General features: G+C 43.6%; 1 protein-coding gene and 1 long non-coding RNA gene across 2 annotated transcripts; one reads left to right on the forward strand and one right to left on the reverse strand.

Annotated features, from left to right (window-relative positions):
- Positions 1–18,865: 18,865 nt before the first annotated feature.
- On the reverse strand, positions 18,866–41,901 carry LOC132382773 (dickkopf-like protein 1). The gene is made up of 4 exons (XM_059953228.1): positions 41,737–41,901; positions 38,864–38,998; positions 34,599–34,682; positions 18,866–19,000 (listed from the first exon to the last, which is right to left on the reverse strand). The coding sequence occupies exons 1-4, from the start codon at positions 41,800–41,802 to the stop codon at positions 18,971–18,973; spliced, it is 315 nt and encodes a 104-aa protein (XP_059809211.1). The 5' UTR covers positions 41,803–41,901; the 3' UTR covers positions 18,866–18,970.
- Positions 41,902–44,896: 2,995 nt separating this feature from the next.
- On the forward strand, positions 44,897–50,794 carry LOC132382927 (uncharacterized). Its single transcript, XR_009508503.1, has 3 exons — positions 44,897–45,015; positions 46,179–46,332; positions 50,715–50,794. It is a non-coding gene; the product is annotated as an uncharacterized LOC132382927 (long non-coding RNA).
- The last annotated feature ends 21,295 nt before the right edge of the window (positions 50,795–72,089 follow it).

Here is a 72,089-nt window from a genome sequence, read left to right on the forward strand (position 1 = left end):
CTTGAATCTGGTTACGCGGGTGGCCAGACGGGAAACCAGCAAAGATGGACGTGGGTGAATTTATGAAAAACCCGACGGTGGGGGCACTAGAGGCGGCCACCAAATCAGACTTGTTAAATTTAGCGAACGGGTTGAACCTCGCAGAAGTGAGGTCGTCCATGAAAAAGCGGGAGGTACGAAGGGCCATAACCCAGTATTACATTGGGAAGAATGTGTTTGAAGATGAGGTATTGGAAGATATACCTGAAAAGGTACCATCAAGTGGGACGGTTCAGTTAGAGGTGGAGAAATTAAGGTTAGAATGTGAAATTAAGTTAAAAGAGCTGGAAGCGGCAGAGAGAGAGAAAGAAAGGGTTGAGAGAGAGAGAGAAAGGCAAAGACAGCATGAAATTAACCTAAAGAAGCTAGAAGCAGATGAGAAAGAGAGGGAACAGGCCAAGAAAGAGAAACAGAGGCAACCTGACCAGGAAATTGAGAAGATGAGGAATGAGCGAAGAGATCAAGGTTTAAACCAAGCGGAGCGGTTTAATGTCAGTAGGGAGTTGAGATTGGTGCCCCCGTTCGAGGAGACAGATGTCGATAGTTATTTCTTGCTTTTTGAAAAGGTGGCAGTAAATCAGAAGTGGCCAAAAGAGCAGTGGGTGGCGTTGTTACAAAGTGTGTTAAAGGGGAAGGCCCAACGAGCATATGCAGCATTGTCTCTGGAGGAGGGAGGAGCGGAGAATTATGATGAGGTAAAGAAGGCCATTCTCCGGACTTACAAATTGGTAACTGAGGCCTATAGACAAAGGTTTAGAAATTTAAGGAAAAGGTGGAATCAAACATATACCGAGCTAGCCCATGAGAAGGGGGAGCTCTTGGACCGTTGGTGCACCGCGGAAAGGGTGGACGAGGATTATGGGCATCTCAGGGAGTTACTTTTGATTGAGGAATTTAAAAGTTGTGTTCCGGAGGAGATCTGGATGTATTTGAATGAGAAGCCGGATAAGTCCATTTCAGAATTTGCTAGGTTTGCGGACGAATATGTCCTAACCCACAAGACAAAGACTTGTTCGAATAAAGGTCCCCAGAGAGACCGTGGGAACAATCGAGAAAGTCGGACGAGGGAGGCAGAGGTCCCACCGGGAGCTAGCGGTAAGGTTGAGGGGGAAAGGCAAGACGGCCAGAGGTTTCCGGGTTTGACCTGTTTTAATTGTGGAAAGGAGGGGCACACTGTATCTCGATGCTTTGCTCCGAGAAAGGAGATAGGAAGAGGGAAAGCCGCAGTCCCTATCGGGTGTGCCGTGGTAATCAGTAAATCGACCAGAGAGCCGAGGGTAGACAGAGTACGAGAAGGCTCTGAGAGTTGTCTGTCCCATGGAACCGTGTCTGTGACGGAGGGAGACACACCAGTTTCCGTACGAATCTGGAGGGACACGGGAGCTGAACTATCTCTGGTTAGCCGTAAGGTACTAGAATTTGGTCGGAAAACGGGCATGGTAAAGGTGGAAGGAATAAATAAAAGGATAGAAATGGTGTCCTTATATAAGGTCATTCTGGATTGTGAGCTGGTGTATGGATTAGTTGAAATAGGGGTGCCATCAGAATTCCCGAGAGCTGACGTGGACATCCTGCTGGGGAACGACTTAGCAAGGGGTAAGGTTTGGTCAGCAATGCTGGCGACCAGCGAGTGTGTTGGCCCCGCCCCTAGCACCCAAGGACTATCTCGCCGGCGCGGTCACTCGCAGCATGTCGAGAGAGACAGCTGAGAACGAGAGCAGTTTAAATCTGGCCAGTTTTGATTTGGCCGAGACGTCTTTGCTGACCCTGTGCCACAAGGGTTTAGAGGGTGGTAAGACAAAGAGTAGTAAAGTAAAAGGGGGTAAGGGAGAGGAGATAGATCTGCCCTTAGCGAAGAGAAAGGTCCTAAAGGTAGGAAATAAAGATGAGAAACAGATAAAGCTGTTAAAGGGTCCAGAGTTGGACGTGGATGATCTGTCTGGTTTGGCAGAATTGTTTGAAGAACTTGAGAGTTCTAAAGGTGTTCCCGATGGAAAGGGTACCCTTGCCTCGAAGGAGTCTGATGAAAAGGCCGAGGAGGTTGTTTCAGCTCACAGGGTTGCACCTTCCCCGGGGTGGGAGCTGCCCAGAGAGTAACTGGGAGGATCGGGGGGGAGTTAGAACTTGAAAAAGGTACGGGTGTTGAAAGCCTGGAAGAGGCTAATGTCCCGTTTGAGTGTGTCCGAGATGGGGATGCACGAGGTGCTGAACCTGGTAACGGAGCTCAGAAGAAGTCTGAGGTATCTGATTCAGTGGAACGGGGCGGCCGTCCTTGTGGGTCAGATAGACTTGGTTCAGTGGGAAAAGGGTTAACCTTGGTAACCGGGGGAAGTGTGAGTTCCCCGGTGTTTGTACTCGAAGGTGGGTTCAAAGTTAACGCAGAATTTAAGAATGGGGGGATGAGGATTGTTATTGAAGGAAACGGAAAGTCTGTAGTTACCAAATCGAAGGAAAAAGTCTTAAACCTGGCAGATCGCTCACAGAGTGAGCCGGGGGATAGCGGGGCCCGCCACTCTATTGTTATGCCAGGATGGGGTGTGAAGAGGCCGCCTTCGACATGCTACTTGAGCGAAGAGTTCGAATCAAACACCAATAGCCTGAAGGGGACTGATAAAAGGGCCAGCCACCTGGGTAAAATCAAAGAATTGGGTGGAAATGGTCTAAGTTTGGGGCATGGTGTTGCTAAAATAACCCCGATGAACGAGGCGGGCGGGAGTTCCCCACGCAAAACTACTCAAGTTCCCCATGGGGGGGCTCGCCGGAAAAGAGGCGACGGTTAATGGGGATGCCATTGTTAGACAGCTAAGCAGGTTGAACGGGTTTGCGCCAAAGCCTGTGAATAATAAAGACAGCCCTTTGGAGACCTGCTGGTTAAGTTAAACGACTGAAACGATTGGTATTCGCATAAACTTTTGCAAATGCACCTAAGCTAAGGTCACACCTCCTTCATTTTGTTGCTTAAGAAAAAATAAATAGGTGGTTATTGAATTGAAGACTGATGTACGGTTCGCAATGTTAAGATATTAAAGAAAGGGACACTGTAATTGTTAACTATTTAGATACTGACTTGAATGTATAACGGTAGTACTCTGTGAAAAGAAAAACTTGTGTATTGTGTTAGATTCAAAACTCCTGTAAGACTCTGTACCACTCCGTTTTAACCGCTGGTAAAAACGTTTTTAGGAGGGGAGGAGTTATGATCCCAGCCCCCTCCTTTGTGAGAATCACAAGAGCACCCATGGGGGGGGGGGGGGGGGGTCAGTAGACTCAGTAGGAGAGAGAGAGAGAGAGAGAGAGAGAAATGTGCCGAATTGCACGTCCCACCGGGGATGCAGAATAAGACGACAGTGAGTATTGTCTCATGGAGACCACGTGAAAAGCCCTCGGGCAAGGTGGGCTGGTTGAGAGAGAGAGATTGCATCATCCCAACCTGATTGACACCTGTGACCCCGTGAGGAAGTATAAAGGAGGGTCTCAGGGGGACAACCCCTTCAGACGCACCAAGAAGACACAAGAGAGTGATCCCGCAGCAGCGGGAAGCCATTCTGAAGGAAGCCACGTGCGTTAGATTCCGGGATTGGAATTTGTGGCTGAAATCACAGAAAACCGCTTTTAACTAACATCGGGGAGAGGGAACCAACGCTCCCCTGATTTCACGGAAGTTTCATCAAGACTCGGCAAGTTCTTCCTCTTCTCCCCAATCTCTCTCTCTTGGTCGCCCCACGTGAAACACAGCGATTCTCAAAAGGCTGAGGCCTGCAGACTTCTGAGTGACTTTTATATTTCCAACGGACAATATATATACCCCTAGACAACAGTAGAGCTTACTTCTTAATGATTATTATTATACCCACGATTTAGATTGAGTTTTGACGATGTGCATTATCTGAATGTTTGTATTAACCTTAATTTTGTGTCCCTTTATAAATAAAAACGTTTGAAAATTGTGACATCAGACTTCAACGGACCTCTCTATCTTTGCTGGTAAGTTATCCAGTTACGGGATACGTAACAAAAGAAATAACTAAAGGGATAGATGCAGTTACAACAGTGGATGTTGTCTGTATGGACTTTAGTAAGGCATTGGACACGGTCCAATATGGCAGGCTGATCTGGAAGATTAGGTTATGTTGGATTCGGCGAGAGCTAGTGAGGTGGATTACAAACAATCTCGAGAGGTTGTTTGAAATCGACAGGGCAATGATTGAAGATTAATGCTCTGACTAGAGGCCTGCGACTTTTGGGTGCCCCAGGGATTAGTGTTGGGGCAGTCACATCAGATTGTGATAGGTAATTTTAACTTTACACATATTGACTGGGATTTCCATTCTTTAAAAAGGCTGGATAGTTTTGAGTTTGTCAAATATATTCAGCATTTGGAGGAAAGCCAATTTTAATGGTATTAGAAAGTATCTGGCAAGTATGGATTGGGACAGGTTTTCTTCTGGAAAAGGTGTGTTTGGTAAATAGAAAACCTTCAAACGTGGAAATTTTGGAAGCACAGAGTATATAAATCCCTGTCAGAATAAAAGGCAAGGGTAACAGGTTTAGAGAACCTTGGTTTTTCAGAGATATTGAGGTATAGTTAAAAAAAAGAGATATATAGCAGATACAGGCAGGAAGAAGCAATGAGGTACTTGAGGAGTACAAGAAATACAAAAGGACACTTCAGAATGAAATCAGGAGGGCTAAAAGAAGGCATGAGGTTACTCTACCAGACAAAGTGAAGGAGACTACCAAGCGACCCACTTTCAGGAGCGGGCAGCAGCGGAGCGGGAGTAAGGAGTGCTCGTGATCGACATACAACTGGAGATCGGAGGATCAGCCGTTGTAAGAAGGCCGAGACCCTCGGACCTACCTGGAGAATACCTGAGGAGGAAGGTACAGCTGCGCAAGCGCGGGTGATGTCAGCGACGAGCGCGGGCTTTAAAAAGCGACCCACTTTCAGGAGCGGGCAGCGTTGGTGCGGGCGCAGAGTGCGTAGGAGCCGAATGCTGGGCTTTGGCTCAGTGGGCTTCAGCGCAAGAGGACTTCGACAAGAAGCCTATTTTTCATTTATTCTGACTAATCTGGGATCAGGTGATGGGGGAGACGGTTAGAGCAGTGGTGTGCTCCGTATGCAGTATGTGGGAGATCAGAGTCAACACAGTTGTTCCTGATGACCACACCTGTAATAGGTGCATCCAGCTGCAGCTCCTATCAGACCGAATTAGGGAATTGGAACAGGAACTGGATGAACTACGGATCATTTGGGAGGCAGAGGCAGAGATAGATAAGGGTTATCGGGAGGCAATCACACCGAAAAGACAGGAGGTAGGCAAATGGGGGACAGTCAAGAGAGGCAGGGGGAGCAGAAAGAGAGAGAAGAGCACCCCTGTGGCCGTTCCCTTCAAAAATAAGTATACCGTTTTGGATACTGTTGGTGGGGATGACCTACCAGGAACAAGCTGCAGTGGTCCTGTCTCTGGCATTGAGGTTGGACCCTCGACTAGGAAGGGGAGGAGGGAAGAGAAGAGAGCGGTATTGATAGGGGATTCTATAGTCAGGGAGGCGGATAGGAGATTTTGTGGGGAAGATCGGGAGTCTCGGATGGTATGTTGCTTCCCTGGTGCCAGGGTCCGAGACATCTCAGATCGGGTGCAGGTTATTCTCGAGAGGGAGGACAAGAATCCAGATGTTGTAGTCCATGTAGGGACCAATGACGTGGGTAGGATGAGTGAGGGAGTCCTGCGTAGGGAGTTCAGGGAGTTAGGTGCGAAGCTGAAGAGCAGGACCTCCAGGGTAACAATCTCAGGATTGCTACCTGTGCCACGTGCGAGTGAGGCAAGGAACAGAAAGATTATAAAGATTAATACGTGGCTGAGAGGATGGTGTAGGAGGGAGGGCTTCAGGTTTGTAGATAATTGGGCTTTGTTCCAGGGAAGGTGGGATCTGTTCCGAAGGGACAGTTTACACCTGTACTGGAGCAGTACTAACATTGCAGGGAAGTTTGCTAGTGCTTCTTGGGGGGGGTTTAAACTAAATTTGGAGGGGGCGGGGATCCAGAATGTGAGGGAGGATAGCGAGAGGAAGAATAAAGGACAGGTGGGGACTACACGGTTCCGGAATATTAAGTGTGTAGTAGAGGAAGGTGGGGCAGAACAAGTGATAAGGAGGACTCATACAGAGGGATGGTCTGACGGAACATGGAGTTAAATGTGTTGAAAGAATAAGTAAATTTAGGAAGGACAGCAAAATTCTAGTGGTGTATAGCCCGATGGGAGTTCAGGGAGCTGGATTAAGCACAATAGGCAGCGATTCAAACAGAGAGGAGAAATGGGCAAAAAATTCTATTTCTGAATGCACGAAGTGTCAGAAATAAGGCGGATGAGCTTGAAGCCCAGGTGCGAATGGGTAACTATGATGTTGTTGGGATAACAGACATGGCTGCAGGGAGATCAGACCTGGGAAATGAATGTACAAGGGTATACATGTTATTGTAGGGACAGAAATGTGGGCAGAGGGGGTGGGGTGGCCCTGTTGGTGAGGAATGAGATTCAGTCTTTTGCAAGGGGGGACATAGGGTCAGGAGAAGTAGGAATCTGTGTGGATAGAACTGAGGAACAGTAAGGGCAAAAGGACCCAAATGGGTGTTGTCTACAGGCCACCAAACAGTAGCATGGATATTGGGTGCAAGTTGAATAGGGAGTTAACATTGGCATGTGGCGAAGGTAATGTTGCAGTAGTTATGGGGGATTTCAACATGCAGGTGAACTGGGAGAATCAGGTTGGTGCTGGACCACAGGATAGGGAGTTTGTAGAGTGCCTACGGGATGCATTCTTGGAACAGCTTGTACGAGAGCCGACCAGGGACAAGACTATTCTGGATTAAGTGTTATGTAATGAACAGGATTTGATAAGCGATCTCGCAGTAAAGGAGCCATTAGGAGGTAGTGATCACAATATGATAAGTTTTTATCTGCACTCTGAGAAGGATAAGGGCAGCTCGGAGGTGTCAGTGTTGCAGATGAACAGGGGAAACTATGGAGCCATTAGGGAGGAGCTGGCCAAAGTTGACTGGACAGATAGCCTAGTGGAACAGCAATGGCAGGTATTCTTGGGAATAATGCACGAGGTGCAAAATCAGTTCATCCCCCAGAGAAGGAAGGATTCAAAGGGGAGAAAGGGGCCACAGTGGTTGACAAAGGAAGTCAGAGATTGCATAGCATTAAAAAAAAGGAAATATGATAGAGCTAAGGTGAGTGGGAGGACAGATGATTGGGACGTTTTTAAGGAACAACAGAACTTAACTAAAAAGACAATGCGGGGAGAAAAATTGAAGTACGAACGCAAGCTAGCCAGGAATATAAAGGAAGATAGCAAAAGCTTTTTTAGATATGTGAAGAGAAAGAAGATAGTTAAGAACAATGTTGGGCCCTTGAAGAATGAATTGGGTGAAATTATTATGGGAAACAGAGAAATGGCAGAAGAATTTAATGAGTACTTTAGATCTGTTTTCACTAAGGAAGACACAAGCAATCTCCCAGATGTATGGATGGGCCAAGGACATAGGGTAACAGAGGAAATGAAACAGATTGACAATCAGAAGGAAACGGTGATGAGAAGACTGATGGGACTGAAGGCTGACAAATCCCCAGGTCCAGATGGTCTGCACCCTAGGGTACTAAAGGAGGTGGCCCTGGAAATTGCAGATGCATTGGTAATCATTTTCCAATGTTCCTTAGATTCAGGATCAGTTCCTGAGGATTGGAGAATGGCTAATGTTATCCCACTTTTTAAAAAAGGAGGGAGGGAGAAAACAGAGAACTATCGACCTGTCAGCCTGACATCAGCGGTGGGAAAGATGCTAGAGTCCATTATTAAGGATGAAATAGTGGCATATCTAGATAGCAGTGATAGGATTGAGCCGAGCCAGCATGGATTTACCAAGGGTAAATCATGCTTGACTAATCTGTTGGAGTTTTTTGAGGTTGTAACCAGGAAGTTAGACAGGGGGAGATCCAGTGGATGTAGTGTACCTCGATTTTCAGAAGGCATTTGATAAAGTCCCACATAGAAGATTGGTGGGTAAAATCAAAGCTCAGGGCATCGGGGGGGGGGAAGGCATTGACATGGATAGAAAACTGGTTGGCAGATAGAAAGCAAAGGGTAGCGGTGAATGGGTGTTTCTCGAAATGGCAGGTGGTGACTGGTGGGGTGCCACAGGGCTCGGTATTTGGACCACAGCTGTTTACCATTTATGTTAACGATTTGGATAAAGGCATAAAAAATAGCATCAGCAAATTTGCTGATGATACTAAGCTGGGTGGCAGTGTGACATGTGATGAGGATGTTAGGAGAATTCAGGGTGACTTGGATAGGGTTGGTGAGTGGACAGATACTTGGCAGATGGCGTTTAATGTGAATAAGTGTGAGGTTATCCACTTTGGGAGTAAGAACAGGAAGGCAGATTATTATCTGAACGGTGTAGAGTTGGGTAAGGGAGAAATACAAAGAGATCTCGGAGTCCTTGTTCATCAATCACTGAAGGTGAATGAGCAAGTGCAGCAGGCAGTGAAGAAGGCTAATGCAATGTTGGCCTTTATTACAAAGGGAATTGAGTACAAGAGCAAGGAAATCCTCTTGCATTTGTACAGAGCCCTGTTGAGACCACGCCTGGAGTATTGTGTACAGTTTTGGTCTCGAGGGTTAAGGAAGGACATCCTGATTGTAGAGGATGTGCAGCATAGATTCACGAGGTTAATTCCTGGGATGTCTGGACTGTCAGAAAGGTTAGAGAGACTGGGCTTGTACACGCTGGAATTAAGGAGATTGAGAGGGGATCTGATTGAAACATATAAGATTATTAAGGGATTGGACAAGATAGAGGCAGGAAATATGTTCCAGATGCTGGGAGAGTCCAGTAACAGAGGGCATGGTTTGAGAATAAGGGGTAGGTCATTTAGGACAGAGTTAAGGAAAAACTTCTTCTCCCAGAGTTGTGGGGGTCTGGAATGCACTGCCTCGGAAGGTAGTGGAGGGCAATTCTCTGGATTCTTTCAAGAAGGAGCTAGATAGGTATCTTATGGATAGGGGAATTAAGGGATATGGGGACAAGGCAGGAACAGGGTATTGATAGTAATTGATCAGCCATGATCTCAAAATGGCGGTGCAGGCTCGAAGGGCTGAATGGTCTACTTCTGCACCTATTGTCTATTGTCTATTGACTTGTACAGATATATTAAGAACAAAAGGATAGCAAGGGACAAATCAGTCCTCTGGGAGATCAGAGTGATCATCTATGCGTGGAGCCAAAAGAGATTAAGGAGATCTCAAACAAGAGAAAATCTGCAGATGCTGGAAATCAGAGCAACACGCACAAAGTGCTGGACGAACTCAGTAGGCCAAGCAGCATCTATGGAAAAAAGCTCAGTCGACGTTTCAGGCCGAAACCCTTCGGCAGGACTGGAGAAAAAAGCTGAGGAGTAGATTTGAAAGATGGGGGGAGGAGACAGAGAAATAGCAGGCAATAGGTGAAGCTTGGAGGGGGAAGAGCTAGGAAGTTAATTAGTGAAAGAGATAGAAGGCCATGGAAGAAAAAAAAAGGAGAGGAGCATAGAGGGAGCCGATGGGCAGGCAATGAGATAACATGAGTGAGGGTGAAGGGGGTGTGGGGGGAGGCATTACTGGAAGTTTGAGAAAAAAATGTTCATGCCATGAGGTTGGAGACTACCCAAATGGAATGTAAACTGTTGTTCCTCCAACCTAAGTGTAGCCTTGTCACGATAGTGGAGGAGGCCATGGATAGACATATCAGAATAGGAATGGGGCGTGGAATTAAAATGGGTGGCCACTGGGAGATCCCGCTTTTCTGGTGGATGGAGCATAGATGCTCGGTAAAGCGGTCTCCCAATCTACACAAGGTCTCACCAATATACAGGAGGCTACACAGGGAGCACCAAATACAGTAAATGACCCCAACAGACTCACAGGTGAACTCTCACCTCACCTGGAAGGAATGTTTGGGGCCCTGAATGATGGAGGAGGTGTAGGCACAGGTGTAGCACTTGCAAGGATAAGTGTCAGGCGGGAGATCAGTGGAGGAAGACGAATGGACAAGGGAGTCACATAGGAAGTAATCCCTGTGGGGGGGTGTGGAGGGAAAGGCGTGTTTGGTGGTGGGATCCTGTTGGAGGTGGCGGAGGTTTTGGAGAATTATGTGCTGGACACGGAGGCTGGTGGAGTGATAGGTAAAGACAACAGGAACCCTATCCCTGGTAGGGTGGTAGGAGAATGGGAAAAGAGCAGACATGCATGAAATGGAAGAGACGTGTTTGAGGTTAGTGTTGTTGGCGGTGGAAGGGAAGCCCCTTTCTTTGAAAAAGGAGGACATCTTCATTCTAAAATGAAAAGCCTCATTCCGAGAGCAGATGAGGCAGACAGATTAACCTCTCCTGTGTTCTCCTTCTCTTATTTTTTCCACATTTTTTAAGCTCTTTAACCCACTCCCTGCTGTTTAGTTTAAAGCCCTATACATGGCTCAATTTATGAAATTCACCAGGACTCTGGTCCCAGCATAGTTTCTGTGAAGCCTATCCAATCAGAACAACTCCTACCTTACCCAAAACTGGTGCCAATATCCCACAAATTCAAGCCCACTTTTCCCTCACCAATCTTTGAGCCATACATTTAGCTCTTTAATCTTATTAACCCTGTGCCAGTTAGTACATGGCTCAGTTAACAATCCAGAATGATTGCTTTTTTGGTTCAGTGGTTTAATTTAGTCTCTAGCTGCTCAAATTCCCTCAGCAGAGCTTCTTTCCTTGTTCTTCCTACATTGTAGGTACCCACATGGACCACGACAATTGAATCTTCCCCTCCCACTACAAATTCCTTTGCACCAGGTGAACAAGCAACACCCACAAAGTGCTGGAGGAACTCAGCAGGCCAGGCATCATCTATAGAAAAAACAGTTCAGGACTGAAGGAAAAAAGATGTTGAGCAGATTTGACAGCCACGTAGACAACATAGCCTTCAGGGCTCTCAATCCTTGTGACAGTGAATTGTGGCTATTCCTCTGACTATACTATCCCCAATTACAACTACTTTTCTCTTCTCCGTTCCACCCCCCTCACTCTTGAAGGGCTTCCTGAACCACAATGCCATTGTTCATCTACAGCTCCTAATCTCCTTCTCAAAGGGAGAAATAATCTCAGACCTGGTGGGAAATCTCAATAGCTGAGGTCCTCCAGTGCTGTCTCTTGAATCCCCCTACATGCCTCACTCATAGTCTCTCCATCTTGTTCCTGATCGCAGACTGAATTTGAAGTAGTTAATCTACTGGGTGTGACTGCCTCTTGAAACTCAGTGTATGTATAATTCTCCCCCTTTCTGATGCATCACAGTGTTTGAAGCTCAGATTCCAGATCATCTACTTTGAGCCTGAGTTCCTCAAGCAGCCAGTTCTTACTGCAGATGTGGCCAGGAACCATCCTCGGCCCACTAGCTCTTACAATGCATCACCTGATCATGCATCCCTGCTTGATTGTATTAGTTGTAATTTGGTATCTGTTGAATATTAACTGAAAATGCATTACCTATTTTTACCTGCTACTCACCTGTGCCTCCTTGCTGTAACCTTTCAAGCCAAAGCCTCAGACCTAAGACTTTTACACTGGCCCACTAGTGCAGCGGCCAATCCAGAATGGCCTTCAGGACCTCAACTTTTGACTCTCCTTGCCAAAGCCTGTTTTCTGCTCTAATTCTGTCCTATTGACACAATGGATAGTCTCACAATGACCACTCCACTGAACCTTTATTTTTTTATTGATCCAGGATGGGGCAGAATTTGTTTGATGTGTCCAGGAAGGAGTCATTGGACGGTATGTGGACAGGCTGATTAGAGGAGAGGCTTTACTGAATCTAATACTAACCAATGAAGCACCTGGTCAAGTGATGGACCTTTCAGCGAGCAAGCATTTCAGAGATAGTGACCACAACTCCCTGACTTTTAGTTTAGTCATGGACAAGGATAGAAGCAGACAATATAGGAAAGTATTTAAATTGGCAAAGGCTAATTATAATGGTATTAAGCAGAGACTTGGGAGTGTAACATAGAGAGCAGATGTTTTCAGGGAAATATACACAAGAAATAGAGAGGTTATTTAGGGAGCACTTGTGCAGGGTTCTGGATAAGTCTGTCCATTGAGGCAGGGAAAGTTTGATAGGGTAGTTAAGGGGTATGGTGTGTTGCCTTTCACTAGTCAATAGGCTGAGTTTAAGAGCCACAAGGTAACATTACAGCTCTATAAAACTGGTTAGACCACACTTGAGTGTTGCGTTTAGTTCTGGTTGCTTCATTATAGGAATAATATGGAAGCTTTAGAGAGGGTGAAGGGAGATAAATAAGATGCTGCCCAGATTAGAGAACATATCTTATGATGAAATGTTGAGTAAAGCAGGCCTTTTCTCTTTGGAGTGACAGAGGAGGAGAGGTGACTTGATAGAGGTGTATTGATATGAGAGGCATAGAGTGAACAGTCAGCCCCTTTCCCTAGGGTGGCAGTGGCCAATGCCAGAGGACAACTGGCATTGGTCATTGATGAGCAGAGGAAAATTTAGGGGAGATATCAGGAAATTTTTTTTTTGTTTTTACAGATTGGTAAGTGCCTGGGATGTACTGCTGGGAATGGTTGCAGAGGCTTGTAAAATAGAGATAGTTAAGAGACTCTTTAATAGATACTTGGATATAAGAAAAATGGAAGGTATTAGGCTGTGTAGGAGAGGAAGAGTTAGATAGCTCATAGAGTAGGTTTATGTAGGTGAGCAGAACATTGTGGACTGGAGGTCACATACTGGTATGTATTGTCCTATATAATAAATTAGAGAGTCGTGTTGATAGTGAAGCAGCTTGCAATGAATTACAAAGAGAAAGAGATATCGATCAGTTAGGGAAACAGGCTAAGGAAATGCAAATTGATTTCAGCTTGGAAAAAGGTGAGGTGATGCATTTTGGACATTCAAACCTGGGTAGGATCTGCACAGTGAATATCTGGACACTGAGTGTTGTGGAACAGAGTGACCTGGGAGTACAGGTGCACAGTGGAAATGATCATGCAAGTAGATAAACTGTTAAAAAAGGCAATAGGCTGGTCTTCATCAGTCACAGCATTGTGTTTAGAAGTACGGACATTATGCTACAGTTATATAAATCACTCGTGAGACCACACTTGAAGTATCGTGTAGTTTTGGTCACCCTGTTATTGGAAAAACAGACTGGAGAGGGTGCAGGAGTGATTTACCAGGATGCTGTCTGGTCTAGAGGGCCTGAGTTATTAGGAATGTTAGACCATGCTGGATCTTTATTTCTTGGAGTGTAGGAGAATAAGAGGTGACCTTGCAGAAATTTATAAAATCACAAGGGGTAAGGTGACAGTCCTCATCTTTTCTCCTGGACTGGGGAGTCCAAAACTGGGGTAATAAGGGAGAAGTTTAAGAGAACTGAGAGCTAGCTTATTTACACAGCGTGTTGAGAGTACCTGGAATGAGCTGCCTTTTCAGAGGCATTTGGATAGATACACAGCAGGGTAGGGCTTGGAGAGTTATGGGCCAAACATGAGCAACCAGAACTAGCTGGGAAGATGATGTGGTCGCATGAACCAGTTGGGCCAAGGGGTTTGCTTCCATGTAATAGTACTCTGTGCCTCTCTGATTCAATGGAGTTTAATCTGGCTAAATGTAGGTATAAGACTTTGGAAGGTCAAATGTAAAGGGCCAGTTCACAGTTAATTGTAAGACTCTTGACTGTGTTGATGTACAGAGAGAATTTGGGGTCTAAGTTCATAGCTCCATGAAAGTGACTTTACAGGTTGTTAGCATGGTAAAGAAGGTATATAGCATGCTTGCCTTTATTAGTCAAGGCACTGTGTTCAAGAGTTGAGAAGTTATGTTGCAGCTTTATGAAACTGGTTGGGCTGCAACTGGGGTATTCATTTCTGGTTACCCTATTAGGAAGGATATGGAGGCTTTGGAGAGGATGCAGAAAGGGTTTACCAGGATGCTTCCTGGATTAGAGGGCATGTGCTAATTGGAGAGACTGTACAAACTTAGGTTGTTTTCTCTGAGTGACAGAGGCTGAAGAGAGAGTTGATGGAAGTTTATAAGAATGTAAGTGTCAGGCCTGTAGAGGCAGGCACCTACCACTCACCACCCAGCTAATGGGAATCACCTCCCAGTCATTTCCAACTCATCACCTGCAGCCTATTTAAACCCAGCTCTCATCCACAACCTTTGTGCACTCTTTTGAACCAGCCAGCCTCAGCCTTGTTGTGTTAATTATCTGTTCTCTTTTATTTTGTGGCCCCTGTGGCTTGTTATTTTGCAGTTTATTAGTAAAATATAATTTACTGCTAAATTGTCATCACTGGTCTGCTTTTGGGTCAAACCTCCTCTACATTTCCTGACAGGATGAGTGAACCTACAATTGACCCAGCAGAATTTACTAGACTAAAGGAAATTGTCCATTGACAGGATCACGTGATCCCAAAGCAGCAGGAAACCATTGATCATTGCTTGTCACTCTCAACCAATTCTCTGTCTCAAAATGGCAACCAGGCACCAGTTGATCTTGCTCAGTGCTCGATCACTTAAACAAATCCTCAAATTAATGCCACAGCTTCCTGTCTCAGTACATCTTACACTTCAAACTCCAGCCATTGCTATATTCTACAAACCGAACCAAGATTGACTTCATCTCTGTCCTGTCTGGGCAAGCTGCTAACCAAGAAAATAAAACCTCCATTTGCAGTAAACATGAGGAATTCACCAATGAGGTGTACTGGGTTTTCAAACATCAGGGAAGTAGAAGGGGGACAGTGTATCGGATACATTGCCTGCATCAAGGCTCACCCTTGGTGCTGGATTATACAGTGGAATTCAGGACCCCTACAGCAGAGTGAGGTTGGAATGCTGGTCCATTACCATCAGTCTCTCAGAGCACTTGAAAGACGAACTGTCTATTGAGGAGATGCCCATCAACCTCAAAAGCCTCATCAATCTGGCCCACTGATTTGACAGGTATCTTAAGGAACCAGCCTCCAGATCACCAGGCAGATCCACAGTTCCGTTCCCAGAACCATTTCAGGCTGCAGGACACTCATTATGCATGCCTCAAGAACCTTTGCAGGTAGGAAGAGCTTCACTTTGCCTGGTAGTCTAGTTTATTAGAGAGTTGGGGACCCACCTGCTTGCAATCTCAGCTAACTTCACCCCATAAATCCATAAAGATGGAGGAAACCCTTTACCTCAACAGATTTCCACAGAAATATCATGACTTAGCCATAAGTGAAAGAGAAACCAGTACCCTGCCTTTTCACAGACCACATGACCTGTGCAGTTGACTTGCTTCCAGCACCATCCCTCTTCAAGGTCATCTATTCTCCCTCTCCCTTCCTGAGACCGAAGCTATGAATGACTGCATCACTGAAGCACTGCAGCACGTCTTCATTCAGTCATCCCAGTCCCCAACCATTACAGCATTCTTCTTTGTCAAAAAGAAAGATGAGGTCTTTGTCCCTGCAACAATTACTGTGGACTCAACAAAATCACCTTTAAGAACAGCTACCATCTCCCCTTAATGCATGAGTATTCTAAACACTCCGTGGGACCCAGATCTTCACCAGACTGGAACTACAGAATGCATACAACTGGATCTCTATCCAACAGGGAGATGAGTGAAAGATGGCTTTCATAACACCTACTATCCATAACGAATACTGGTGATGCCTTTCAAACTTTCCAACAGTCCAGCCATTTTGCAAGCTTCATCAACAAGGTCCACTAAGACATGCTATACAGGTTCATCTACAACATCCTTCAAGAACACACAAGACCATGTCTGTCATATCCATTCATTCTTTCAGCTTCTTGAAAACCAGCTGCCCTGCAAGTTAGAAAAATGCCAGTTCCACACACCAGTTATTTTCTTCCTGTGTTATGTCCTTTCACTCCACACATACTATGAACCCCAAAGAAAATGTGCACTGTTGTTGAATGGCACCAACAGCGCTCCCTCAAACAGCTACAGTGCTTCTTGGGCTTCTCCAGCTTCTACCACTGTTTCATTAGGAACTACAGCCAAGTCACTGCTCCTCTCACCTCCCTTACCAAATCATCTGCAGTACCTCACGGATAACCTAGTCTGCTGCTGTGGACCAAGCGTTCGAGGAGCTCAAGCAATGCTTCACCACTGCTCCCATTGTCCAGACAATTACTGTGGACTCAACAAAATCACTGTTAAGAACAGACCTTTTGTGGTAGAGTTTAGCAAACATGACATGGGCACTGGGGCCATCCTTTCCAGCACGGACCAGACAGAAATACAAGCCCTTCTTTCCACGCGTTCGACTCTACACAATGCTGTTATGGAGTGGGAGAAGGAGCCACTCACCTTTAAATGGGCCTTGGGGGAATGGTGATGTTGGTTGATGAGAAACATCAAGACCTTCTTGATCTGGGCTGACCATCAGAACCTCATATTCATTTAACAGATTCAACAACTCGACCCACATCAAGCATAAGGGGCCCTCTTCATTGAGCAATTCAGCTTCACCATGTCCTACCAACCCAGCCCAAGAGCACAAAGTGGACACCCTGTCATGACAGTTCAACCCAGCTGAAAAGGTGATCAACCCTCAGCCCATCGTTCCATCCTGACAGATCCTCACCCTAATAATCTGTGACCTTGAGAACGAAACTGACCAGGCCGTATAGCACAAGCCCGCTCTAGTCAACACAGCTGACAACTGCATGTACGTGCCAGCAGCCATACACTCTGAGACACTCCAGAGGGCCCACACCTCATCTCTCTCCAGTCATCGAGGCGCACCACAGACTCTGGATTTCTTCAACACAAGTTTTGGTGGCCTACCATGATCGCAGATGTATGCCAATTTGTTGTTGCCTGTCTTCAATGTGTCCAGGTCAATTCCTCCAAACAGTGGACATCTAGGCTTCTGCAACTCCTACTGTTCCCTCGACACACATTGTCCTACATCACCATAGATTTGTCACATTCAGATGGGGCTATGGGATCATGACAGTGGTGGACCAGTTCTCCAAGGCAGCCCACTTCATTGCCCTCCCAAAACTTCCATCAGCTGCTGAGGTGGCAAACCTCATTCTTTAACACATAGTTTGCCTCCACAGATTCTTTCTGAACTTTGTGTCGAACCAGGGACTACAATTCATCTCCCACCTCTGGCAAGCCCTCTGCTCCCTCCTCTGAACCTCAGTTAATTTGTCCTCTGGCTATCATCTGCACTCCAAAGGTCACAGAAAGAACCAATCAGCAAGTGGAGAAGTCTCTGTGATACTTCGCCCCTCTAACCCTTCCACATGAAAGAATTATCTGCTCTGGACTGAAATGTCTGGCATGGTGACTGTGTCTGGCTGTTTACTCAAGATCTGACCCTGCACACCAACTCCAGTAAGCTCTTGCTCTGGTTCAATGGCTCTTTTATCAATCATATCAGCCTAGTCACTTACTGTCTCCAGCTTTCACTATCCCTCAGGATTACAGCTACCTTCCACATATCCTGCCTCAAGCCTGTTGTCCTGGAGCATTCAACCTACCTGAGCCTGCACCTCCAGAACCAAGAATGGTGGAAGATGGTCCAGTGTACATGGCTTGCAGGTTGATGGATTGACATTGTTGTGGACGAGGTGTGCAGAACCTGGTCAACTGGGAAGGATATGGCCTGGAGGAGAGGTCTTGGGTGCCACCCAGTTTCTTCTTGGATCCATCACTGACCAAGGTGTTCCACCAGACCTATCCTAATCATCCTGGGCTGTTGTGTGCTGACCATAGGAAGGGTCAGCCTGTCAGGCCTGCACAGGGAGGCACCTCCCAGTCTCCACCTGGCTCTCATCCACAGTCCTTGTTCACTAATTTGAACCAGACAGCATCAACCACCTTCAACTACCTTGTTAAGTATCTATTCTCTCTTGTTTTGTGGCCCCTTGTGACTTGATGTTTTGCAATTTATTAGTAAAATATGGTTTGCTGCTAAATTGTCTCCTCTACTCTTGGGTCAAGCCTTCTCTACATTCCCTGACAATGAGAGGCATAGGTAGAATAGACAGCTGGTATCTTTTCCCCAGGGTTGAAACATCTAGAGGGCGTGCATCTAAGGCAAGGGGTGGTGCAAGTTCAAACTGAATGTGTTGGGAAAGTGTTTCTTTTTAAAAAGAGTGGTGGTTGCCTTGAATGTGCTGTCAGGGATGGTAGTGGAGTCAAATATACAATAGAGGTATTTAGGAAACTCTAAAATAGATGCATGAACATACAGGGAATGGAAGTATATGGATATTGCGCAGGAAGAAGGGATTATTTTTGGTTGCCATTTTGTTTAGATTTGTTTATAGTAATTAGTTTGGCAGAACAATTGTGAGCATAAAGACCCATTCCTGTCCTTTATTGTTTTATATTCTATAATTTACTTTTTATAAAAGGCAAGCAACTTTAAAAGGCAAGCTTAAGTAAAATACCTCATCCAATTCTTTCTGCACTGTGATAAAACTTATTTGGCACAATAAACAGATACCTCTCGTGGGAATATGCTCAACAACACATCCATCATTGAAGTAGCTTACAGTGATGCTGGAAAGAAATTTTATTGTTTATTGGCATCTGTGCTATTTAATTAGATTTTTAGCATTGTCATCAAACCTTGACTTTTCATTTTTGGGGTACGGAAGTTGTGTCCTCTGGTCGCAAATATTGAAAGTGTTTTCAAATACATAAAATGTCTTTATTTTCAATGATACATACTATAAAATAATAATGGATGGGTCTTTCATCCTGAGAATATTGAATATCAATAGAAGTATAAAAATTATACACTCTAGTCCATTCTCCAATCCTTAGGCTATTCTTTGAGGCTGCCATCATTGTTCACTGCTGCCGGTGAAGTTGTTCAACAACCTGTGAGGAAAAACTATCTATTAAAATACAGCTCTCATTAAGTTCTATTAAGTTTACTAGAACTATGAACAATAATGCGCTCAGGTGAGCCATTAAATATTGATATTTCAGTCATTTAACCTTCTCAAAATAACCAGTTTGAGCCAGTTGCAGCCTCTACTACTGCCCTGGTGCTTCAGCTATTTAAACAAAATTGCAGTTACAATTGGTATAAATCCATATTCAATAGGAGAAATTCTACCTAAGTTAAAATGGCATTTTTTGGAAAGAAGAAAAGAAAATTCTATTTTTCCCTGTCTTTATTTTCCAATTGGACAGATATTGTAGCTTTCCAAATAATAAACAGTAACTTTGGTGAAAATCCAAGCATTTAGTTCGGTGACTAAGATTATATTTCTTTTGTACTTTATCTTATTATTGGTATTTAAATTTCCTATGTTGTAACTCATGCTGAATTTCACTTCTGAAGCATGTTCTATATTTTCATAATCAGGCTTCATGTTGATATTTGAACTCAAGAACAATTATTTGTACATTCTTACAATTTTGTCTACATTAAAATGTTTATAATAGCAATATACTTTGTTAAAAAACTAATATTCAAAATTTTTTGTCAGAATCTTAGATTTTGCATTAGTAAAACTTCAATTAGTTTCTGCCAGCTGAGAATATAAAAACTGGGCAAAGATAGAACTGATAAATGTTATTAATGTTAGATTATAAGAGCAATTTTTTTTTACATATATTGCATGTACCCAATGCAATTTTAAAATGTCAAGAAATCATGGGAATGGTAGCTATTTGTTATCCAATAGTTGCTATTAATTGGCTAAACTGATAAATTTCTATAAATGGGAAGCTAGAAGCAGTAAATGTGACCTGTAAGGGTGATATCCACCAGCTCACTTTCTTTGCTCATTTTTTATATTCCCACCTGGTGGAAACTGATTGAAGTTTTACTAATATAAAAAGATTCTCTTCACCCACTGGAAAGTTTGAAAAACATTTGGATAGACAAGTCCCTGGTGCCAAACAGGATATAACCCAGGTTACTGGGGGAAGCAAGGGATGAAATGGCGATGATCTTTGTGTCCTCACTGGCCACAAAAATAGTACTGGATAATTGGAAAGTGGTAAATGTTATTTGGCTCTGACAGAAATATTTCAAATGTCATTAGAAAGGGGATGGTGCTGGAGGATTGGTGTGTTGCTCATGTGGTTCCATTGTTTAAAAAGGGTTCTAAGAGTGAACCTAGCAATTATAGGCCTGTCAGTTTGATGTCAGTGGTGGGTAAATTAATGGGAAGTATTCTTAGAGATGGTGTATATATAATTATCTGGATAGACAGGGTCTGATTAGGAACAGTCAGCATGGATTTGTGCGTGGAAGGTCATGTTTGACAAATCTTATTGAATTTTTTGAAGAGGTTACTTGGAAAGTTGACAAGGGTAAAGCAGTGGATTTTGTCTATATGGACTTCAGTAAGGCCTTTGACAAGGTTCCGCATGGAAGGTTAGTTAGGAAGGTTCAATCATTAGGTATTAATATTGAAGTAGTAAAATGGATTCAACAGTGGCTGGATGGGAGATGCCAGAGAGTAGTGGTGGATAACTGTTTGTCAGGTTGGAGGCCGGTGACTAGTGATGAGCCTCAGGGATCTGTACTGTGTCCAGTGTTGTTTGTCATATACATTAATGATCTGGATGATGGGGTGGTAAATTGGATTAGTAAGTATGCATTTGATACTAAGGTAGGTGGTGTTGTGGATAATGAAGTAGGTTTTTAAAGTTTGCAGAGAGATTTAGGCCAGTTAGAAGAGTGGGCTGAACGATGGTAGATGGAGTTTAATGCTGATAAGTGTGAGGAGCTACATTTTGGTAGGAATAATCCAAATAGGACATACATGGTAAATAGTAGGGCATTGAAGAATGCAGTAGAACAGAGTGATCTAGGAATAATGGTGCATAGTTCCCTGAAGGTGGAATCTCATGTGGATAGGGTGGTGAAGAAAGCTTTTGGTATGTTGGCCTTTATAAATCAGAGCATTGAGTATAGGAGCAAACACGAGGAAATCTGCAGATGCTGGAAATTCAAACAACACACACAAAATGCTGGTGGAACACAGCAGGCCAGGCAGCATCTATAAGGAGAAGCACTGTCGACGTTTCAGGCCTATAAGGATCTCAGCCCGAAACGTCAACAGTGCTTCTCCTTATAGATGCTGCCTGGCCTGCTGAGTTCCACCAGCATTTTGTGTGTGATGATTGAGTATAGGAGTTGGTATGTAATGTTAAAATTGTACAAGGCATTGGTAAGGCCAAATTTGGAGTATTGTGTACAGTTCTGGTCACCAAATTATAGGAAAGATGTCAACAAAATAGAGAGAATACAGAGAAGATTTACTAGAATGTTACCTGGGTTTCAGCACCTAAGTTACAGGGAAAGGTTGAGCAAGTTAAGTCTTTATTCTTTGCAGCATAGAAGGTTGAGGGGGGACTTGATAGAGGTATTTAAAATTATGAGGGGGATAGATAGAGTTGACGTGGATAGGCTTTTTCCATTGAGAGCAGGGGAGATTTAAACAAGAGGACATGAGTTGAGAGTTGGGCAAAAGTTTAAGGGTAACATGAGGGGGAATTTCTTTACTCAGAGAGTGGTAGCTGTGTGGAACGAGCTTCCAGTAGAAGTGGTAGAGGCAGGTTCGGTATTGTCATTTAAAGTAAAGTTAGATAGGTATATGGACAGGAAAGGAATGAAGGGTTATGGGCTGAGTGCGGGTCAGTGGGACTAGGTGAGAGTAAGCATTCAGCATGGACTAGAAGGGCCAAGATGGCCTGTTTCTGTGCTGTAATTGTTATATGGTTATATTTCTTTGTTCAAGAAAGGGAGTAGAGATAACCCTGGGAATTATAGGCAAGAGAATCTTACTTTAGTGGCAGGCAAGACTATGGTCTTCTGATAAGGAAGCTGCAGAGGCAGGTAAAGAGCCTTGACTGATGAAGACCAGTGTAAGTAGCCTTCACCACCCTATCTACCAGTGACACCATTTTCAAAGGGCCACGCACTTGTACTCCTATGTTTCTCTGTTCTACAATATACTACCGGGGCCCTACCATTCACTGTGAAAGCCCTATGCTCATTTATCGTCTTAAACTGCACTAATCACACTTTCCCATATATCAGCCCAATTTTCCAGCACTGTCATTCCTGATAACCATCTTCATTATCTACAACACCACCTGGTACAGTGTCAAACTTACTAACCATGACTTGTGTATTCTCATCCAACTCATTGATAATAGATGACGAAGTACAATAGGTCTGGCACTGACACCCGTGGAAAACCTGTAGTTATTGGGCTTCAATATGAGAAACATCATCAACTTTGCTTCTTACCATCCATCCAATTGTATAGCAGTTAGCCAGATCTCACTGGATCCTAAGCAATCTTAATTTTCCATGCCAAACCTTACCAAAGGAAATACCAGAATTTTTAAATATATTCATTCATGGGATATGGGTATTACTGGAAATGTTATAGCTGACAATTACTATTATTATCTGTCTCTAAGGAGATAATCAAAAGGCAGCAACCTTTGTGGACCTGAAATCACATAGGCTTGATCAGAAATTAATAGCAGATTTTGTTCTCTAAGAGACTGTGAGTGAATTGGTTCAGGTTCTGTAACATTTAGGCTGTAAAATTGTAACTAGGAAGTGCCCCAATAATCAGTTCTTGCCCTTCAATTATTTACTGTTTATATAGTATTAACTACAGACAGGAGGAAGCAGTGCTTAAAGTAAAATAGGAAGGAGGGCATGTTGTGATATAATTTTGGATTCTGGAATAAGATATAGAGTAGATTGAGTAGATAAAAATTAGCAAATGGAATTTAAAGAGGAAAAATGTAAAGCCATGCATTTTGCAAAGAGGAAAAAAAGGCAGATCAGTATCTAAGAGAAGAGAATTTGCAGCTGAATGAAGTTTATAGGGGTCTTGGTGTACCTATGCATAATTCACAGGAAGTTAACAGACATGTACAGCAAGTAGTTAGGAAGGCATCTCATATTGGCTTTTCTGATAAAATGATTGAGTTTAAAATAGGGAAGTCCTGTTACAGAGACACCTGGCGAACTGCACACAATTTTCACCTCTTATTTATGAAAGAAGATATTAGTGTTAGAGGTCATCTTAAAAAAAGATTCACCTGACTAATTCCTGGAACACAAGAGTTATCATACGTGAGTGGCTAAAAATAATTGAATCAACACAGTTGTCCCTGATGACCACACCTGCAAGAGGTGCATCCAGCTGCAGCTCCTATCAGACCGAGTTAGGGAATTGGAGCAGGAGCTGGATGAACTACTGATCATTTGGGAGGCAGAGGCAGAGATAGGTAAGAGTTATCGGGAGGTAGTCACACCGAAAAGACAGGAGGTAGGCAAATGGGTGACAGTCAAGAGAGGCAGGGCGAGCAGAGAGAAGAGCACCCCTGTGGACATTCCCATCAAAAATAAGTATACCGTTTTGGATATGTTGGCGGGGATGACCTACCAGGAACAAGCTGCAGTGGTCCTGTCTCTGGCACTGAGGCTGGACCCTCGACGAGGAAGGGGAGGAGGGAAGAGAAGACAGCGGTATTGATAGGGGATTCTATAGTCGGGGGGGGGGTGGATAGGAGATTTTGTGGGGAAGATCGGGAGTCTCGGATGGTATGTTGCTTCCCTGGTGCCGGGGTCCGAGACATCTCAGATCGGGTGCAGGTTATTCTCGAGAGGGAGAGCAAGAATCCAGATGTTGTGGTCCATGTAGGGACCAATGACATGGATAGGATGAGTGAGGGGGTCCTGCGTAGTGAGTTCAAGGAGTTAGGTGCAAAGCTGAAGAGCAGGACCTCCAGGGTAACAATCTCAGGATTGCTACCTGTGCCACGTGCGAGTGAGGCAAGGAACATAAAGATTATAAAGATTAATACATGGCTGAGAGGATGGTGCAGGAGGGAGGGCTTCAGGTTTGTAAATAATTGATAATTGAATAAAATTCTAGGGGCGTATAGCCCGATGGGAGTTCGGGGAGCTGGGTTAAGCACAATAGGCAGCGATTCAAACAGAGAGAGGAGAGATGGGCTAAAAATTCTATAACTGAATGCACGGTGTCAGAAATAAGATGAATGAGCTTGAAGCTCAGGTGCGAATGGGTAACTATGATGTTGTTGGGATAACAGAGACATGGCTGCAGGGAGATCAGACCTGGGAAATGAATGTACAAGGGTATATGTGCTATCGTAGGGACAGAAATGTGGGCAGAGGGGGTGGGGTGGCCCTGTTGGTGAGGAATGAGATTCAGTCCTTTGCAAGGGGGGACATAGGGTCAGGAGAAGTAGAGTCTGTGTGGATAGAACTGAGGAACAGTAAGGGTAAAAGGACCCAAATGGGTGTTGACTACAGGCCACCAAACATAGCATGGATATTGGGTGCAAGTTGAATAGGGAGTTAACATTGGCATGTGGCAAAGGTAATGTTGCAGTAGTTATGGGGGATTTCAACATGCAGGTGAACTGGGAGAATCAGGTTGGTGCTGGACCACAGGATAGGGAGTTTGTAGAGTGCCTATGGGATGCATTCTTGGAACAGCTTGTATGAGAGCCGACCAGGGACAAGACTATTCCGGATTTAGTGTTATGTAATGAACAGGATTTGATAAGTGATCTCGCAGTAAAGGAGCCATTAGGAGGTAGTGATCACAATATAAGCTTTTATCTGCACTCTGAGAAGGATAAGGGCAGCTCGGAGGTGTCGGTGTTGCAGATGAACAGGGGAAACTATGGAGCCATGAGGGAGGAGCTGGCCAAAGTTGACAGGATGGATAGCCTAGCAGAAAAGACAGTGGAACAGCAATGGCAGGTATTCTTGGGAATAATGCACAAGGTGCAAAATCAGTTCATCCCCCAGAGAAGGAAGGATTCAAAGGGGGGAAAGGGGCCACAGTGGTTGACAAAGGAAGTCAGAGATTGCATATCACTTAAAAAAAAGTAATTATGACAGAGCTAAGGTGAGTGGGAGGACAGATGATTGGGAAATTTTTAAGGAACAACAGAACTTAACTAAAAAGGCAATACGGGGAGAAGAAATGAGGTACGAACGCAAGCTAGCCAGGAATATAAAGGAAGATAGCAAAAGCTTTTTTAGGTATGTGAAGAGAAAGAAGATAGATAAGAACAATGTTGGGCCCTTGAAGAATGAATTGGGTGAAATTATTATGGGAAATAGAGAAATGGCAGAAGAATTTAATGAGTACTTTAGATCTGTTTTCACTAAGGAAGACACAAGCAATCTCCCAGATGTATGGATGGGCCAAGGACATAGGGTAACAGAGGAAATGAAACAGATTGACATTAGGAAGGAAACGGTGATGAGTAGATTGATGGGACTGAAGGCTGACAAATCCCCAGGTCCAGATGGTCTGCATCCTAGGGTACTAAAGGAGGTGGCCCTGGAAATTGCAGATGCATTGGTAATCATTTTCCAATGTTCCTTAGATTCAGGATCAGTTCCTGAGGATTGGAGAATGGCTAATGTTATCCCACTTTTTAAAAAAGGAGGGAGGGAGAAAACAGAGAACTATCGACCTGTCAGCCTGACATCGGTGGTGAGGAAGATGCTAGAGTCCATTATTAAGGATGAAATAGTGGTATATCTAGATAGCAGTGATAGGATTGGACCGAGCCAGCATGGATTTACCAAGGGTAAATCATGCTTGACTAATCTGTTGGAGTTTTTCGAGGTTGTAACCAGGAAGTTAGATGGGGGAGATCCAGTGGATGTAGTGTACCTCGATTTTCAGAAGGCATTCGATAAGGTCTCACATAGGAGATTGGTGGGTAAAATCAAAGCTCAGGGCATCGGGGGGAAGACATTGACATGGATAGAAAACTGGTTGGCAGATAGAAAGCAAAGGGTATCAGTGAAAGGGTGTTTCTCGGAATGGCAGGTGGTGACTAGTGAGGTGCCACAGTGCTCGGTATTGGGACCACAGCTGTTTACAATTTACGTCAATGATTTAGATGAAAGCATTGAGAATAACATCAGCAAGTTTGCTGATGATACTAAGCTGAGTGGCAGTGTGACATGCGATGAGGATGTTAGGAGAATTCAGGGTGACTTGGATAGGCTGGGTGAGTGGGCAGATACTTGGCAAATGACGTTTAATGTGAATAAGTTATCTACTTTGGGAGTAAGAACAGGAAGGCAGATTATTATCTGAATGGTGTAGAGTTAGGTAAGGGAGAAATACAAAGAGATCTCGGAGTCCTTGTTCATCAGTCACTGAAGGTGAATGAGCAAGTGCAGCAGGCAGTGAAGAAGGCTAATGCAATGTTGGCCCTTATTACAAAGGGAATTGAATACAAGAGCAAGGAAATCCTCTTGCATTTGTACAGAGCCGTGGTGAGACCACACCTGGAGTATTGTGTACAGTTTTGGTCTCCAGGGTTAAGGCTATAGAGGAAGTGCAGTGTAGATTCACAAGGTTAATTCCTAGGATGTCTGGACTGTGTTACGCAGAGAGGTTAGAGAGACTGGGCTTGTACACGCTGGAATTAAGGAGATTGAGAGGGGATCTGATTAAAACATATAAGATTATTAAGGGATTGGACAAGATCGAGGCAGGAAATAGGTTCCAGATGCTGGGAGAGTCCAGTACCAGAGGGCATGGTTTGAGAATAAGGAGTAGGTCATTTAGGACTGAGTTAAGGAAAAACTTCTTCTCCTGGAGAGTTGTGGGGATCTGGAATGCACTGCCTCGGAAGGTAGTGGAGGCCAATTCTCTGGATTCTTTCAAGAAGGAGCTAGATAGGTATCTTATGGATAGGGGAATTAAGGGATATAGGGACAAGGCAGGAACAGGGTATTGATAGTAATTGATCAGCCATGATCTCAAAATGGCGGTGCAGGCTCAAAGGGCCGAATGGTCTACTTCTGCATCTATTGTCTATCCTTGGAGTTTAGAATGGGGGGGGGGGGTCACTGAAGTGCAGAAGATCCTAAGGGAGCAGCATAGGATAGACCCTGAGATGGTGAAAGCCCTTGATGGAGTGCATGTGGAGAGCATGTTTCCCATGATGGGAGAGTCTAAAACCAGAGGAAACAGCCTCAAAAGAGAGGGGGATCCTTTTAGAACGGAGATGTTGAAGAGTTTCTTTAGCCACAGAGAGATGAATCTGTGGAATTATCTGCCATAGGCAGCTGTGGAGACCAAGTCTTTATGTATATTTAATGCAGAGATTAATAGATTCTTGATTGGTCAGGAAATGTAGAGGTATAGGAAGAAGGCAGAAGATTGGGGCTGAGAGGAAAATTCGATTAGCCATGTTGAAATGGTGGAGTAGACTTGATAGGCCAAGTGGCCTAATTTTGCTCCTATATCTTACACTCTTATATTTACATTAGTGGGAGAATCTGATACTGCTTGAGGAGGTAGCAAAAAAATTGTCAAGAATGTATATTGCCAAGGTATAGAAGACTAAGGGCTTAGTGCTCATAAATGAGATTTGAACAGACGGGCATTTGATGATCAGCAAGAATGTAGTGGGCTGAAGGGCTGATTTCTATGCAATATCACTTCATGGCTCTAGAGAACAATGAAAAATTGGGAAATTTGAGTAAATAGCACAGAAGAGGAATTTCAAGACCTGGAATAGGTCAGCTATAATCTAATTTCAACAGTATAAGACAGAAAGTAGCAGAAGTAGTTTGGAAGCAACTGCTCAAGGAAGGTAAAAGAAACATCTGATAAGTGAGAGATGATTAACAGTGATATAGTAAGAGCTTAGAGTTAGTAAGACCATTCAAGGGTAATATATTAGAGAACTTTGGTTAATACAGTTGATCAAGACTAAGAAAGCAGCATACATCACTCTTAGGCATTTGTTCATGAGTTAGTACTTTGAGGCTTACAGGGTTTGTAAGAGAGGACTTTAGAAATAAACTAGGAGGGCAAAAAGAGGCCATCAAGGCCTCCTGTGCCTAATAAAGTGTCCACTGAGTATATGTTCGGGATCTTCTGCTATTGTAGCCCATCCACTTCAAGATTTGATATGTTGCAGATTCAGAGAGGCTCTTCTGTGCACCACTATTGTACTGCATGGTTATCTGAGTTACTGTCACCTTCCTATCAGCTTAAACCAGCTGGCCATTCTCTGACCTCTCTCATTGTGCTTTTCACCCACAAAATTGCCGCTCACTAGAATTCTTTTTGCATAATTCTTTGTAAACTCTAGAGGCCATTGTGTATGAAAATCCCAGGAGATCAGCAATTTCTGAGATACTCAAACCAGTGAGCATTCCATTATCAAAATCACATTTCTTCCACATTCTGATGTTTGGTCTAAACAGCAACTGAACCTCTTCACTATGTCTGCATACTTTTATACATTGAGATGCCGCCACATAATTGGCTGATTAGATATTTGCAGTGAAGAGCATGTGTACAGGTGTACCTAATAAAGTGGCCACTGTGTGTATGATCAATGAGGATCCTAAAACCTTTTATAATTATATTCAAAGCAGGAGAATATTGAAACAAAGAGGGAACAGTGTATGGAGCCAGAGATTGCGGGAAGGATCCTAAATGAATATTTTTCATCACTATTCATTGGGAAAGAGGAGATATTGGAGGTATCAAATTCTGTGAGAACCATCTTGCCTGCCAGGACTGTATACTTTTTCCTCAACAACAAGCCCTGGATCACCATTGACCTGAAAGAACTTCTGAATAATAAGAAGAAAGCCTTTAGGTCTGGAGATAGACAAGTACAAAGGCGAGTACAGAGTGAACTGAGGGTAGAGTTGAGCGAGTGCAAAAACTCCTACAAAAGGAAGCTGGAGTACAAGCTCCAGCAGAATAGCATAAGGGACATGTGATCGGGTATGAAGCACGAGTTAGTGGTGGAGAGGAGATCTCTAAACTAACATCCATTATGGACAATCAGGCGCATCCTCTCCATGACCTATTGAATAAGCAGCAGAGCACCCTTTCGAACAGACTCGTTTAGCTCGGCTGTCACAAGGATCATTACAGAAAATCTTTCCTATCAAATGCAATAAGCATATACAACAGTTTATCTCTGTGCAACAGGAGAACATACATCAGTACAATAGTCTGTTTCATTATTTCATAAATTATTGTTGCACATCGGTAAATTATTATTGTGTATGTTATTATTCTGTATTTTATTATTTGTTAAGTTTACACACTGCTGTGTGTGTTTTTAAATATTGCTGCTCAGGATCAATGAAGTATTTATTATTATATTAGCACACATGAAGGTGGATAAATCTCTGTAGTCTGATATAGATACAGAATGCTATGGGAAGCAAGGAAGGAGATTGTTGTGGCTCTGATAGGGCATGTACAGTAAATTGTAGGGACCTTAGGAATTCTGAGGTATTGAGTGTAAGAGTCAGGGTATCATTGCAATTGTTCAAAATATTGGTCAAGCCACCCCTGATGTATTCTGTACAGTCCTGGTCCCCACACTAAAGGCAGGGTTTGGTAGCAATAGAGAGAGTGCAGGAAAAAATTCATGTTGCCTTGAATAGAGTGCTTTACATGGTGTAACTGGGAAAACTGGGTTTATTCTCACTTGAATGTTGGAGACTGAGGGATAAACTTTTCCACACAGGGTGTTGGTGACATGGAATGAGCTGTCAGAGGAAGTGGCAGAGGTGGATACAATTACAATGTTCAAAACACATGTTGACAGATACTTGGGTAAGAAAAGAGTAGGTGAGGTACACCTATCTATTGCAGATAAATGGGATTAGCATCAATAGGCATCAGCATAGATGGACCCATTTTCATCTACACATTTCTATCTCTATCACTCCATAATCATATTGAATGGTCCACTCCTATTTCTTATGATTCATCAATTTCATGCATCCAGTTACCAAGACAAGCATTCTGTTTAAACTTCAGATTTATTTCTTGTACTTAAATTCGACCGTTGTAGTGAAATTCAAACTTCTGTAACAGATCAACAATCCATGCCTGCTTATCCAGTAATTTAAATGTTACACCACTTTACCCGCTTGCGATGTGATAACACATCCATTACTGACATATTGTATACTTGACAAGGGAATGAATATTACTTCAAGGAACATTACCTTCAATGCTATATATAAAGCTACATGCACAACACGCTGGAGGAACTCAGCAGGTCGGGCAGCATCCGTGGAAACGAACAGTCAACTTTTCAGGCCGAGACCCTTTGTCAGGACTGAAGAGGGAGGGGTCAGGGGAGGTGAAAGAAGGTCAAAGAAGGTGGGGGGAGGGTGAAAAACCAGTACGAGGACAGATCAAGGGGTGGGGGAGGGGAAGCAAGGAGGGGATAGGCAGGAAAGGTGAAGAAGGAACGTAAGGGGAAAGCACAATGCGTAGTAGAAGGAGGTGGAACCATGAGGGAGGAGGTAGGCAGCTGGAGGAGGAGGCAGAGGGAAACTTCAATGTTCATACCAAGGGGCTGGAGACTACCCAGATGAGGTGTTGCTCCTCCAACCTGAGTTTGGCCTCATCATGGCAGTAGAGGAGGCTATGTATGGATATATCCGAATGGGAATGTGAAGCAAAGTTGAAGTGGGTGGCAACCGGGAGATCCTGTCTGTTGTGGCGGACAGAGCGGAGGTGCTTGATGAAGCGGTCCCCCAATCTGCGTTGGGTCTTGCCGACGTAGAGGAGGCCTACCGGATGCAATAGATAACCCCATCAGACTCACAAGTGAAGTGTTGCTTCATCTGGAAGGACTGTTTGGAGATTCTTGGATGTAGTCCATCTGGTCCAGACAACTTATCCACCTTAAGACCTTGAGTTTGCCTAGTACTTTTTCATTTGTAATAACAATAGCACTTGATCATGCTCCCAGATACAGGTGTATTTTTACTACAATCAATTGAAACACCTTGACTGCACACAGGTGATTTCCATTTAACTAATTATGTGACTTCTAAAACTAATTGGCTAAACCAGTGATGATTTCGTGTATCATATTAAAGGGAGGCTGAATCCTTATGCAATCAAATATTTTGTGTTTTATATTAGTAATTAATTTAGATCTCTTCCTAGAGATCTGTTTTCACTTTGACATGAAAGAGTCTTTTTCTATCGATCTTTGTCAAAAAAAACAAAATTAAATCCACTGCGATTCAATGTTGTAAAACAATAAAACATGAAAATTTCCAATGGGGGGTGTGAATACTTTTTATAGGCACTGTAACTAAATTAACCCTGTCCATAACCTCCATTCTGTTCACATTCGTATACCTATCTAACAGCCTCTTAAACACCTTCATACTGACCCTAGAAGTGCATCCAGGCACCCAGCAACCTGTAATCTTTAATTATTGAACTACTAACAAAAGGCTCACTAGTCTATCATTTCCAAGTTAGTCCCTGTTTGCCCTTAGAAAATAGAAAACCTTGTCATAGGAACAGGCACAGTGTTGTACCACACTAATTAAACAAGTAATTAAATGCCTAACTAAACAAATACCTTCTAACTTACTGTATACAATGTCCATATCGCTCCATTCTCAAACCCTCTTACATGCTTTGATCATATTTGTCTCCACCACCACCTGGCAGCATATTCTAGACACCCATCACTCTGTGTCAAAAAAAAACTTGCCCACATTTCCTTTAAGTTTATCACCTCTCACTTTAAATGAATGTCCACTAGGAAAGCAACTTCAAAGCCTCCACATTCCTTTCCATAATGGGGCAACCAGAATTGAATGCAATACTCCAATTATGACCCAACTAGAGTTTTACAAAGCTTCAACATAACTTCCTGTTTCTTGAAATCAATGCCTCAAATCATATGTCTTCTTTACAACCCTGTCAACCTGTGCAGCACTTTCAGGGAGTTATGGTCTTGGAACCCAAAAATCCTCTGTATGTCAACACTACTAAAGATCTTCCCATTAACTCTACCTCATTATTCTGGGATATATTCCAACTCTTCTTCCTGTTACAAAAGAGCTTAAGAAATAGGAGCAGGAGTTGGCCATCTGGCCCATCAAGCCTGCTCTGCCATTCAATAAGATCATGCTGATCTGGCCATGGACTCATATCCACCTACCCGCCTTTTCCCCTTAAGTCTTAATTCCCCTACTAAGCAAAATCCTATCCAACTTTGTCTTAAATATATTTACTGAGGGAGCCTCCACTGCTTCATTGGGCAGAGAATTCCACAGATTCACCACTCTGTCCCTTAATTCTAGTCTCACCTACCAGTGGAAACAACTTTCCTGCCTCTATCATATCTGTCCCTTTCATAATTTTATATGTTTCCATAAGGTCTCCTCCCTTCTTCTGAATTCCAACGAGTACAGTCCCAGGCGACTCAATCTCTCCTCATAGACTAATACCCTCATCTCTGGAATCAACCTGGTGAACCTCCTCTGACTGCAGTACGCCAGGGGTGGCCTCACCAGTACCCTGTACAGTTGCAGCATAACCTCCCTGCTCTTAAATTCAATCCCTCTAACAATGAAGGCCAACATTCCATTTGCCTTCTTGATAGCCTGTTACACCTGCAAACCAGCCTTTTGGGATTCATACACAAGCACTCTCAAGTCTCTACACAGCAGCATGCTGCAATTTTTTTACCATTTAAATAATAATCTCTTCCAGTTTTCCTTCCAAAATGGATGATCTTGTATTTACCAATGTTGTACTCCATCTGCCAGACCATTGCCCACTCACTTAACCTACTCCCCTCTTCCAGATCATTAATATATATTGTAAACAGTTGCAGTTCCAGCACCGATCCCTGTGGCACACCGCTCACCACTGGTTTCCAACCAGAGTAACACCCATCTATCCCAACTCTCTGCTTTCTATTAGATAACCAATCCTCTGTCCATGCTAATACATCATCCCCAAATCTACACATCCTTATGGATAACTTTTATGCAGCATGTTATGGAACGCCTTCTGGAGATCCAAGTAAATAATGTCCATCTGTTCCCTCTATCCACTGCACTCATTATATCCTCAAAGAACTCCAGTAAGTTTGTCAAACAAGACCTGCCTTTGTTGAATTCATGCTGTGTCTACCACAGGAATAATGAGCTACACAGGAAGTGGTTGAATTGCAATGTGAGACATTTGGAGGGGAGAGGATTGGAGGGTTATGGGCTGAACACAGGCAACTGGGACTAACGGAGAATGTTGTGATCGGCATGGACCATTTGGGCTGAAGGGCCTTTTTCCATGCTGTATTTCCCTGTCTTTATCAGCTTGCCTTTCAATATCAACTTGCATTTCATTGATCTAACCAATATCCATGTCCTTCCCCTTGCTGAATACTTATATGAAGTACTCATTAAGCACATTACCCACTTCCTCTGGCTCCCAGAGTAAACCCCTTCTATTGTCTATCAGTGGAACTGCTTTCCTCTAGCTCCAAACATACCAAAATATCATTTATTTAAATGAACTTGAATTAAAGGCTCACTTTTCCCATTCTCTAACAGAATTATTTCTTTCCAAATAAATTAAAATGAGGCACTCAAGGAGAATAAGAAATGCAAGAAAATGCTTAAAGGAGAAATCAGGAGGGCTAAAAGAGAGCATGAGGTTTCTGGTAGACAAGGTGATAGAGATTCCCAGAAGCTTCTATAGATATATTAAGAGCAAAATGATATCAAGGCACAAAATTGATCTTGAAGACCAGTGAGGTCATTTATACAAGAAGCACAAAGAAATGAGGGAGATCTTAAATGAAACTTCTGCATCTGTATTTGCTTGGGAGGCAGGTACATGGTCATGAACTGTGGCAAAAGAGTAGTGAGGTAATGGAATGTACCTGGATTACAGAAACGAAGGTGCTTGTGTGCCTCAATGACCCAGAGATCCATCCTGGCTGGAGTCAGGGCTTTATGCTTTAGCTCTTGGCAGGATCAACCATACCAAACAGGTCAGAGGGTAGAGGATCTGGACAGAGTGGTCCACCAGACCTCCAGGTTCTGGGGTTCAACTCAAGGCTAACAACTCAGACTGGTCAAGTAAAATTGTTACAGAAACATCAAATAAGAATCCTTCTACATCTTTTTGCAATGGTATTCTTTAGTCTCCTTGCATGGCTGACCTTCAACCACACTTGCACAATAGAGAAGATGGCCAAGGACCTTCATTGCTGTCCTAACACCAGTGGCATAACAGAAATCAAGAAATTTTAAGATACCAAATAAGACATAATATTACAGTGAAAAGTTAAGAGTGGGTGATATTAGAATCTCACATTAAATGTTAATATATATCTAAAATAAGCATTGTATTCTTAAATTATTTATTAAAAATACTGATTACTGAGAAGAGGGATTTATTCACTATTCACTGGTCTGGAATACGAACATAGTTTTAAATAGGCTTTCCACTCCAAATGAAGTGGTAATTCAATGTTCAAGAAGCTTATAAACATTAAACAAGGTAATCATTAGCCAGCAGTCAACACACCTCAAAGTATTCAGTGGATAAGACTACTACATTGAATATAAATTATAGCTTATCATAAATGATTCTGGTTTACAAACCTTTCTTTCAGGGAAATCATCATCATCTTCCTCAATAACCTCCCTCTCTGAAAGGATTGTATCTCCAGTTATATCATCAGTTTCCTGCAAGAAAATAGAAGCACTCACAATTTTTCTAACAGAATGCCAAATTCTCAAATCTTAGGTTCAATTCTCAACAGCTGATTACAGTAATTTTGGCATTAAAGATTGATAAACGTTATTAGGGCAACAAACAGTCTGCTGGAGAAACTCAGTATCCATTTGAGTCATGGAGTCACAGAACACTACAGCCCAGAAACTGGCCCTTTGGCCCATCTAGTCCAAACCAAACATTGGCGTTCACCAGACCACAGTCCTCCATAGCCCTCCCATTCAGGTTAGTTACTGCCCATTACACTGCAGGCATTTAGGGCAGAAATAAAGGTCCTCCATCTCTGTCTGTCTTTGGCCATCTTCTCTAATGTTCCTCAGGTGTGGTTCAAGATCCTCATTTCTGCCTCTACGAATATGGCGCCAAGTTGTCTTTGGTCTCCTGTGTTTCCTCCACCCTTTCAATGAAGTGCTGTCCTGAAGATGAAGTTGGCCTCTCTTCTCATCATGTACCCAATCCATCTCCAGCATTTCCTCATGATGATTGTGGCCGTGTCCTCTTGATGACACTGAAGGAGTATGATGTGGTTGGAGATCTTTCTTGGCCAGAAAATACAAAGGATCTTCTGGAAGCTCATGGTGTGGAATGATGACAGCTTGGCAAGCTGATTCTCTGTCATTCGCCAGTATTCTAACCTGTACAAGAATGCAGACAGAACACAGCTCTGGGCCAATTTCACCTTGGTGTGGACACTGTACTTGGTTGATCCCCTTATGTTGCTCATGGATCTGAAAACATTCCTATCTTTGCTGAGCCTGCACTGGATGTCATCCTTGGTACCACCATCCTGCAAATGATGCTGCCCATGTAGGTGCATCTACCAGTGCTGCATAAGTCGACACTGTATGCCTTGATGAAAGTAATATGAGGGCCATGGTCTCAATCTTTTTCCAGTTGACTGAGGCCAACCTATCCACCAAAGGGACACAGGCAATCAGTTTTCTCTTTTATATCTTAGTATGTATGTAATAGCAATGCAAGGTTATCTGCAAAGTCAAGGTGTTCTAAAGTAGAGAATAGAGTCCATTTAATGCCTCTGCTTAACTTTCATTGTTTACTTCATAACCCAGTCAATAACCAGGTTAAGCAATACCAATGACATCACATAGCCTTGCCTGATTCCTGTCGACTTCAATTGTAGTCCCCAACTGTGCAGGCGAAATTAGCAGAGAAACTCTGGATGAGCTGGACAATTTTGGGAGGGATCCCATATGATCTGAGAATTTGCCAGAGGTTCTCTGTGTGGATGCTATCAAAAGCCTTTTCAAAATCCACAAATTCACATAGTTGTCTCTGCCACTGCTTTATGATGTTACGCAGCGAGAAGATCTGGTCGATGCACCCTCTGTTTCTTCTGAAACCAGCTTGCCCTTTCCTCAGGCACACATTGACAGTATCTGTAATCCACTAAACAGATCTTTTGCGAGAATCATGCTGGGCACTGACAGAAGTGCAATGCCACACCAGCTAATGCAATCACTTAGTGCTCCTTTCTTGGGAATCCTAACAACAACTCCCCAGCCCTTGGATACTTGTCCCTGTTCCCAGATTATAGTAAACAGTGATTGCAGGATGGCTGCTGTAACTTTTGATTCAGCTTTGAACAGTTCAGTATCAAATGTTAAAACATTCACTGTACTTTTTCCAGCTGAACATCCTCCTCCCTGTCGGTCAGTGACCAGAACTGCACACAATACAAATATAGTCTAACATATTGGGTAGCTGTAAAAAAACACCCCATCTCTTGTGCTCAATGTTCTAAATGATGAAGGCAACCATGCTAGCACCTTCTTTACCACCCTTTCTACCTGGATCATCATTTTCAGGGAAATGTGTGCTTGTACCCCTAGGTCTCTCTGTTCAACACACTCCAAAGCCCCACCATTTACTGTGTGTTCTGCTCTAGTGTAACTTCCCACTTCACACTAGTCTGAGTTAAATTCAATCTCCCATTCCTTGGCCCCCTTTTCATTGTAATTTTAAATAACCTTCTTCACCGTCCACCACACCACAATAACCGTGTCAACTACCTTCTCATCCAAACTGGTAATATGATTGACAAATGGCAGGTGGCATCAGCCATTATGACTCTGACTCAGTAACATATACTGTAAATGGCTAAACCTTATGAAGTATAAAGGAAAAAGTCCAATGATCCCTGAAGAGCAGGTAGAAAAGTTAGTGAAGAAGGTATATAAGATGATTACCTTCATTAACCAAAGCACAGTATGCGTGGTCAGCACAGGGTTATAAAACATTGTCAGGCTACAGCTAGAATTCTGTATATAATTCTTGTCAGCAAAATATACAAGTATTTGATTGCACCGGTGGCAATTCACCAGTTTTTTTTTTAAAACCTACTGTGGAATGTTCCATTATAAGGAAACAGTGGATTGGAAGGTTTACTTTCCTTGGAGCAAAGGATTTTTGAGTGGGTTTTGATGAAAGTACATAAAATTGAGGGCTATAGGTTGTGTAGGTAATAAGAAACATTACCCCAAGGCAGGGATATCTAACTACCATCAGAGGACACAGGTTAAAGGTGAGAAGTAAAGCAGTTTCAAGGGATCTGAGAAAGGATTTTTACCCAGTGGATCTTACTATCTACAGTGCATTGCTCTCTCAACATAAGGAAGTATCTAGATAAAAATTTGAATTACCAAGGGGCAAAACAGTCCACAGACCAAGTATTAATAAATGATAATCAGTCTAGTCATGATGGGCCAAAGTGCCGGTTTATCTGACAGTCAAGCACATATCAATTATGTAAGCCCTATGTTTTCCAACAGAGTAATGGCCTGCTGAGAGAGAGCAGGATAGTGGTGTTGAGGATGTTCGTGGCTGGGATAAAGAGACTGGTTGAGGTAGGTCTCATTTTCATTTGTTTATGGCGAGATTGAGGAACAGGGTGGAACATTCATGTACTGAAGAGGGATACAGCAAATGTTTTTAAGTGAGAAAACAAAACATCCTTTTAACTCTGGAGTTTAAATGATAATAAGCTGCATTCATATGTTGTCCTTCTTTCACACAGTGAAATTTACAGGGTTGTCACAGGAGTGTGACAACACATAAAGGGGTGTTTGGCCTGGTGTCTAAAACTTGATCAACAAGGTAAGTTTTTACATAAATAAAAATGTAGATAAAGAAGGTGGGCATGCTTGAGTTTATTAATTGAGGCATTGAGTGAAAAGTAACAAAGTTATGCTGGCTAGACTGCCTCTGGTGTATTGAACTAAATTATGATCACCTCATTACAGGAAAGATATGGAGGCTTTGGAGAAGGTGCACAAGAGATTTACCAGGATGCTGTCTAGATTAGAGGGCTCTTGCCTTTAAGAGAGGTTGTACAACTAGAGTTCGGGTGTCAGAGGCTGAAGATCAGATGGAAGTGTATAAAATTGTGAAAGGCAAAAATGGTTTGTATCTTTTATCCAGGGCCAAAACAGTGAGCATGTATTGAAAGTGTAAACCTACAGATAAATTTTATTGTCATATGTACATCAAAACACAGTGAAATGTGTCATTTTGCGTCAACAACCAGCACAATATGATGACTGTAGAAATAAAATCTCTCTTAAGTATGAGTCAAATACTAAAGCAAGGAAGTTATGCTGAATCCTTATGTGTTCCTGTCCAATTTGTCAAGTTCATTCCAATTGGTGTACAGGTATTTATTTATTTTATTGCAATACATCGTGGAATAGGCCCTTTGAGGCACACTGCCCAGCAATCCCCTGATTTAATTGGAACCTAATCATTGGGACAATTTACAATGACCAATTAACCTACTAACCGGTACAGCTTTGGACTGTGGGAGAAAACTGGACCACCCAGAAGAAACCACGCAGTCACGGGGAGAATGTACAAACTCCTTACAGACAGTGGCAGGAATTGAACCTGGGTCATCGGTACTGTAAAGCATTGTGCTGATCACTATGCTACTGTGCCGCCTATAAAATTATACATTTATCATTTATAAACATGAGTAAAGACCCCTCAAAGCCTACAATACCTTGACAGACTGCTAATCGTAAATAATATGCTTAGACTACACAATACCAATAAAAAGTCTTCATTTTGCTTAAACTGTTCACCTGCCACCAATTACATCAAAATAATCTTTTTTTACCTTGTCAATTTTTTCATATTTGTGGAAGATTTTGTCTCCAACCAATTCTTCTTCATTCTCCTCATCATGATAATTCAAGGGCAGGCTATCAAAGTCAACCACCTTCACAAATCCATCGGGCCCAGTTTTAGCCTCCTGAAATTTGACCCAATACTCACACTTAATTAACACTGAGTAATATGTATTGCTTTTGCTATCACTGACACAATAACATAAATAATCAATATAGAGTAATTAGTCAATCTTTAAAAAGTGAAACCCAATGCAATGAGCCTTTTATACTCAAAGAAGGTATTGAAGGTTGTTAAAGGAAAATGCCCTCATTTAATGTGCAGACATTGCATTTTCTCAGTTTCCTCTAGACCAGTGGTTCCCAGCCTGGGGTCCACAGACCCCTCTATCAGTGGCATAAAAATGGTTGGGAACCTCTAATTTAGACCATTATTAAGACACTAATAAGTATGTACTGAAGCCGCCCCCACTCACAGAAGATACACACATACATAAACAAGAGAAAATCTACAAATACAACACACACAAAATGCTGGAGGAACTCAGCAGGCCAGGCAGCATCTATGGAAAAAAAAATGCAGTCACCCTCACAGCAGGACTGGAGAAATAAAGATGAGGAATACTCATCTACTTCTCATCTTTTTTTCTCCAATCCTGCAGAGGGTCTCAGCTCAAAACGTCAACTGTACTTTTTTTCAGTAGATGTTGCCTGGCCCGCTGAGTTCCTCCAGTATTTTACACACACACACACACACAGAGTCGCAATGAAGGACCCCATTGTACTTCGTCTGTTATCATTTCTATTAAGCATTTCCCCAGCCACTACCATCTTTCCAAGATTAGAACATTATTTTTACAATTTCACAGGAAAACGAAAATCAATCAAAAGGTCTGTGTCTAGATAAATATTTTCGTTTTGTAATATCTTCAGGGCTGCACCAGTTCAAGTGAAATATTTTATTATGCTTTAAAGAAATGAAACTAAAAGAGTTCTATTTGTAATAATATATTGAACACTTATCTACAAAATAAATTATCAGACCTTTTAGGCTTGGGTCACTTCAAGCTGTGACTTCAAAATTTAAAACGTTACATGAGAGTTCTAAAGTGATAAACACTTTGCCTTCTCAGAGAGAGGGTACTTTTCATCTGCATGCTTTTTGATTTTGTTCCAGGGTCAAATTATGTATTTTTCCATTGAAGCATTAATCTTTCTTTAAATAATTTTTATCTGATTTTTCTTTTGAGGGGTCTATGCTTTCAGCTATGTTAATACCACTATAGCAACCCACAGTTCAGAATGAGGCCTATTGCTAAGAAGGGCTAAAGGCAGTTTACAGTGGTCCACAGTGAGACTTCAATTAAGCAATACAGCAGTTGCACCTCAGACTTCAAGCAAGCAGAAAATCAAATACTTGCAGCTTCATGAAATCATTTATTAGAAAAGTAAACTAAATGGAAGTGCATTGCTGCTTTTTCCTCATTGTTTGAAAACTATTCAACAGGAATAGTTCCCTTTTGAAATTCACTGTTGAAACTGCTTCCAGCAGTCAGCACATTCCAGATTACAATCTGCTGCACAAAAACAAACTAACATGAATTGTTACATATCTGGTTACCGACACTACCACCATTGGAAACTGCTACTTCTCATTGACACTGTCAAAAATTTTCAGGATTCTAGAATACCTGTACTAGATCTGTGACTAACCATCTCCTCTATATGGAAAGAAATCCCAAATTATGTACTTCCTTATAAGTAACTGAAGGTCAATTATCCTGCAACCACTCTTAAATCTTACTGTCAGTATCCTCATTGCTTATGACATTCCAATTATTGTATGTTGTACAAATTTGAAAAATGTGCATTATAAAATCCAACGTAAAATTCCTCAACTTCCTTTCACTTTGATCCTCATTACTTTCTATCCCTCATCATTTACTCTTATTATTATTAAATCCTTGACTTCTCTCAAAGTTTGTGACAATGAGGGGATTTTAACCCAGTGGAGACTCAATATATGGTCCATGTAGATGTTGAAATGACTTTGAATAGCTAGCTTTTATAATGATGGAATGGTGGCAGAACCGATGGTGCTGGTTAGATGTTCCTGCTCCATTATGATGTGACGAGAAAGCAGTTCTGCCATTGGGCAGCTCTTGCGATGTCATAAAATGGAGTTCCTTTGTGGACAGGTTTGATAAAACTGAAATTTATCCTGTAGTGTGTTCAGGGGCACAAAGTTTGGACTTGAAGTAATATAGGATTCCGACAAAGATCATAAGCAAACTATAGAAGTCCTCTTTCAGTTGGAATGGTGCCCTCCTTCCCAAATCTGAAAAACAAAATTTTAAAAATGACTGTCAACAGTCCTCCAGTTAAGTTTCAATTCAAACAAAAGATATTATATTCGTAAAAATGATCTGGGAGTACATTGATACAACACAGAATACCATTTCACTAGGTGGTGTAAAATTTTAAAATACTAAATGTAGCATGTAAAACTCAGGAACAGAGTCATTGCACCCCTTCCCCACTCCTCGAATCACTGTTGTATATGAAGGTTTTGATTTCCGTTAGATTTGTTCTATTACTCCTTAGCCAAACGTTTGATCTTGGGGTTCATCGCAATCAGGATAATTCTGTGTTGAGAACTTATATTACTACCGCAGCAAGCACCACCACCTCCGCCCACACACACACACGGGCTCGTGGTATGTTTCAGGACATCAACTCTACATTATAAATAAACCACAGGAACGGTGGGTTAATTGAAATCTGAGCTCTCACCTCTTTCAGTCCCGCAGTCTTCTCCACGGTCAGCAGAAAATGTTCTATTCCCTGCTTCCCCTTCACTTACCAAGGCGGCAGGAGCGGCTACAGCGCAGAAAGGCAGCCAGAGAAATACGGCGAAACTCAGCATCATTGCTTGTGCAGCAGTGATGTCGGCAGAGCTACAACAGTGTTTCTTCCGCTCAGCCCTGCGCCGCTTTTCACTGCGAGTTTGAAAAATGCGCGTAGTGCGGGCGAGTTCCAGACGCAGGAACTGCAACTTCGGCCCGGCCCGGCCCGGCCCGTCCCACTGTCTGTTCCTCTGCCCTCTTACCCGGGCCACACTTGACGTGACAGAGGGGGCAATAGGTATCCTAGCAACACACATATACGCACCAAGCAGGTCACAAAAAGGAAAGGCGGAATATGGTGGAACAGCACAAGTCAAGCAGCATCTATGGAAACATTTCACGTTCCATCGTCAAAATGGGCTACTAACCCCGCAACGTTAACTCTTTCCACAGATACTGCCTGACATTGAGTCGATTTATTGCAGATTTCCCGTTTCATGACTTTCGTGGAAAAAGCAAGATAGGGACAGGAGAACCTGTTTTCCCAACAACTTTTGCTGTGGGAGAGAGGAGAGGAAGAGGATCTTACATTCTAAGGAAGAAAGATATTCCTGATGTACTAGAAGTTGATAACTGTGTAGCAGAAGACTTGGAGGAGTCTGAAGTGGCTGAAAGATCTGTGGGGTGGAGGGTGAGCCTGAAGGAAAGCAAAGACTGCAAATGTCTCATTCTTAACATTAGTGAATTCTTTCTCCTCCACAATTACCTGACCCCGGTCAGATGGAGCTGTCTGGGTGAAAATATTTGCTAAAATCTTTTGATTTCCATTGGTCAAGTTAGCCTCTCCAGCAGTACTGGACATCAAGAATCCCTTGTTTGAGATTCCTGAGAATGATCCCAGGAATTAAAGGGTTAATGTATGAAGAGCCTTTGGTGGCTCTAGGCCTGTATTCGCAGGAGTTTAGAAGAATGAGTTGTGAACCTATTGAATGTCAAAAGGCTGAGACAGAGTAGGTGTGGAGAGGATGTTTCCAATAGTGAGAGACTCTAGGTCTGGACCCACACTTCCTCATTAGTCAAGAAGTGACACTTTCTGAGGAGATTGAGGTGTGCAAGGCCCTCTGCCCTCATTTTAACAACGTTCTACAGCAGTACCATCAAGAGGATCTCTCGTCTGGCTGCATCATTGTGTGGTACAGAGCTGCAAGGTATCAGACCACAACACCATACAGAGGATAGTAAAAACCACTAAGAAGAGCTGGTGGAGGGATAGTCGACATGGGAGCTGTGCAGCCTCAGTTGTAGCAAGAACTAGGTCTCAAGCCTCGGGCTTGCCTGCTGCTGCAGACCAAGTGAGAGATGCAGCAGCATCTCAACTGGGACCTGGCCTGGCCTGTCAGTGCTGCCTTCCTGTGTTCAAACAATGAAATGACAGGTGTGAGTCTTTATACAGCCTGGAGACTGTACCATCAATTGCAGGACATTGTTGCTCAGGACTATATATGTTGTTATTTTGAGTGAATATGCTTCTTTGCTCGTTATTTTGAATGATAAAAGCTATTTCCGAATGTTTTCCACCTTGGCCCCAGAGGAACACTGTCTTGTTCAGCTGTATCTATGTATCATTTGAATGATAATTAACATGATTCAAGTTTTTCAATCCTATCCACTTTGCCAGTGTTATGTTTTTAACTTCAAAACATTAAACTAATTCAAAGGAAGACACAGGAATCTGAAATGTGAGTCTAATTTTGTGCTTACGCTAAGCAAAGCACACACATATCACAGGGTAGCGTGATGACGTGTGCAATTCATATATTTGTACGTATAATCTGTAAAGAATTATTTATATTAATAAGAATGCTTAATCAAATGATATATACACAAGATTACTCAAATATTAAATACCCAACAGCTGTGATCTCAATAAAGGAGTGAGTAAGCGTACACGTACACACTTATGGCCAATGTGTTTGTAAACAGGAGCTTACTCTCAGTGGCTGGATAAGGAGAAGCTCACTGTTAGTGGGTGTGTAAGGAGGAGCTCACCGCTGATGGGAATGTGAGGAGCTCGCTGTCAATGGGTGTATAAGCAAAAACACTCTCTCAAGATGAATAAATACTGTCAGTGGGTGTGTAAGGAGGAATACATTCTCAAGGTGTGTAAACTCACTATCAGTAGGTGTGTAAGGAGGAACACACTCTCAAAGTGTGTAACCTCACTGTCAGTGGGTGTGTAAGGAAGATATGTCAGTGGGGTGTAAGGACAAATACATTCTCAAGGTGTGTAACCTCACTGTCAGTGGGTGTGTAAGGAGGAGCACACTCTCAAGGTGAATAACCTGACTGTCAGTAGGTGTGTAAGGAAGATATGCCAGTGGGTTCCTCTGGCATACATTCTCGTGGGTAAACTCACTGTCAGTGGGTGTGTAAGGAAGATATGCCAGTGGGGGGTAAGGACGAATACATTCTCAAGGTGTGTAATCTCACTGTCAGTGGGTGTGTAAGGAATGTATGCCAGTGGGGTATAAGGACGAATACATTCTCAAGGTGTGTAACCTCACTGTCAGTGGGTGTGTAAGGAGGAACACATTCTCAAGGTGTGTAAACTCACTGTCAGTAGGTGTGTAAGGAGGAACACACTCTCAAGGTGTGTAACCTCACTGTCAGTGGATGTGTAAGGAAGTTTTGCAGCCTCCAGATCTTCATTACAGGGTTAAAATTGAATATCTAATGGAGAATGTCTGATCTAAAGTGACATTTAAAGCTGTTGATTCATGTAACAAATCTCAGTAAAGATTCTTTGAGATGACACGTGACTGTCTTTCAAAAGCTGTTGTTATTAAATTGAAATCTGTTTGAAAACATCAGTAATCATTGTAACCAGTAACTCAGCCAGGAACTTCCAATTATCCACTCACTGGGGTCAGACACCCACTACAAGAACATCAGTCAGGCCCCTAGCTCAGTCACCTGTTAATGCAGATATTTCATTTCCTCTGAGAGTGAAGATGATTTCATTACATTCTGTTTAATCATTGTTAATCCTGCCAAAAAGCACCCAACGTAAACAGGGGGACAGTTACTGATGAATTGAAATTAGTCCTGGAGAGGTGCCCATCGGAACGCTGTCTCCACAGTGAAACCTGCTGAAAGCAGCAATTAACCAGAGCAAAATGACAACACTTTGATGTGAAAATGAACTCCAGTGAATCATTCGACAGGATCTGTCTCCAGAGAGGAATGAAACAAAATAATTAACTTGTCAGAGCAGGAGGAAAACTTTCTCCATCTTTGTAAGTACAAAATATTTCAATAAAATTCACTGCAAAATATCCCCTCTCACCCCAACCTCCTACGCCTCACCTCAACCCATTACCCTCACTGCAACCTGTTACATCATTCTAACCTGTTATCCCTTACCTCAAAACATGCTGGAAGAACCCAGCCAATCAAACCACATTTGTGGAAAGGGAACCCAATGTTTCAGCTCAAGGACCCTTCCTCAGAACCAGGTGGGCAAGTTTTTTTTAACAGTGGGTGTAGGAGTGAGGTGTAAGACAAACATCTATGTGCAGGTTACTTTGGACAGATCAGGTAACAGACTGAGCAAGTGAAGACCGAAGGAGAGATTTTTTAGAACCAGGTGGGGCAGGGACATCAGCACCATCATGGAAATGATGAGAGAGCAGTTTACCTGAAGTTGGAGTGTCAAATGTTGATTCCAGAGGACTGCAAAGTAGTCAAACATAGAACAGTATAGTGCAAGAACAGACCCTTCTGCCCACATTATCAGCTGAATAATATTTTTTATTCATAATTAAATGCTTAACATTAGTTAACTCTGCATACACAATGTCCATATCCCTCCATTCTCTGCATGTTCATGTGCCCATCTAAGAGACACACAACCCATCTGCTTCCACTATTACCCCTGGCAGTGCATTCCAGACACCCATCATTCTCTGTGTAAAATGCTTACCCTACCCATCTCCTTTAAACTTAACCTTCTCTCTCATCTTTAATGCATGCCCTCTGGAATTTTGACCCTGGGAAAAGAAATGGCACAGTAGTCAGGGATGAAGGGACTGTTCCAGTGCTGTACTTTTGTGCATTATGTGTCCTGTGTTCAATGGATAAGTCCTTTCCAACCCACGTAGTGTGGTGGATGATTGACCCCACTCCGCTGTTATTTATTCTTTTGAATCGATGATCCTCCTCCTCCTCCAGATAAATGGTTTGTTTTTTAAAAAGGCACTCCAAAACAGCCTTCTCCTATTAATCTCCAGCATAGAGATGAGTCAATTATCGATAATTACTTCCATTTTCCTGACAGAAATCATTGCTGGAAATGGCACACATTTTAATGCTTTTATGCTTCTCAAATTTTGAGTACATTTACATAAAAAGAACTTGAAAATAATGCAGGCATTAATTTTTTTCTACATTATATATATAGCCTTCACTCTCTCTGCTCCAACATTCATCTGTTGTCATCTGAGCTTTGCTGTTCTCCACGTAGACTCCACTTGCAAAACAATTGAATCCTCCCAAGTTCAAATAATTCATCCAAACTTCAGAAACAAACGGGTGCTTTCTTCATCCATATTAAGGTAAATTTATTTTATTACCTTATAACTTTCTTTATTCTGTCAGAATTTAGAAAGTGTGTTGGCACTGGGTTACCATCACATTGAAAGAAATGTAGAAAGACTGAGGAAAGTTGGTGTTCGAAGGGATCTGAGTATACAAATCACTAAAACTAACTGCTTGATAATTAGCAAAGCCAATAATTTGTTGGCCATTCTTGTCTGTGTAAAAAAGTAGAGATATTTTCCTAGCACTTTATTAAAACCATGTCTAAAATACTAGTATCCTTAACTAGAGAAGGGTATACTTGCTATAGGCCAGAGGGAGTGCAAAAAAGATACACCAGTCAGGTTTCTAGGATGGTTCATCTGTCATATCGGGAGGTACACAATGGACCAAGATTCTTTTCTTTAAAGTTTAAAAGATTGAAACATGACCTCATTGAGACATACAAAGAGAATATTTTTAAAAATGCATTTAAGACTAGGAAAACTGGAAACACTCAACAGGTCGGGTGACTTGTATGCAGTGAGAAACAGCATTTTGGGTTCTGACAGAATTGCAGTTATCTGAATGCTTGATAGGGTGGACAGGGATATTTCTGTGAGGAATTCAGAACAGCATCTCAAAATAAGGGGTTAGTCAGTTAGAATAGAGATGGAGTCAGACAGTGATGAACCTTTAGAATGTTCTATCTCAGAGGGAAGTGGAGGACATATCATTAAAATTATTTTTATAAAACAGATCAGTCAGTGTCAGCATATTAGAAGAATTAAAGAGTTTGGGGATAGAACAGGAAAAAAGGGTATGAGACACCCTTAACTGATAGAGTAAAGGGGAATTCAAAGAGATTCTACAAGCATATCATCATGCCCTTTTTCTAGCTGGCTGCCGGTGGCTAGTGGTGTACCACAGAGGTCGGTATTGGGACTGCTTCTTTTCATGTTATATGTCAATAATTTGGACGACGGAATTGATCCCTTCGTGGCCAAGTTTGCAGATAATACAAAGATAGGTGGAGAGACAGGTACTGTCCAAAGTCAGACACTTTGGTAAAAGGAATAAAGGCATAGACTGTTTTCTAAATGGGAAGCAAATTCAGAAATCAGAGGTGTAAAGGGACTTAGGAGCCCTTGAGTGGGATTACTTGCTGGTTGAACAATAGTAAGGAAGACAAATGCAATGTTAGCATTCATTTCAAGAGGACTGAGATATAAAAGCAAGAATGTGATGCTGAGGCTTTAGAAGGACATGGTCAGACCACATTGGAGTATTGTGAGCAGTTTTGGGTCCCTTATCTAAAAAAGGATGTGCTGGCATTAGAGATGGTCCAGAGGAAGTTCATGAGAAGGATCCCGAGAATGAAAGGGTTAATGTACGAGGAGCATTTGATGGCTCTGGGCCTGTACTTGCTGGAGCTCAGAAGAATGAGTGGGCATCTCATTGAAACCAGCAAATATTCAGAAGTTTAGATAGAATAGACATGGAAAGGAAGTTTCCTATACTGAAGAGTATATACAGCCTCAGAACAGAAGGACGCCACTTCAGAGCAGAGGAATATCTTTAACCAGAGTGTGGCAAATCTGTGGAAGTCATTGCCACAGATGGCTGTGGAGGCCAAGTCACTGAATATATTTAAAATGGAGATTAGTAGGCACTTGATTAGTAAGGGCATTAAAGGTTATGGAGAGAAGGCAGGAGAGTGAGTTTGAGAGAGTTAATAAATTACCATGATGGAATGGTGGAGCAGACTTGATGGATAGAATGGCCTAATTCTGCTCCTATGTCTTATGGTCTATGGTGGCATCACAGTAGGGCAGCACCAGCAACCCAGATTCAAATTCCACCTTTGTCTATAAGGAGTTTGACTGCTCCTCCCTGCTGCATGGGTTTCCTCGGGGTTCTCCAGTTTTCTCCCACATCCCAAAGGCATACAGGTTAGTAGGTTAATTGGTCGCATTGTGGAATTGGACTGTGTGTATCATTGGGCTGGTAGAGCCTGTTAATGTGCTACATCTATCAATACATAAATAAAATATTGTCTTATATTTACCTTGGAGAGCATCATGAAAGCTGAGAAATTCATGAGAGAAAAGACCTGAAATATATCACTGTTACAAAACAGGAGGTGTTGGTGGAGTTGAGGAGCACAAAATTGAATAAATCTCTGGGATCTGACCAAGTGCACCCTAAGACATTGTGCAACAGCAAAGGAAGACATTGCTGGGCTTCTGACAGAGACGTTGGGATCTATAGCCACAAGCGAGGTACCAGAAGACTGGTGGTTGGGAATGTTGAGCCTTACTTTAAAATGACAGCAAGTACAATCCCAAGCCAGGAAACTACAGTGGGAAAGTTAATGTAGGGCATTCTGAGGGATAGGATCCACCTGCATTTGGAAAGTCAAGGACTGATTAGAGATGGCCTTTGTGTCTGGGAAATCATGCATCATGGATTGGAATGAATCTTTTGAGAAGGTGACCAATTAAGTTATCAATGGCAGGATTTAAGATTCTGTGTGGACTTTAGGATGTATTTTAGAGATGGTAGTCTGCTCCAGAAGTTTAGATCACATGGGATGCAGGGTGAACTAACCAAAGACATACAACATTACACTGAGTCAGAGGGGATAGTGGAGGTTGTGTGCAGCTCTGGTCACCATGCTATAGGAAGTCTATGATTAAGCAGAGAAGGTGCAGAAAAGATTCACAGGAAAATTGCGGGGATTGATGGCTTAAGTTATAAGAAGAGATTGGATAGTATATTATTGTGTATGGTAGTATTTTGAATGTTATTATTAGTTAAGTCTGAACACTGCTAAGTGTATTTTAAAATGTGGCTGCTGTAACGAAAGAATTTTCTACTCGGGATCAATGAAGTACTTATTATTGTTATTATTATTATTTAGTCAAGGACAGTTTTCCTTGAAGCGCAGGAGGCTGAGGGGTGACCTTATAAAATCCCGAGGAACACAGATAAAGTGTATGATCATATCTTCTTCCCCAAGGTGGGGAATCTGAAACTGGAAGGCACAGGTTTAGAGTGAGAGGGGAGAAATTTAAAGGGGATGTGAGAGTATGAATATATGGAAGGAGCTGGCCAGAGCAATTTTAGAGGAAGGTACAGTCATAGTTCTGAGAGATGTCAGTGCTTCTGCTCTCACTACCACCAAATCACCACCCCCCACCATCCTGCAAACACTAGTCATGGTTCCTCCATCACACAGACAACCCAGTGACACCAACCCCCTCCTCTCCAGGCCCCTCCCATGCACAACTTACATTATCCACAGACCTCCCCCATGCCTCCCCTTTACCCACCCACACCTTCATTCCCCTCCAGCACCCTCCACGCACATCTCCCATTAACAATTATAACCCTATTAACAATTACAGCACAGAAGCAGGCCATGTCAGCCCTTCTAGTCCATGCCGACGCTTACACTCACCTAGTCCCACTGGCCCGCACTCAGCCCATAACCCTCCATTCCTTTCCTGTCCATATACCTATCCAATTTTACTTTAAATGACAATACCGAACCTGCCTCTACCACTTCTACGGGAAGCTCATTCCACACAACTACCACTCTCTGAGTAAAGAAGTTCCCCCTGGTGTTACCCCTAAACTTTTGCCCCTAACTCTCAAATCATGTCCTCTTCTTTGAATCTCCCCCTACTCTCAACGGAAAAAGCCTATCCACGTCAACTTGATCTATCCCCCTCATTATTTTAAATACCTCTATCAAGTCCCCCCTCAACCTTCTACGCTCCAAAGAATAAAGACCTAATTTGTTCAACCTTTCCCCATAACTTATCCCATCCCAACTCATCCTCTCTCTGGCATGTTCTCCCCTGCCCCCACACTCCCTCTACCCCACCCACATCTCCTCCCCTATACACAGCACTCCACCACACCTTCTCCTCTCCTCCACACCCTTTTCTACTCCTTCCTCACACCTTGTATCCTTTTCCTCCCCCACTCCTCACACACTCATAAGACTATAGGCATTTGTCTATTTCTTTTTTAATTTATTCTATTATGGGATATAGGCATCGCCAGCTAAGCCAGCATTTATTACCCATCCCTAGTTGCCCTTGAGAAGATGGTGATGAGCTGCCTTCTTGAACCGCTGCAATCTCTGAGGTGCTCCCATCACACCCTCTCCTCTCCCACACAGTTCCACACACCTCGTCCCATGGCGCTGTGGGTGCCTGTGGGCCCTCTGCTTCCCAAACTCAACAAGATCCATCAGCAGCAAGAACAGCTATAGCCTGGCAGAGGATGGGATTCGGGCATGCTCAGTGAGAGCAAGGCCAAGGAAGGGACTTTGGGAGGGCCACGGAGTGGGGTTCCTGCAGTGTGGTCCTCTCACCACTGGTGATTTTCTCTCTCTCTCTCTCCCCAGATGTGGCGAGGCAGCTCCCTCACCTGGACCTCTTTGATCCTCTGTAGCTTAACAATGGGATGTTTCGGATTCATTCTGATGGTAATTATCTTGGGTGTTTGGCGATGGGGTCACAGTTTAATCCTCTGCCTCAGTCCAGTGCTGGCTAAACAGCCGATGGGAGAGGGCAGAAGGTGTAAAACTGGATCAACAGGTCAATGGCTGTTGGGACCTCTGTCTCTCACTGTGCCAAGGCAAGTCCTGAACATATCCTTCCTCTAAGTACTTGCTAACTTTTGAACATGCTGGATACTGATAGTGCCTGCATCTATGTGCACTGAATTAGTTGGCCCTAAGTAATTTATCTCACCTCTAGAGGGAATGTGTTTGTGTTGATGAGGACACATAGGAGAGAGGAGACTCCGTGGAGCCTGTGGCTGTTTCATCACTTTTCAAGATCTCCATTTTCCCCTGAAGCTGAGTCTTTCTGTAACGGTGCTGAGATGGAGCTGCTTTTAGTCAGAGTTTCACAACATGTGTTTGCCACTGAAAAGGCTGGGTGAATTAATGTAAATAAAAATCACAAGATAATGTCCCTTTGTAAACTAAAACTGTTAAACTTACCTTTCAGCCAAAAGAAGGAAGAGGCTGGACACTGAACAGTGCTGGCTATCTCTTAGGTCCCGGTAAGTAACAGTCACGTGGACTGCCCCTGCTTCACACCCAGTAACATGGACTTCACCGATGAGAAGAAAAGGGAAACTCGAACTTTGCAGCATATCGTTGTCATAATCACATTGTTGTATGCAAAATGCACTGGACACAAATATTAGGAGGGAATTTCCCATGTCCAAAATTATGAACAAGTCATGAAGAATTCCAGATAATAATCAAAAGACTAACAGGCCTTTATATCTGTACATTGGTGCAGTAACAAGTGCTGCTGCCTTCACTCCAGAGATCCTAGTTCAGTCCTGACCTTGGGTGCCAACGCATTCTCCCTGTGGGGTTTCTCTACCTCTCCAGTTTCCTCCCAGGTCCCAGAAATGTGCGGGTTGGTTGGATAAGTGGTCTCTGCTGACTGGTAAATCTGGGGAGATTTGGTTTTGGTTTATTATTGTCACAAGTACCAAGATATAATGAAAGGGGATCTTGTACAGTCAGGGAAGTGAGCCAATGAGTGGCAAGTAGATTTCAATACAGAGAAATATGAGATGATGCATTTTGAAAAGTCAAATCAGCGTAGTACTTGTACTATGAATGGTAGGGCACTGGGGAGTGTAAGGGAACCGAGGGACCTACAGATACAAGTAGATAGTTCAATGTCACAGGTAGACAGGATGGTGAAATAGAGCATTTAGCACAGCAGCCTTTTCTCAGTCAGGAGACAGATTGTAGGTGTTGGGATATTATGTTGCAGTTATTTAAATCATTGGTGAGGCCACACTTGGAGTACTGTGTATAATTTTGTTATTTGAAAGATGTGGTTAAACTAGAATGAGAGCAGAAAAGATTTACACAGATATTATCAACATTAGAGAGCCTGAGATATATAGAGAGATAGGACAGGCTTCTTTCATTCCTTGGAATACAGGAGAATGGAGGTGTGTTTAGATCTCACGTTGACTTCTGACACCAAGTTATGTACTTGATAAAAAACCAACTTAGCTTGGGTAAAACTAACACGTATTTATTTACAGTAATGGCTCTAGCTCCACACGAGTGTATACAACCAGTTCACCGACATCACTTCTGGCTCCAGTATGAACAGCACGCAATGGACACTGGAAACTGCAATTCTTTATTATGTGCACGCATAATGACACAGTAATTACGTCAAGGTAGAAAAAAGAAAACAGAATTCAGTATTGTACTGAGATTTAAGAGTAGAACAAATTCAATAAATGTAACAAATGGATCTGCTGAAGCCATCTCACAATACAAATGTGGGAAAATGGGATTAGGCTAGGAAGGGTGCAGTGGGTACTTAAGGATTGCCTGAGACTCGATGGGCTGAAGGACCAGTTTCTCTGTTGTAAAATTTCAGGAGATGTTTACTATAGTTTTACAAAGCCCTGATTAGACCCAAATAAGCATGAGGTGATCAGCATGATACCCGACTCCAGGGGTTAGATTAGGAAGGATTATACAAACTGGGATGTTTTCCCTGGAAGTCTATTGGTTCAGTGGAAGTTTTCTTCATAATAAGGGAAACCCGCGGGGTGGATGGGGAGACTATTTCTACAGGCTGAGGAATCTGACAAAGGAGAAATGTCGAAAAGTCAGGACCAAACTTTTCATAGAGTTTGGAATATTCTTTCAGATTTGACATCAGAAGCTGAGGGCAGACCTGGTAGAAGATTGTAAAATTACAAAAATCAAAAATAAGGTAGATAGTCAGCGCCGTTGTCCCAGGGTGGAAATGTCAAATACTGGAGGGTATGGGTTAAAGGTGAGAGCAAGAATGTTTAAAGCAGATGTGTGAGAGAGTGATTTTACACAGAGGGATGGGTAGGTGGAGGCAGATTCAAGAGCAATGTTAACAAGACAATTAGAAAGGCACAGGAGTACAATGAGGATGGAGGGACACAACCCAACTCCACCTACATCCCATCCTATAACCCAAGTGTCCTTTACTAGTCACTCCCAGTGTTGGTCCCGGTGTCCTTTACTAATCACTCCCAGTGTTGGTCCCAGTGTCCATTACTAATCACTCCCAGTGTTGGTCCCAGTGTCCATTACTAATCACTCCCAGTGTTGGTCCCAGTGTCCTTTACCAGTCACTCCCAGTGTTGGTCCCAGTGTCTATTACCAATTACTCCCAGTGTCCATTACTAATCACTCCCAGTGTTGGTCCAAGTGTCTGTTACCAGTCACTGCCAGTGTTGGTCCCAGCATCTGATAGCAGTAACTCTGAATGTTGGTGCTGGTGCCTGTTACAAGTGACTCCCGATGTTCAAACTGATGATGGTCTGGTTTGGGATGATGGTCTGGGAGAGCTGAGCTGCCTCTGTCCTTTCACTTCAGATGCTGCAAATGGTCATCGGTTGCTGATGGATAGGCCTGGCCTCGCTGGCAAAAGGGACATTGCTGGAGCCAGGTCCAACTCTGATGGTGCAGACCACAGTAAGGATCATTGATTACTGTGTAAATCCATGATCAGCAGCGTGAGATGCCAGGTGTCTAAGATGCCCTTGAAATAAGAGGTCCATCCCATCCCTGAGTGGCAGAGGGCTAGGCTTGGTGGGGAGAACGTGCCTAGAGTGTGTAAGAGGAGTGTGTGGGATGGGTGGGGTGGGCAGTGTTCACTCAGGTGAGATTGGGTAAGGTGGGCTGGCAGGATGAGGGAAAGGGGTAGTGAGGGATATTGGTGTGGGGGTGAGTGCATTGGGTTGGGTGGATGCATGAGAGAGGGTTGGGTGAAGACAAGAGGTGTAATATGGGTGAGGTGGGTTTGTGAGTGAGGGGTGTTTGGGGTAGTTGGTGGGTTGGGGTTGACAGTGCGTAGGACAGGGGTAGGTGCGGTGTAGGGGTGGGATGTGAATGGCTTGGATTGGAAGGGTGTGTCAAAGAGGGGTTTGTGTCGGGTATGGGGAGGTTGGGATGGGAGGATAATGTAAGACGAGGGTGTGAGGAATAGGGACAGGGTGTGAATGTGTTGGGTGTGTAGGAGAGGAGTGTGTGGGAGATAGGGGCTTGGGTGTGGGTGGGTTGGGATGTGAAGTTGTGTAGGAGAGGAGTGTGTGGGAGATAGGGGCTTGGGTGTGGGTGGGTTGGGATGTGAAGTTGTGTAGGAGAGGAGTGTGTGGGAGATAGGGGCTTGGGTGTGGGTGGGTTGGGATGTGAAGTTGTGTAGGAGAGGAGTGTGTGGGAGATAGGGGCTTGGATGTGGGTGGGTTGGGATGTGGGAGTGTGTGGGAGATAGGGGCTTGGGTGTGGGCAGTTTGAGATATGGGAGTGTTTAGGAGAGGAGTGTGGGAGTGAGTTGGATTTGGTGGGTGGTGTGTGATGGGTTGAGAGGTTGGGTGAAGTAGATTCAAGGAGGCAGAGGCTGCTCAGTTGGTTCCACTACTGTTTGGCAATGTTGTGAATTCTCCCATAGGAGATGCCATTCAGCCACTGGTGGAAATGCTGTCCTACTCACGCCTGGCAGGTAAGTGTAGATGGATGCTAGAGAGATGCACGGCTGAGGAAGCAGCTCTAAGGCAGAGGCAGCAGTGCAATACTGCCAGGACTGCCTCTGCATCATGGCTGAGATCATTTGGGGCTTCATGTAGCTCCATGACTGTAATGGGTGAGATTTCCCAGTTTGGAATGTAATGGATAAGATGTCCCAGGTTAGGATGTAATGAGTGGGACATCCTAAGGTTGACAGGTAATGGGTGAAATCTCCCAGTTTGGGATGTAATGGGCGGGAAGTCACAGGTTGGGATGTAATGGATGGGATGTCCCATAGGTGGGACGTCCTAGGTTGGGTTGGGATGTGCAAATTTCCCTGGCTGGGGTGTTGCTTGCTGTTGAATACTCTGGTCACAGAGACTCCCAGGCTGAGAGGGTCCTACTCCCTACACAGGAATGGAATGGTGCTTGGATTCGAGGTCTCCCGGTGCACAAAAATTACCGGCAACAGCTCAGACCTGTGGACCCATGGAAATAAAGTGTGGATGTGGTCAGGCTGCTGGCAACATTGACATCTCACAGGGAAGGCTGAAGAGCAGAGCTCCTGGCAGAAGCAGTAGTTTAGAGGGGAGGGTTGAGGGGGCTGGAGAAAGGGAAGGCAAAGGATGAGGGTTAGATAAGTTTTCCAGAGGACCAGAACATTGGGTCAGTCACAGGGTCACTGGTTAGTGATCTGGAAGTGGGAGAGCATAAGACATAGGAGCAGAATTGAGCCATTTGGCCAATCGAGTCTGCCCCATCATGGCCGATCCAATTTCCTCACACCCTGACAAATCAAGAACCTATCAACCTCCACCATAAACACGTCCAACAACCTGGCCTCCATGGCCACCTGTGTAACAAATTCCACAGATTTACCACACTCTGGCTACACAAATTCCCCCTCATCTCCATTTGAAATAGACATCAATCTATTTTGAGGCTGTGCCCTCTGCTCCTGGACTCCCCAGTATAGGGAACAACCTTGCCACATTCACTCTACCTAGGCCTTTCAATATTTGATAGGTTTCAATGAGATTCCTCCTTATTGTTCTGACTTCCAGTGAGTATTAGCCCAGAGCCATCAAATGTTCCTCATATGATAACCCTTTCATTCTCAGACTCATACTCATGCACTTCCTTTGATCCCTCTCCAATGTCAGCACATCTTTTCCTAGATAAGGGGTTCAAAACTGCTCATAATACTTCCAAGTTAGGCTTCACCAGTGCTTTATAAAGTCTCAACATTACATCCTTGCTTTTATATTCTACCCCTCTCAAAATGAATGCCAGCATTGCATTTGCCTTCCTTACCACCTATCCAACCTGCAAGTTAACCTTTAGGGAACCCTGCATGGAGACTCCTAAGTTCCTTTGCTCCTTGGATTTCTGAATTTTCTTCCCGTTTAGAAAATAGTCTATGCTTTTATTCCTTATATCAAAGTGCATGACCAAAGGCTTACCAATGCTATATTCCATCTGCCACTTCTTTGCCCATTCATCCAACCCAAGCAGGGAGTCCTTCTGTAGTCTCCCTGTTTCCTCAACACTACCTGCCTCTCCCCCTGTCTTCCTATGCTCCGCAAACTTGGCCACAAAGCCATCAATTCCATTATCCAAATCATTGACGTTTATCGTAAACAGAAGCAGTCTCAACATCAACTCTTCATAACACCGCTAGTCACCGGCAGCCAATCAGAAAAGGCTGCCTTTACTCCCACTCTTTGTCTCCTGCCAATCAGCCAATGCCCTATGCATGCCCTTCATGGATACCATGGGCTGTCATGTTAAGCAGCCTCATATGCGGCACTTTGTCAAAGGCCTTCTGAAAATTCAATTCATCCACTGATTATCCATAGTCTATCTTGCTTGTTATTTCCTCAAAGAATTCCAATAGATTTATCAGGCAAGATTTTCCCTTAAGGAAACCATGCTGACTTTGGCCTATTTTATCATGTGCCTCCAAGTACACTGATACCTCATCCTTAACAATCAGCTCCAACATCTGCCCAACCACTAAGCTCAAGCTTCTTTTCTTGTTCCTTGTTTGTGTCATCCTGCCCTTAGAATACTTCTTCTTCTTTGGGTTGTATTTCTCCTGTGCCTTCCAGATTGTTCCAAGAAACTCCAGCCATTGCTTCTCTGTTGTCATTCCTGCTAGGGTCCTTCTAATCAACTAGCCAGCTCCTCTCTTAATTCCATTTACTCCAACGCACAGCAGCTCCCACCTGCCATCAACATTGTTGTTCCCCAGTCACAAGAATTCCATTCCTGATCAGTAACCGGGACCAGGGTCCCAGTTACAGTGGTGGTGATGAGTGGTTACACATTCAGACTGTTGATCAGTGTCTACAACGACATTTCTAAATGTCACAGAGCTAACAGTTTGTCATTGCTGACCTTTACAGAGTGTGACAACTGATGGGAACTGGATATCCTGCAATTAAATTTTTCATGCTTTCTGTTGCTTTTGACAGGAATCCTGGTCCTGAATAACCTGGACCACACACTGACAGAGCGGACACAAGACGCCTGACCTGAGCAATGGCAGACTCCTGCATGACTGCTGATCTCTGCGACAGAGACAAGGCCTTGAGATGATTTAACTGGAATAAATGCTACTGAACTGCTTTGCTAATAAAGTCAAGCAAAAAAAATGCATGTTTTACCTGTCTTTGCATCTTGGCTTGAGCATTTCTAGAAATCCAGGGATTCAACCTACACCCATAGTCCAGACCCACAGAGGTTTGCTGTAGGAGCGAAGGTGATTTGGCCTCTCATGTTTCGTACCCCAGACTCCAGCAGTGTCATTTTTGTTCCTACTTGTCACTTAAGGTCTGCTTTGAACTGCTTTGGTTCTGAAGGGGAATTTACAAAACCCAAACTTTTAATTTCTGCTATTTTTGGCCAGATTGTGTGTTCTTGGGTTTGCAATATTATCTCCTTTCCTGTTACATAGACTTATAATTACTAGTCCCCTCCTCCCTGCCCCCTCCCACATTTCAGCTTAAATATCCCAGCTCTTTCATAGCTGATTCATATGAATGAGCTGATCCTAGCTCATTCATATCTGATGCCAGACATTAGGGGGTCAGCTTAGGACCCTCCAGTTCCAGCGTTGGGACATCTCCCATGTGCTCAGATCTGGAACTGAGTCCAGGATTTTCCAATGAAAGTATCATGAAGTTTGGAACAACTGGTGTACAGAGAATCCGGGCCACAGGGTGAGAGAGGCTGTATGGATGGGACTGATATGGTGACAAGTGCACACACAGTGTAATGGACAGACAGATGTTACAGGGAAACAGGCTCACTGATTTGGTAAGTGACAGAGAAGATAGATTTATTTACCGACAAGCAGTAAAAGCATCTAGGTCAAACAAGTACTCACCCTAAGTTACAAAAACTACGACACTAAACATTCAGAAACACTTCACATTCAGCAGATACTTCATTAAGTCTCCCCAAGTTACACAACTGAACATACTTAGGTAAGTGTGCGTGCAGGCCCTTCTGTATTTGCAGTGCACTTTCCCAATGGTTCTTCAGCATTGGTCGTGACCTCAGTGTGAAGAGGAGCCCCTGGAGATAAAGGAAAGCCAGTGAGTCTCTCGCATGTGCTATTCTTATACCCCTGAGGTGCCCGAAACCAGACACCAGTGCCATGGCTCACAAGGCAACCAATGGAAAGAGCTGCTGCATCCCTCAAATGGGCCATCGATGACTAGCGCGATGGAAGCAGCTTTCGACCAGCAACCTTTCACATTACACTGGAGCCATCGGTTGGAGTAACAGAGGGCAGAGTGTGGATAGATCAGATGAACAGTGAGGCAGTGGGGAGTACTTTGTGGGTGGAATGAAAGATGGTTCAATCACCAGCTCCTCACCTCCAGTATCTGGAACTGGATCCAGTCTCGAGGGGAGGGATTATCATCTCCTTCTGTGTTGCCTCTGTGGATCCCGAATGTACTGACTTGAGATGGATTTATTCCAGTTCCTCCTGAGCTCTCTATCTGTTTCATACTTAAACTTTTGCCTTTAGTTGAATTTCAGGCTCCTGCTGCTTCTTAGATTGGATGTACAAGTTGGGATGGGGTAGGCAACACGGCAGGGGAGCAGTGAATGGCTCACAGGACACTGCTTGGACAGTCACTGGCTGTCCCTGGGCATCGAGGATGACATGTCCACCCTGCCCTCCGCTCAGCTATTCAGTGTGCAGTCATCACATTGGCAGACACAAACCAAAAATCCCAATCCCAGAAATAATGTTTATATGGATCTTTCCTATTACAGGCTGACCTGCATAGGTTCTGTTCCGTTTTTGTGTCTTTAACAGCTTCTCAAAGGGCTTTGGGGGAAAGAAAGGAGGAAAAAGGAATGTTACATTGGGAAGTATCTTGACAGAATACATCTTTATTATAAAAAGCAAAAGGAATAGTGTTAAGGAGTGCAGTGTCAAGTGTGGATACCAGGCTTTCTCCCCCAGAAACTGTTCAGCAGTCCCGTCCACCCTCCCCCCGTACCACCACTTTGAGCTATTCACTGACACTGAGTTCCAAGTGAGGGGAGGAGAAGGGGTGGGACTTTGTACAGCCGAGTGAGCTGACAGGTGCTTTAAAGGCACCATCTGCCTCAGTGGCAACAGACACAGCACCCAGGAAGCGGCTGACACATTGGCTCGGCCCCCGGCAACAACCGAAGGCAAGGAGCTCCCTGTCCTGCACGCCTCCTCTGCCCGCTGGCATCGTTGGTCACCGTCCAACGCACCCACAGAAGGAAACCGTAAGCTTCGCGTTGCTGGGGACCAAGTTATTTCAGAAAAGAATTCTGTTTGTAGTGTAAGATTGTCAGAATCCTTACCAGTGACCCGTTAGCCAGTTTCATGCAACCAGTAGACAGTGTGAGTTGGTAGTTAATTAACCAGAGTTCAAAAAGCAATAATTAATTAGTGATAAATAACTAGTGGACAAATAATCAAGGGTATTTATTAAGCTGATTTACAAATAACCTTTACAAACCAAAGAAAAGAACTTTATTTTTTAATCAGCATCATCAGGAGTATGAATTAACCAAAAGGCAACTAGCTAGTAAACAATTAACTCAGTGCTGATTAAACCACAGTTACTTATGCCAAATAACCATGAGGTATTTTAATAAATTGTTTGATAGGATACTAGCCATTGAACATTATTGATTAGTAAACAGTAAGTGACCAGCAGAAATCATTAATGATCAATCAGGCAGCAGTCAACCAGAGCCAGTTAATTAGTTGGTGACTGGCAACTAATAAAGCAGCAGTTAATTAGGATGAACTGGTGATTGTTAACTAACAGGCAAATAATAAATGGCAATAATCAATAACTATTAATGAATGGTCAGTGGTAGCTCCCTCCATGACCGTTGCTTAACTAGGAAAATACTAGCAGGGATTAGTTAATGAGTGGTTAATAATCACACAGACAACCACAAGTTGCTGCAGTTAGTTAGTTGGCTGTGAAGTACTGGTTCAGGATAAAGTTGCAGGGACTGGGATGTGAGGTTTCTCTGTGATCCTGTTACACGTTATTGCAGAGTTGACTCCGACAGATTAGGAGGTCTGCAGGTTTATAATGGCTCAGGATTAAATTCCACTTGAGTTTGTTGTTAGATCTTGTAACTCCAAAACATAAAAATAATTTAAAGGAAAAGACAAATGGGAGTCTAACTTTCTTTTTACTTTAAGCGTTGCGCACACATCACGTGATGGCGTGATGACATATGCCATTTACGTACCTTTATGGATAACCTGAATTAACAAAGAACGCTTAATCAATCATATATTTACAATATTACTGAAATATTACTGAAATAGTAAATACGCAATGGTTGTATTCAAATATTTTCCAAATCTTGGGAATAGCAAAATAAAATTGAAACATGAATATACTTAGTGAGTAGAGAGGACATGACATTATGGATCTGGGAAGTGATACCTGATAATTTGGGTCTCCCTGCTAATCACCAGTTCCTCTCCTCTCCTCTCTTTTTCCATAACAGAACTGCACCACCACTGTCCCACCTATTCCCTCCTCACTGTTTCCACAGAAACCAAACACCTCCCCCCCCCCCCCCATCAACACAGCTTGACTATAATCATGTCCTCTGGGTACAGTTGCAGCTGGTTGTCCCTCTTCCTGTACAGCCCCTTCCCGCCCAGGGCAGTTACAATCAAGCCTCCTAGGACACTGTCACTCTCAGTTACAGTCAGGTCCCCCCAGCAGCCACTGAGAAGTGAACAGTGCTGGACGAGAGGAAAGCAAAGCTTTTCAGATCCCAGTCCCGTACTGAGCTGCAGGTTTAGTGAGTGTCTCGCCACCACAATTGAGGTTTTTGAAGCAGTAAGCAAGGTCGATGAGGGTAAGTTAGTTGTGGTCTTTGCGGACTTTGATAAGGTCCTACATGGCAGAATGCTATCTGGTTGCATGGGATCCAGGCAGAGCTGTCCAAGTAGATCCAGAATTGGCCTGGTTATAACAAGCAGAGGGTGATGGAGGGAGGGTGTTACTTTCAGACTGGGGGCCGTGATTAGTGGGGTGCCTCTGGTCAGAGAACATTGAATACAGAACAGTACAGCACAGGAACAGGCCCACAATGTTCTATTAAACCAGTAATTGAAAGCCTAACTAAACAAATCCCTTTTGCCGACACAAGTCCATATCTCTCCCTCTCTCTGCATTTGTATACCTATCTTAGAGCCCCTTAAATGCCTCTATCATGTGTGCCTCCACCACTACCCCCAGCAGTGCATTCCAGTCACCCACCACTTTGTGTGAAAGAACTTGCCCTGCACATTTAATTGAACTTACTTTAAATCAGGAATTCCTGACTTGGAGTCCACAGACCCCCCCCCCCCAGTTAATGGGGTCCATGGCATAAAACCCCTGCTTTAAATGTATGCTCTCGGGTATTAAACTTTTTAACCTTGGGTAAAAGACGCTGCATGTCTACTCTATCTATTTTCAAACTCAGCACCTTGATTAATAAAGGCAAGCATGTCACATGCCTTCTTTACCAACCGTTCAACCTGTGCAATCACTTTCAGGGAGCTATAAATCCCTAAATCCCTCTGTTAAGGGAGCTGCCATTACTGCATACTGTCCTTTACTTACATTTGCTTTCCCGAAGTGCAACACCTCATGTTTCGTCATCTTGACTGCGTGACTTTAACTTAGAACCCAATAAACTCATCTTCACTTCACTGAACACACTGCCTCACAACTCATACTCTGTAACCATCTGACGCTGGGTGTGTTTGCCACATCAACATCATCCCAGCATCTACGGGAAGAAACATGAACTAATGAGAAGATGCTGAGAATCAACATCTGGGCCTGGCCTGGCCTCTGGTTAACGAGAGTGAATCACATCTCGTCTTCCAGATCTACATCGCTCATTAAAGGACAGCTTTTAACTTGCACAGAACACACACAATCTGAACCATATTTGAGGAAACAGAACATCATCTTTTAATGGTCAAGAGCCGTGGCAACTATTCTTTCATGTCCACTTCAAAGATTTAAATGAAATGCTTGCTGAGTTTTCTTCTGCAACAACGGGGACTTGACACACAGAAGGTTTATTAAAACCAAGCTCAGGGCAAGTGACTTGAAATAAAGGGATTTTAGTGACTTGCCCGAGTTTCTCTTCCCACAGCATCCTCATTATCTCTCAGCTGTGTTTTGAAATGCATTTTATAAACATTAAAGAATGCCATTGTGTGAATTTTATTTCCCTAATGAGTTTATTGATGTCACTGTCCCTGTCTCTGAGTCTTATATAAACCCGGCAGTATAGGGTCGAGCACACACTGACCAACACTGAGACCAGCTCACACCGACTGACAACCATCTACTACCACTAAGGCACTAGTCTGATATCAAAGACGGAAACACAGTATTTCTGGTGAGTACAATCTTTTCTTTGCGAGAGTGAAGTCAGAACTGAAATGAGTAAGAAAGTGAATAGATACCTTACTGTGATGCATTTCAGAGATCTGCATGAAGCCTTTGATCAGCAGCGAAATCCTGTACCCATTGGTGCTTGTAACCCAATTCTCCATCACCACAGACTTCCTATCAGTGGCTCCCACCCACCAGAACCCAGTGATCGGCAGTTCAGTGATTGAGATACTGGACCATAACCAGAGAGTGAATTGTGAATTGAAACCCTAGGGCAGGGATGGCCAACCGATGGAGCATTGGAAGTGGCGCTGTGGTGAACTACATATACCTGTCTGGACATGCCCCCTGCTGACTGCCCCTGTGGCTCCTCCCACAGACCCCGTGTGGTGAACTACATATACCTGTCTGGACATGCCCCCTGCTGACTGCCCCTGTGGCTCCTCCCACAGACCCCGTGTGGTGAACTACATATACCTGTCTGGACACGCCCCCCTGCTGACTGCTCCTGTGGCTCCTCCCACAGACCCCTGTATAAAGGCGATCGAGGCCTGAGCCCGGCCTCTCAGTCTCCAGGATGTAGTATGGTGGTCACTCACTGCTTGTTCCTTCTTCCAGTCAATAAAAGCTGATATCTCGCCTTACATCACAGAGTGAGTTATTGATGGTGCATCAGGCGCATTGCACCCCAGTAATAATGATAAAAGAAGTAAGCCTACTAATGCAAAAAGTATTCACCAAAAACCAATTTGTAGAAAAAAATGCATTTTATTATCTTTATATAACAGGAATTCAAGGAGCTAGAAATGGGTTTCACTGAGAATAAATATAAAAATTAGCAATTATTTTTAGCAGTTTTATTATTTTGTGCACATCTTTTGGCAAATGTTATCTTCTTTCACATTAATCTGTTTTCAATTTTTTAAAAATGTTCAATGAGTCAAACTAGGAAAGAAGGATTTTTGTCCTACAATCGCTCTGTAACTGCTCAATGCACGTTTGATACTTGTTTGATCCTGAGGCGCCAGGCGTCTGTACCAGCGGTGCGTCGCAGGTTTTTGCCAGTCAGTTTACAATTGACACTCGTGTGCTACGGAGTTGTGTTCTGTTCGTCCTTATTGAACATTTGCAGTACTGTAGTTTTTCAAAAATTAAGCCTTATTTTTACATTCAGTTACCCATCACGGTGCAAAAGAAAAGCAGAAAGCGATAGTAAGCGTGAATTCAATGAACAGTGGAAAAATGAGTTCTTATTTATAGCGGGTCCGTCAGGAAAACCGTTGGGCATTGTTTCTGAAAACACTTTCTCATGTAATAGAAGACATGATCTTAATAAACACTATAAAACACAACATCAGACTGAAGTAGAAGGAAAACTGAAGCTAGTGCTTGGGTCTGAGTTACGGAAAGAATATATGATTAAGAAAAAGAAAGAAATCAAAAGAGGACAAAATATATTTGTTAAAAGTCCAATTAAGGTAAGTAATGTTTATCTTGTTTTTATATTAAATCAATATATCATTTAAAAATGCTGAATATGTCGATATTAACATATTTTTACAAGAATTGAATGGGGGTACAAGAGTTGTATGGCATATCTGAACTCGTGCGTGAAAAAAATTGATGCATGGAATGTAAAAGGTTGGCCACCCCTGCCCTAGGGGATAGGTAGCAAATTCCCACGCAAGTTATTTGTTAAATCTGGAATTTTAACCTTATAAAAAATGCTTCTCAGTCATGGTAAATGTCACATGATGTCCTTCGGAGAAGGAAGTCTGCCATCCCTATAGCCCACAGGTTTACTCTCAACAGTCCTATTGTTTTAGAGACAATCAGGGATGAACATTAAATGTGAGCAGTGCCATTGACATCAAATCTTGTGAAACAAAAAAATTAACACAATTCCTTCCCCATCTGAACCCACCAATCCACATGTCACTCTCAAGAGGACACCAATCAGCAACAGTCAGTCATCAGAATGCACCAATCAGCATGTCACTCACAAGAGGCCACCAATCAGTAACAGTCTGCCACCAGAATGCACCAATCAGCATGTCACTCTCAAGCGGTCACCAATCAGCAGCAGTGAGCCAGCAGAATGCACCAATCAGCATGTCACTCACAAGAGGCTACTATTTACTCAGCAACAGTCAGCCACCAGATCCCCCTTACAGATTGAGCCCTTTATTCAGTGTATAACACCCTTGGGCAGATCTCCGGGAAGTACAGGGATGAGAGGTTCCTGAACACAACCAGTAACTCCCATTGAGAGCTGTTCACCACAAACAACCGTGATCAGATTGGATTCACCGACCTGCTCTACATTTTTCAACTGCCTCATTCTCTGGGCTCTGTTCTCATCCTCTAACTGTTCCCAATCGCTGGGTAACATTGGCTGCCATCTGCACATCATCCCAATTTCACCCTCTGGGTGACATCCCACTCTCCCAGCTGCTAATCAAGCTTCACTAGTCTCCTTCCTAGTTCGGACAACAGGTCTTTGACCTGAAATGTTCTCTGTGTCTCTTCTCACAGAGGCTGCCTGACCTGCTGAGTATTTCCCAGATTTCCTGCTGATATTTCAGGTTTTCAGCATCAAGGACAATGTAACTCCACTGGTTTCACGCAAGCTGCAGACCCAACCTGCCCTGTGTTTTACCGTGGGCCTGAAAAAAATGTCCAGGCCGTTGTTTCTCGTTTCTCTCACAGGTCATGAAGCCTTGGTCCTATGTTCGGGTGCTGTTGGTGGGACTGGTACTGAGCTGCGTCCCAGCCCTGTGTGCTGAAGCTGTTCCTGCCTCAGCTCGACACTCAGAGAGGTAAAATTCCCCTCAGCAACAGTTGCTGTTGCCCACGTACCGACCGTATTAAACGTGGAGAAGGTCATGGAAGCTCGGGAATTCAGGGAGAGAATAGTGATGTCTTGGATCATGTCCATGAGAAGAGGGAGGAGGTGCAGGTGGTCTTAACTCACAAAAAGGGGCCTAACCAAGTGCATTGTGGGAAACCAGGGGAGAAATTCCAGGAGGCCAGGTAGTGACATTTATATCATCAGCAATGGGTGAGGTGCCAGGAGACTGGAAGATGGCAAACATTGTGTCTTTATTTAAGAGGAGTGACAAGGACAAGCCAAGGAACGCCAGGCTGGTGAGTTCGTCAGTGGTGTCTAAGGGACGGGATCCATGTGCATTTGGAAAGGGAGGGTCAGTATGGCTTTGTGCATGGAAATCAGTGTCTCAGGAAGTTGATTGAGTGTTCTGAAGAGATGATCAGGGGGATTGAGAAGGGCAGGGTGGTAGTTGTTGAAGTGGGCTGTGGCCAAATTCCTAACAAGGTCCTGCATGGTAGGCTTGTCTGGGATCTGGGCAGAGCTGGCCAGTGGGATACAAAAGTGGCCTGATGGCTCCAGGGCGGATACCCAGTGAGCTAACCCAATGCCCTTGCTTGGCCCTGTGTCCTCCAAGCCTCTCCTCTTCATGTACTTATCTAGATGGCTTTTAAATCTTGCTAATGTTCCCTCCTCAACCACTCTTTCTGGCAGCTCATCCCAGACTCTGTGTGATATGCCTTTTAAACCTCTCGTCTCTGATCTTTAGTTTATCGTAGACCACGTGCTTTCATGCTGTGTCCATCATAATCTTCTGTTTCTCAATCATGCCACTCCTCAATCTCATATGTTCCAGGGAGTAAAGTCCTAATCGACAGCCGAATTGATAGGTAGTGTGAGTGAGGGCTTTTCTCTTTGGAAAGGAGGAGGATGAGAGGTGATTTGAAAGATGCGTATGTAACCGTCTCACTGGGGCTTGTATACAAATTCGGCTCACTACCTAACTCTGCTAACAGCCACAGGACTCAGTGGTGAGAGGGTCACAGTTCATAAACAATATACGTCTGGGGTCAATATGATTTAGAGTTCAACCAAACAGGAAAGTTGGGATGTTCCAATCAATGGAACCTCAATTTGAGAGAATGAGTTTTAAGTATTGCCCAAACCGAATTACTGGTTGTCAGGAAATAAAAATCATGCACCAGCATAAAAATTATAAAGAATATTTACCAGTTTCAGCTTTATCAAACAGTAATTAAGAGAATTAAAAGAAAAGAAAATAGAAGTGCCCATTCAGTTAGACCAGTCTAAATGTGCACATGGCATTGGAGCGCATCTCTTCCAAAAGCTGGGTATAACCGTTACTCACAGCGCTGAATTCTCATCAACAATCATAGGTAGAGCTTTCCATTTGTCTCATGAAGCATTCCTTACAACCGCGTCTTCCCTACGGGTGTCTCCCCCAATCTTCTCTTTACCGCATCTCCTGCCAAAAGACCAAGAACCCTGCTGCCGTCCGTCACAAATCTCTCTCTAGAACCTTCTCCCAATCCCACCATCCTGATTGGCTGACACAACATTACTAAGCTGAACAGCGTAGCCCCTTATCTTTAGGAAAGCTTTTACAGAAAACTGCTGAAGTGAATTACCTCACAGCATAACGGTAGAAATCTTAACCAGGGCATTGCATGTATAAAATGATAAGAGGCGTAGATAGCGTGGACAGCCAGAGACACTTCCCCAGGGTGGAAATGGCAAATCTGAGGGGACTGGAAGAAGTTATTTGGGGAGGATATCAGTAGTAGTCGTTTTGTTTTGCACACAGAGCATTGAATGCATGGATCTCCTTGCCTGGGGCGGCGGTGGAGGCAGATACTTCAGAGACATTTAAGAGACTCTTGGATAGGCACATGGATGATAGAAAAATGGAGGCTACGTGTGAAGAGGGTTTAGATTGATCCTGGAATTGGTCGTAACGTTACAGGGCAAAGGGCTTGTACAGTGCAGAACATGTAATGCATCCTCTCCATGTAATTCATGCCCCCAAGTTTATGCAATTTCCTAATAAATCTTTTCCCTTTGTTCTCTTTCCAGTTTAATACATCTTTCCCATAATAGGATGGCCAAGATGGTATATAATACTGAAGTGCAACCTCACCAATGTATTATATAATTACAACTCCTGCACTCATTGTCCAGACTGATGAAGGCCAAGCACCTTCTTCATCACCCGACCTACGTGTAACATACTTTCACATAACACTCCTCAGGACCCAACGATTCACTGCACAAGTCCTCTCTGGTCTGATCTCCCAAATTACAATGCCTTGCATTGATCTGGATGAAATCCATTTGCCAATCCTCACACTGAGGTCATCAAGATCCCCATGTAGTTTTCCATAACCTTCTACACCATCTATAATACCACCTATTTGTATATCATCTGCAAACTTTATTCATTGACAACCAAATCATTAACAGTACTGTGCAAAAGTTTTAGGTGCATATATGTCACCAGGTACTGTATTTGTCAACGTGCAATGAAGAGCAAGTTTGCAAATCTGGTGGGAACAAAGGATGTTGGGAATGACCAGGATGGAGCACCATGGGAGGGGTGTGGAACAGGTGGCAGAGAAGGAATGCCAGGACCGGGGGTAGTACGGGTGCAGACACACCCAGCCCTGAGACACCAGGCAAGGTTATTAGGTTCCAAACAGCTGGTTTATAGATCATTACAGGATGTCTCTCCAGTGCTCCCCTCACCTTTACCCCGTTCCCAATCATGATTCCCCTCTCCCTGCCTCCTTCCCACTCTCGGTCCACAATAGAGACCCACATCATCACTCACATACCTCTTGAAATCTGCTTTATTTTTTGCGGCAGCAGTACAGTGCCATACATAAAATTACTACAGTACGATGCAAAAGTCTTAGGTGCTCTCGCAACATAGATGTGCCAAAGACTTTTGAACAGAACTCTGTATAAATTATAACCAACAAAGGTCCCAGCACCAACTCCTGTGACAGGCTTCCAGTCTGTGAAACGATCCTGAACCATCACCCTCTGCTTCCTCCCACTGAGCCAATTATAAACCTGTTCTGCCATCGTCCCCAATTCCCATCCGATCTAATCTTCCGGACCGGCCTGTCGTGGAGGACCTTGTCAAAGATCTTGCTAAAGTCCATATGGACAATCTACAGCCTACCCTCATCTAGCCTCTTGGTTACCTCCTCAAAGAACTCCAAGGGATTTGTTAGACACCAAATCGCACACACACAGCCACGCTGACCGTCCGGAATCAGATCCTGTCTCTCCTGGTGTTTTAGATCCTGTCTTACAGAATTCCCACAGCAATTGGAGGAGTTCCTGTGGCCATCTGGTCCTTCATTCCACCTAATCCTGGCTGATCTCCAAACCAGTCCCCCATTTTCCTCACTTTTCTGCTCTTTCTAAATTGTGACTCCCTAAACACAACGCCCTCCACTTCTGTCCCTGCAGAGAGCACTCTACAAAGGCTGCTTGTATCACTGGAAAACACTTGATGTGAAAGATTTGCAGGAACTGAGACTTGCTTTGTCCATGGCTAGGTCTGGGACAATTACAAAGCGGTCGGATGTGATGGGAGACGAGCAGTGGGGGAGCCTTCTGCAGATCATCATGGGCTGTCATGCCTCTGGCCCAGAATGCGGGAGCAATGGGAAGGAAATGTCAACACTCGCTGGTCCCAGAGGTCTCTCAGGGAAAGACTCCGGGAGCTGGCAGATTTTGGCATTAAATTTGAGAGAAGGCCTTGATGGGAGTTCGCTGGAGCGCAGCGCTTCTGACAGTGGAGCAGGAGGGACTGGGGCTCTGCTGGACAAGAACTGGGGCTCTGACTGGCTGGAGCCCAGCACCAAAGCAGAAGCAAAGCGAAGCACCGTGGTGGCGGATGACGTGCTTTTCCGGGAAAAGAGCAAGTTATTGGCTGCTCTGGAGAGGCAGAAATGGCTGAAGTTGATGATGAGTCTCCTTGTGGTTACCTAATTGTGCGGTCTCCACAAAGCAGAGTCTCCACGAGGATTCACTCCTGAACTCTAATAAATTTCTCTGCAACACACCGTCTCCTGCGTGGTTTAGAATTGCAAGCAGCGGCTTCTGATTGACAGCATGATTTGGGTGGATTCCAACCCACAGCCCTCTGTGTGTACTGGGGTGCAGGTAGAATGGGGGGCCCGGCAGAGGAGGGTGTGGGCAGTGGGTCAGCGGTTGGGGATTCACATTGGGAATGGAGGAGTGTGACACAGGAATGGGAAGTCAAAGAGGGGCTGGATTAGGGCAAGAGGGAGGTAACAATAAGGGAGGAGAGGTAAGAATGGGGGCAAGAAAGTGAGGCCATTGGATGTAGGTCAGAGAAGGGGGAAAGTGGAAGGACAGAGTTAGCAGAGTGATGTGACTGAGCGAGGGATTACACAGGAAGACAGGTAGGGCTGGAAAGAAGAGATGAGAAGTCAGAGTCAGAAGGTGGGGGAGGGGAGTAAGAAGTTTATGGTAGTAGGTGATAGGCGAAACCTAGAGAGGGGAAGGGGTGAAGTAAAGAGCTGGGAGTTGATTGGTGAAAGAGATAAAGAGGTGGAGAAGGGGGAAATTGATGGAGAGTTTGGAAAATGGAAGGGAAAGGAGAACTAGAGGAAGGGGAGGAGATACGATGAGAGGGAAATTGGAATGGGGAATAGAGAAGGGGACAATTACAGTACCAGAAATTTGAGGAGACCACCAGAGGGAGATGATGGGCAGGTAAGAAGATACGATGAGAAGAAAATGGGAATGGGGAATAGAGAAGGGGTGGGGACAAAGTTTGAGGAATCGATGTTCATGCAGTCAAGTTGGAGGCTACACAGATGGAATATAAGATGTTGCTCTTCCAATCTGAGTGTGGCCTCATCACGGCAGTAAAAGAGGCCATGGACTAATGTGCTGGAATGGAAATGGGAAGTAGAATTGAAATGGTTGGCCACCAGGAGATCCCACTTCTTCTGGCAGACTCAAGGGTTTTGGTCAGAAACATTGACTGTTTTCTCCTTTCCATGGATGCTGCCTGGCCTGCTGAGCTCCTCCAGCATTTTGTGTGTGTTACCTTGATGTCCAGCATCTACAGATTTCCTCTTGTTTGTGAGTAAGGATAACCCTGGGTATTCTAGACCTGTGAGTCTTACTTTAGTGGTGGTCAGATGACTGGAGAAGATTCTTAGAGACAGGATTCCTGAGATTTGATTGAGATGTACAGGTTGATAAGAGGCGTAGCGAAAAGATTGGATGGTTGCAAACATCATTGCTTCGTTCAAGAAAGATAATCCTAGGAATCGTAGACTTATGTCAGTGGTTGGCAAACAATTGGAGAGGATTCGTAGAAACTGGATTTACGAGCATTTGTAAAAGCATATTGGGGTAGTCAACATGGCTTTGTGAGGAGTAGGCCATGCCCTACAAGCCTGATTGAATACTCTGAGGAAGTAACAAAGCACATCGATAAAGGCAGAGTAGTGGATATGGTGTGCATGGATTTCAGTAAGACATTTGACAAGATTTTCATTCAGAAAGCTATGAGCCGTGGGATCCAGGGAAATTTGGCCACATGGATTCAGAATTGGCTTGCCCACAGAAGGCAGAGGGTGATAGTAGGTGGAGCCCATTCTGCTGGAGGTCAGTGATCCACAGGGGTTCGTTCTGGGACCCCTGCTCTTTGTGATTTTTATAAATGGATGAGGAAGTGGAAGGGTGAGTTAGTAAGTTTGCAGATGGCACAAAGGTTGGGGGATTTGTAAAATGCTGTCATTGCTCACAGCAGGTTACTGATAGGACTTAGGGCTGGGTTGAGAAGTGGCAGATGAAGTTTGATCTGGAAGCATGTGAAGTGATTCATTTTGGAAGGCCGAATTTGAAGGCAGAGGACAAAGTTAATGGCTGTGTGGAGGAACAGAGGGATCTTGAAGTCCACATCCACAGATCCCTCAAAGTTCCTGTGCAAGCTATTAGAGTGGTCAAGAAGGTATATGGTGCGTTGGCCTTCATCAGACAGAGTTGTGATGTAATGTTGCGTCTTGTTAAAACTCTGGTTAGACCACAGTTGGGGTGTTGTGTTGAGTTCAGTTCATTGGATTATAGGAAGGATATGGAAGCTTCAGAGGAGATCTACATGGATTCTGCCCCGATAAGAAAGCGTGTCTTATTAGGATAGGTTAGGCAAGCCGGGGCTTTTCTCATTGGAGAAAAGCAGGATTTGAAGATTTGGTGACTTGTTAGTGGTGTACAAGATGATAGGAGGCATAAACCGAGTGGACAGCCAGAGGCTTCCTCCCAGCTGGGAATATTAAGGGGGCATAATTTTGAGGTGGTTGGAGGAAGGAGGTTGGAGTAGGAAGTTGTCAGAGATAGGTTTGTTTACATAGAGTTGGAGATGTGTGGAAGGTACTTCCAGGGTTGGTGGCAGAGGCAGAT

The sequence above is a fragment of the Hypanus sabinus genome, chromosome 29 (assembly GCF_030144855.1).
Source record: "Hypanus sabinus isolate sHypSab1 chromosome 29, sHypSab1.hap1, whole genome shotgun sequence".
In the NCBI taxonomy this organism is placed as follows: domain Eukaryota; kingdom Metazoa; phylum Chordata; class Chondrichthyes; order Myliobatiformes; family Dasyatidae; genus Hypanus; species Hypanus sabinus.

What these genes read in the sequence shown, in the direction of transcription:
- LOC132382773 (XM_059953228.1), bottom strand. Translation starts at nt 41,802, where the DNA reads ATGATGCTGAGTTTCGCCGTATTTCTCTGGCTGCCTTTCTGCGCTGTA. An exon ending in TAGCCGCTCCTGCCGCCTTG is followed by an intron (nt 38,999 to 41,736) that starts GTAAGTGAAGGG and finishes GTCAAATTTCAG; the next exon opens with GAGGCTAAAACTGGGCCCGA. An exon ending in AATATGAAAAAATTGACAAG is followed by an intron (nt 34,683 to 38,863) that starts GTAAAAAAAGAT and finishes ATTTTCTTGCAG; the next exon opens with GAAACTGATGATATAACTGG.